We start from the raw sequence: 71,628 nt of genomic DNA, 5'->3' as shown, positions 1-71,628 counted from the left end.
TGCAGTCTTGTTCATTTTTGTCTGTCAATGATTTTTCTGTATGAAAATTCCATTTCCTTTAGGCGATTTTGCACAGTTCTGTCACATATTCTCCAGCTTCCTCCCATTTCTTCATTTGTCTTGTTGTACATCTTCTCTTTTCAAGACATATGGCCTTTAGTTGTTCGCCATGACGTTTGGATGTCTTCCTCGGTTTACCAGTACGCTTAACTTTAACAACCTTGCAATGATGTTTGTACTTGGTCCAAATTTTTGATACAGCTGACTGTGAACAGCCCACATCTTTGGCAACCATGCGTGTAGCGTTACCTTCTTCAAGAAGTTTGATCATCCTCTCCTTGGTCTCAAGAGACATCTCTTGTTGTACACGAAAGTATCCTTTCGATTTTATCCATATGTGCTGACCGTCAATCCTCCCCCTGCGTTTTATTTTAACCCACTGTGGCATAGGGCAGTGGGACTGCCGCGTGGAAGTTCTACCCAGCTGGCCGTCCCACCGCCCCTTGCCAGAGCTCCCCTGTGGAGTATGATGTATGTGGTGCGTAAAAGGGGTGCAGGAATGGCGGGGCCTACTGTGAAGTCACCTCTTCCCAGCGGGTCCCATCCATCCCACAACCTTGGTGTATGAAGCAGTAAAATCAAGGAATGTATGGCCCCGTTCCGACTCTCCCCAAAGGCATGAATGAGTATGTGGGTGCCAGGGTGAAAGATAGGCAGGGGACAACAAGCCCTACCCCAGGAGGCCCCCGCCGACGACCCCGGCGATAGAAGGGCTGCTGCCCCAGAGAGGTGGACGGGGCCGGAGACAGGCCAAACGGACAGAGCCACACCCCCTGGGCAGGGAGTAGGGGTGTGACAAAATATCGAAATGGTGATATATCGTGATACTTTGTATCCCAAAAGGTTATCGATACAGTGCCTTGCAAAAGTATTCGGCCCCCTTGAATCTTGCAACCTTTCGCCACATTTCAGGCTTCAAACATAAAGATATGAAATTTAATTTTTTTGTCAAGAATCAACAACAAGTGGGACACAATCGTGAAGTGGAACAACATTTATTGGATAATTTAAACTTTTTTAACAAATAAAAAACTGAAAAGTGGGGCGTGCAATATTATTCGGCCCCTTTACTTTCAGTGCAGCAAACTCACTCCAGAAGTTCAGTGAGGATCTCTGAATGATCCAATGTTGTCCTAAATGACCGATGATGATAAATAGAATCCACCTGTGTGTAATCAAGTCTCCGTATAAATGCACCTGCTCTGTGATAGTCTCGGGGTTCTGTTTAAAGTGCAGAGAGCATTATGAAAACCAAGGAACACACCAGGCAGGTCCCAGATACTGTTGTGGAGAAGGTTAAAGCCGGATTTGGATACAAAAAGATTTCCCAAGCTTTAAACATCTCAAGGAGCACTGTGCAAGCCATCATATTGAAATGGAAGGAGCATCAGACCACTGCAAATCTACCAAGACCCGGCCGTCCTTCCAAACTTTCTTCTCAAACAAGCAGAAAACTGATCAGAGATGCAGCCAAGAGGCCCATGATCACTCTCGATGAACTGCAGAGATCTACAGCTGAGGTGGGAGAGTCTGTCCATAGGACAACAATCAGTCGTACACTGCATAAATCTGGCCTTTATGGAAGAGTGGCAAGAAGAAAGCCATTTCTCAAAGATATCCATAAAAAGACACACCAAACATGTGGAAGAAGGTGCTCTGGTCAGATGAAACCAAAATTGAACTTTTTGGCCACAATGCAAAACCATATGTTTGGCATAAAAGCAACACAGCTCATCACCCTGAACACACCATCCCCACTGTCAAACATGGTGGTGGCAGCATCATGGTTTGGGCCTGCTTTTCTTCAGCAGGGACAGGGAAGATGGTTAAAATTGACGGGAAGATGGATGCAGCCAAATACAGGAACATTCTAGAAGAAAACCTGTTGGTATCTGCACAAGACCTGAGACTGGGACGGAGATTTATCTTCCAACAGGACAATGATCCAAAACATAAAGCCAAGTCTACAATGGAATGGTTAAAAAATAAACGTATCCAGGTGTTAGAATGACCAAGTCAAAGTCCAGACCTGAATCCAATGGAGAATCTGTGGAAAGAGCTGAAGACTGCTGTTCACAAACACTCTCCATTCAACCTCACTGAGCTCGAGCTGTTTTGCAAGGAAGAATGGGCAAGAATGTCAGTCTCTCGATGTGCAAAACTGATAGAAACATATCCCAAGCGACTTGCAGCTGTAATTGGAGCAAAAGGTGGCGCTACAACGTATTAACGCAAGGGGCCGAATAATATTGCACGCCCCACTTTTCAGTTTTTTATTTGTTAAAAAAGTTTAAATTATCCAATAAATTTTGTTCCACTTCACGATTGTGTCCCACTTGTTGTTGATTCTTGACAAAAAATTCAAATTTTATATATTTATGTTTGAAGCCTGAAATGTGGCGAAAGATCGCAAGGTTCAAGGGGGCCGAATACTTTTGCAAGGCACTGTATATTAAAAAAAGGCATGTCCGATATTTTATGACGATTCCGATACTTTGAAAATGATGTGATTGGACCCGATTGATTGGGATGCCGATCGATCGAGACATCTCAAATAGGAAATATTGTTATTTGGGTTTGAGTTTCCCGACGGACAGATATAGTTGACTGACACACACAGGAAGTGTTTTGTTACGTTTGTTATGGTCCGAGTTGCGGAGCTGCAATAAACGTTGACTCAAATGAGTTCAAGAAACTAAATTCTGTGCTTTATGTAGAGTGAAAAAAGCAGAATTTAACACAGACGAAAACATTCGGCCGATCAGAGTGAAGTATTACTGAAACAAAATGGTGACATCACATACCGTAATGGTCGGCAACGGATCTCCGCATACGTTTCTTCAACACAGCGTAGCCGTGTCAATAAAAACAAATCAGTTTATATATATTTCTGTCTCCATCCATGTACCCGTTTAGAATGCGCACCATGATTTTACAAGTTGATTTTGGGGAAAAAAAGTTGCCGTTATATTCGGGAAATTACGGTAGTCATCATTGTATGTATACATTGTTATTGTTGTTATGGCATTCCTTCACATTTTATTTTTGTTTCATTCTGCAAGTGTTGATGTCATGAACAGCTGAATAAAATCAGCAAACCACACGGATGTCTGACATCGTCATTTCTGTCGAGCTAGGACTTTAGCTCCAACGTCTACAGACAACGGACAGTACAATGATGTATAATACATGTTTTTGGATAGTTTTTTTTTTTTTTTTTTAATTTAGAGGATGTTTAGCAGTATTTAAAGGGTTAATTCCAATTTACTTGGAAATCTGGGTTACTCATTCGTAAACCGGGGACTACTTGTATCTATAAAACGATAGCAGCACAAACAATTTTTTTTACAGCACAAACGAGCACAAACGTAGCATAAACGAATGGCATTATTTTGGGTCCATTTTGCAATAAATGGGGGGTCTGCGTGACGTCATCACCCAAAATTAAACTATAAAAGTATAATTAACTATAAAACTATAAACTTAAAAACTTAACAGCACAAACAAAACTTCACAGCACAAATGAAGAATCAACAATTGACACCATTTTTTATAAAAATGGGGGACTGGTTGACCTAAGATTGACTTATGAAAGAATTATAAATAGGGTTGTTCCGATCATGTTTTTTTGCTCCCGATCCGATCCTGATCGTTTTAGTTTGAGTATCTGCCAATCCTGATATTTCCCGATCCGATTGCTTTTTTTGGCTCCCGATTCAATTCCGATCATTCCCGATAATTTTTCCCGATCATATACATTTTGGCACTGCATTAAGAAAAAATTAATAAAACTCGGACGAATATATACATTCAACATACAGTACATAAGTACTGTATTTGTTTATTATGACAATAAATCCTCAAGATGGCATTTACATTATTAACATTCTTTCTGTGAGAGGGATCCACGGATAGAAAGACTTGTGACTTTGTATATTGTGACTAAATATTGCCATCTAGTGTATTTGTTGAGCTTTCAGTAAATGATACTGCAGCCATTCAACCCAAATGCATGATGGGAAGTGGAACCATGACTGTGCGTAGTGCTACCAATTGATCTATCTTCTCTGCGTTGGGAAATAACATAAGGTGTTGAGAAAAAGATCAATTACTACCTTTCTTCCCCACATTGCTTCCCACGATATTTCTAATCGTAGGGAGAGGGATTGTAAGGGTTTAGCTAATTAAAAAAAAGGCTCCAAAGGCTGTCAAAATTCACTCTTCTCATTTTATGCTGCCTATTATCTCTCTATATAGGTAAAACGGCGCCATTACAGATTGAGTGCGATAATGCGTGAATGGGTCGTGCAGCGCATGCATTAATTGCGTAAAATATTTTAACATGATACATTTAAAAAAAAAATTACTTACCACCGTTATTGGGATAAATCTGATACCCCTACCATAAGCCTAAACTAAAGACTTTGGATGAGTGTAACATATCATGTCTGTAACGTTAAACACAATTAGAAAACGATTTAATTAAAAAAAAAAAAAAATTTAAAAAGGCTTGGCCGATATTTTTTTGCCGATTCCGATACTTTGAAAATGACGTGATCGGACCCGATCCATCCCGATCGATCGGGACATCTCCAATTATAAATTTCTTAAAAACGATAGCAGCACAAACAAAACTTTACAGCACAAACGATTGACATCATTTTTCTATAAATTTGCGTCTGATGGGGGGCCAACTTCACGGAGGTAGTCCAATCTGATCCTAGGCCACATGCAAGGTGAAAAGAGTTAATACTGATGTCACTTGGGGGCGGGCTGACTGTGCAGCTAATTTATAAAAAGGCCCTTGTGACATCAATTAACCAAGCGCAGTCGGCAAAGCAGTACATAGCTCACCTACGCCTTGCATTCTGGCCTTTGTCACGCTGCACAATTAACAATGAGTTGGCTGTTGAAGAACCTGGTTCTGCCCCTGATGCTTCTGTGCTTTTGGGGGCAAGGAGCACAAGCTTGCTTATGTTTTCCGTTGCACCCGCAGGAGGCATTTTGCCAATCGGCTGTTGGTATGTTGAACCTTTTAAGTTGTAATCGAACCAATTCCCTCCTTCTCAGTGAGTCCAGAAGATGCACACAATAGCAAATGCTTTAGCGTTTTGTGACTTTTCAAATGTGTCATCAAATTTTTCTATTCCTGAGATGTTTTTGTGTGAAGCAGCCATGTTGATTAGAAGATGTGGAGGAACTCAGATTTTGCCATTTCATCTTGATGTCCACTTTGCTACGTGACAAAATGATGTTTAAAGGACTTAATTGTAATCTTGACTTTTAAAATAAAATCTGGCAAACTGAAATGTATAAGTAGGGAGTGACAGGTGTTGCTCATGACTAATTAGTACTTTGTAGTATTTAATTAAACTTCAAAGATGTGCATGTGAAAAAAACTTTCCTGTATTTTTAGTCATCACTGCAAAGGTTCTCAATAAGGAAGTTGACAACAACCTGATAGGTGATGAATTCAACCAACCTGTCAAGTATGAAATCAAAGTGACCAAGGTAAAAGTTTTATGAAAGTATGTATTTGCATGTTTGAAAATTCAAGCCGAACTGATCTTGTTTGTTTTCCCAGATCTTTAAAGGTCCTAGAACCCACATTCATGCCATCTCCACTGTATCCAGTGCTTTATTTTGTGGTGTCAATCTCATCGAGGACAAGGAATATCTAATCATGAGTATACACATTTTCAAGTATTTACTCCTGTTGCCTTTCATTTTCTTTTTGCAGTACAGGTTACGATGTACTCTACTTTGTGACGCACGAGTCTCGTCTACCATTTTGTCTCCACTTTTTTTTGGTTTTTGTCGCACAAACTGTACCTAATTGTACCTCACAATATATATATATATATATATGTGTATGTGTAATTTTTTAAAAAACATTTCTTTATTAACATATTGTTCAGCTTCACAGATGGCAAACAATTGTGCTTTTTGAATCTTTTTACTTCGATTTTGACATTTTGTAAAGCTGTAACACGCACATGTACACGTCTGTTCAAAACGACACGCATTTTAACAATTAAACCCTCGACACAAAACGATTGGTGTTCAAACGTCCATCTAGTCTGATGAATTTGTACATTTAGTCGATTAAATTAGCCTAATGTGCTTGACAAAAGTCCGCTAGCTTAAATGCTAATGTATTTACTAGGGTTGTTCCGATCATGTTTTTTTGCTCCCGATCCGATTGCTTTTTTTTTTTTTTTTTTTTCTGCTCTGGATTCAATCCCAATCATTCCCGATAATTTTTCCCGATCATATACATTTTGGCAATGCATTAAGAAAAAAATGAAATAAAACTGACGAATATATACATTCAACATTCAGTACATAAGTACTGTATTTGTTTATTATGACAATAAATCCTCAAGATGGCATTTACATTATTAACATTCTGTGAGAGGGATCCACGGATAGAAAGACATGTGACTTTGTATATTGTGACTAAATATTGCCATCTAGTGTATTTGTTGAGCTTTCAGTAAATGATATTGTAGCCATTTAACTTCGGCCCAAATGCATGATGGGAAGTGACTGTCGTGGTACCAATTGATATATCTTCTCTGCGTTGGGAAATAACAAAGGGTGTTGAGAAAAAGATCAACTACTACGTTTCTTCCCCACATTGCTTCCCACGAGTATTGTAATCTTTGGGAGAGGGATTGTAAGGCTTTAGCTATTTTAAAAAAATCTCCAAAGGCTGCCAAAATTATCTCTACTCATTTTACGCTGCATTTTAGCTCTATATACTGCATGGGTAAAACTGCGCCATTATAGATTGAACGCGACAATGCGTGAGTGGGTCGTGCAGCGCATGTGTTAATTGCGTTAAATTTTTTAACGTGATAAATGTAAAAAATATTCTCGCCGTTAACGCAATAAATTTGATAACCCTACCTTAAGCTTAGACTCTGGAAGAGTGTAACACATTATGTCGGTAACGTTAAATACAATTAGAAAACGATTTAATTAAAATATAAATATATTAAAAAAAGGAATGTCCGATATTTTTTTGCCGATTCCGATACTTTGAAAATGACGTGATCGGACCCGAACACATCTCTAGTATTTACAATGGGGTACCGCACACTACTTGTCACTTCCGCTCATTAATATTCATGACGTTAGCTTCTGTGGCTCTGCTGTTAGCTAAGGGAGGGACAAGCTCTTGTTTGTCCCCAATAGGAAATGAATGGGAATAATGTACGGCGGAGATGTTTACAGAGCTAAACCTACCAATTCTGTCCGAAAATGATGTCCCTGGTGCCTAATTTACTGGTAAAATGTGGAAGAACATACAAATGTTCAGTTAGAGATGGCTTGTGTCGACGGCTGAAAGATGGGGGGGAAAAACGAGCAGACTCAAGCTTCCCTTAGCTTTTTTTTATCGACACCTTTTTCGATTCTTGGTTAAAAGCAAAAAAAAAAATAAAAATGTGCAGATTTTTTTAATGTAAATTTAAAAGCAAAAAAAACGTGCAGGTAGCATTTATTTTACGTAAATATTGAGAACTCTGAGGCTAGTCAGTAAGGAAATTGGCGGCCGCCATATGTAAACAGCTTTTTTTCGTTAAATTCTTGTGAATAAATGCTTAAATCCCTGAATTTGTTTTACGTTCAGATCTATAGTCTCGATTCTTGGTTAAAAGCAAAAAAAAGCTGCAGGTTGCATTTATTTATGTAGATATTGCGAACTATGAGGCTAGTCTGTCATTCAATGTGGCGGCCGCCATACGTAAAGAGCTTTTTCCGTTAAATTCTTGTGAATAAATGTTTAAATCCCCAAATTCTTTATAAATATGGACGCAAGTCTCGATTCTTGGTTGAAAGCAAAAAAAGGTGCAGGTGCAAGTATAATGCTAATCCCGTAGCGACCAATTTCTACCATTGATTTTTAAAAAAAAAAAAAAATTTTTCTTTTCTCTCAACATTTCAAAATGCATGCATGGTATGAAAAATATAAGAATTACCGTGAATCCTCGAACAAATCACTCCTGAGACAATCTTTCCTGTTTGTATGCAGTACAGATTTCGTACTTTTTCCAATCTAAATCCATGTTGGATCGCTGCGTGCGTGTTTGAGAATAAATCCTATTGATGCTAGGTGTGGGGAAGGCGTGGCACAGTGTCAGCGCTCCATGTCCCGTCAATATATTATGAAGTCTATGGTGCTTGTCAATTTTCATTCGAAATAGATGGATATTTAGAGACTAACATTTTTTGTATACGTCAACTAAAACTGGATGAAAACTTGAGGCTAATTTAATCAACAAAAACTAGACTGAGACACGCATTTTGAGATGACCAAGACTTATAAGTATTATCGTCCATAAGACGGGTGAAAGTTAAAAGGGCAGCCAAAAACACTATGCCCTAATCCCATTTTCTTGCTCTCTTGTCTTTCCAGCGAGACCGCCTCTGGATGGCACGCTGCACATCAACTTGTGCGAATTCTCCCAGTCGTGGGAGACCTTGAGCAAAACGCAAAAGAACCTGCTACAGCATTATGGAAGAGGCTGTGATTGCAAGGTACGGTCGTTAACCCTAACCCAATGGTGAAATTGAGTTTCTAGCTTTCTGGTGTTTTTCCGACCATGTTTTTAATTTTTGCCCTTGGTTTACCTTTAGATCACACCCTGCTACTCCCTCCCGTGCGGCTTTGGCTCCTCACAATGCTGGTGGACAGACTTTATAACTCCGACGTCCAGCTACAACCAGACCCGAAATTACGCTTGCGTCAAGCAAATTGACGGTTCTTGTGCGTGGCAACCGGGGTATCCATGACTTGTCACGTAATTCAAGTACTGACCCAAAACAACATTGGGGGGCAGCAATGTGTCATCTTTATCTTCTACGGTGACAGTTTAGCCAATTCAAAAACGTACACGCTTCCGTGTAAATGTTGGGCCAATCGGTTAAACATTAAAGACATTCCAAAAATTGTTTGTTTGGTGTGATTTTTTTTTTTTTTCTTCCCTGCTGAGGAATTTTAAGTTATTGCTATTTGCATATAAATGATCCTAATTTGCACATGATTACATGCCGCCACCGATCAAATTTGACACAAAAAAGGCATTTGTTGATAAGCCACAGTGGACTATAAGCCGCAGCTGTCCTCACTGTATCATGGGATTTTTACACAAAAAGCTATTAATCAGTAACACTTTATTTGACGGCGGCATTGTAAGACTGTCATAAGACCAAATGACCCACTATGAAGCTTTGAACCAATTGGCTGCAAAGCTTTATTTGGCCATCACTGTTCTCTTAGGGGAGACACTCAACCTCTGCTGCCACCTGCTGTCAACACTGTTGTTGTCCAACATGCCTCCTGGCATGCATTGCATCACTATAGATGTAAATAACAATCAAAATGTATGTTCTATGCTGATTATTTCTTCAGTTACTGTTCTAGTTTAATTGCTAGTTATGGTATTTGGTAACAATATTTGACAGTGGCGCCATAAGACTCATAAAACCATAATTAGGACATGAGACTGCCATTAGGATTAATGAATGTTTAAGACAGATGCCATTTTGTGTCATCCGGAAAATTATGTCCCTTTTGAATGGATGTAGAAGATCCGAGCTGGACATAAATGTAGTTAGTGACCTTTCATTAATGCCCATGATGATGTCATGTCATAATTATGACAGTCTTCTGGCAGTCTTATGACGCTGCTGTCAAATAAAGTGTTACCTGTTAATCCAAATCAACAAAGAAGCCGCACTGTACTATAAACTACAGGATTCAAAATGAGGGAAAAAAGTAGTGGCCTATAGTCTGAAAGTTAGGGTAGTAAATTAGGGTTGTTCCAATCATGTTTTTTTTTTGCTTCCGATCCGATCCCGATCGTTTTACTTTGAGTATCTGCCGATCCCGATATTTCCCGATCCGATTGCTTTTTTTTTGCTTCCGATTCAATTCCAATCTTTCCCGATAATTTTTCCATGATCATATACATTTTGGCAATGCATTCAGAAAAAAAATGAATAAAACTCGGACGAATATATACATTCAACATACAGTACATAAGTACTGTATTTGTTTATTATGACAATAAATCCTCAAGATGGCATTTACATTATTAACATTCTTTCTGTGAGAGGGATCTACGGATAGAAAGACTTGTAATTCTTAAGGGATAAATGTGACTTTGTATATTGTGACTACATATTGCCATCTAGTGTATTTGTTGAGCTTTCAGTAAATGATAGTGTAGCCATTTAACTGTTCTGCCCAAATGCTTGATGGGAAGTGCAACCATGACTGTGCGTAGGGGCACCGATTGATATATCTTCTCTGCGTTGGGAAATCACATAGGGTGTTAAGAAAAAGATCAACTACTACCTTTCTTCCCCACATTGCTTCCCACAATATTTCTAATTGTTGAGAGAGGGATAGTAAGGCTTTAGCCAATTAAAAAAAAGGCTCCAAGGATTGCCAAAATTTACTCATTTTACGCTGCCTTGTAGCTCTATATATAGGTAAAACGGTGCCATTATAGATTGAACGCGACAATGCGTGAGTGGGTCGAGCAGCGCATGCGTCGTTTTAAATATTTTAATGTGATCAATAAAAAATAAAAAAAAAATTACCGCCATTACTGCGATAAATTTGATAGCCCTACTTTAAGCCAAAACTATAGACTCTGGATGAGTGTAAGACATTTTGTCCGTAACGTTAAATACAATAAAAAAAAAAACGATTTAATAAAAAAAAATTAGGGCTGTCAAACGATTAAAATTTTTAATCGAGTTAATTACAGCTTAAAAATTAATTAATCGTAATTAATTGCAATTAATCGCAATTCAAACCATCTATAAAATATGCCATATTTTTCTGTAAATTATTGTTGGAATGGAAAGATAAGACACAAGATGGATATATACATTCAACATACGGTACATAGGGACTATTTGTTTATTATAAAAATAAATCAACAAGATGGCATTAACATTATTAACATTCTGTTAAAGCGATCCATGGATAGAAAGACTTGTAGTTCTTAATAGAAAAATGTTGTAAAAGTTAGAGAAATTTTATATTAAAACCCCTCTTAATGTTTTCGTTTTAATAAAATTTGTAAAATTTTCAATCAAAAAATAAACTAGTAGCCCGCCATTGTTGATGTCAATAATTACTTACTCAATGCTCATGGATGTCTATAAAATCAGTCGCACCCAAGCGCCAGCAGAGGGCGGCAAAACTCCATAAAACACAACAAGTGAGCGTTTCAATGTCTACTGTTATTTCAAACTCTCTGAGCGGGGCATCTGCGTTAATTGCGTCAAATATTTTAACGTGATTAATTAAAAAAATCAATTAACACCCGTTAACGCGATAATTTTGACAGCCCTAAAATAAAAAAAAATAAAAAATATATATTTAAAAAAGGCATGTCCAATATTTTTTTGCCGATTCCGATACTTTGAAAATGACGTGATCGGGACATCTTTAGTAGTAATAGATCTTTTTGCTATTATAATGCACAAGCCAATTATTGTCATGCCATTTGGTTGAAGACTCAATTCATCCTAAATGTAGTTTAAGTAGGGAAAGCTTTTGCCTACCATGGTTATGCAGGATGAAATTTAAGATAAGGAACACAAGTTATAATAGATTTCACAAATTTATGTAAAACGAATGTAAAAGTTCTAGCCTTAAAGAAGCACTTGGTAACTTTTCAGTTTTGGTCCAATTTTAGCGACGCCGGTGGACAAAAGCGGTAGTGTTTTGCCTTAAAGTGCATGTGACATGAAAAAGCATGTTTATTTCATAATACACGCGGTATTTTATGCTCCTGAATGATTTGGACCGCTTGGATGTGTGTAGAAGCGATCGCTATATTTATTTATTTTTTTTAATCCCGTGCAATAAAAATGAGTGACTTCTGGCTTCGGTCTTGCATTGAGGAGGAGGGCGCTGTGACGTGTACGGGTGAAGGCGTCCTCTTCACTAAACAGCCGTACTGTTGTGTATGAGGACTAAGGATTCAGCTGATTTTGCGGATTAATAGGTTTATTTTTCGCATCACGCCAGCCAAACGGCTGCAGAAAAATCTTGCTTTGTGAGGGAGAGGCGTGAGCGCCTTTTTGGAGTTTCAAAAGGTTCGTGGATATTGGCCAAGCCCTACTAATGTGGGACCATTGGACTTACGAGGAAGTGAGTAAACATCTTGTTTTGTATTATGTCAAATACGAATACGGCGATTACAAAGTAAGCACTACAAACTTTCTTTAAATAAAGGACTACTTACGTTTGATCATTGGTAGGCATATACAAAAAGCTCTCCCCGTGCACATTAGCTGCACGTTAGCTGCACAACAACTGCAGCCGCCCTCCTCCGGGGAACGAACTGTAAATTGCTCTCCGCCGGGCGGTTTGCCGATCCACAAAGACAATCGACAACCCAGTCGTCATGTCAAATAATCCGGGCTAGTTATGTGTGATTTTCCGCTTCGAAGACTTTGAAACATCACTCGGTTCGGGTTAGCATGTCGGCTAGCTGTCACGCCTCTTGGTTTGTTTACATTCTCCGAAGCCAGGGAAGGGAAATGACATATGTCCGATTTAGGTGTCATAAAATATCGTTTGGGAAGTGCGACAGTAAAGATGAAGTCGACAGTTTTGACCATTATGGAGTAATTTTGCCATGTCGTCCTGAATAAGTGCATTTTTATTATTTCATATTCCATTTAGCACAAGACTGTTATTTGTCTTGACCATGCCATTTATTTAGCAATTGGGGAAAATACTTAAAAGAATATCCTGTAAAAATATTGAAGTAAAGAGACAGAAACAATGACATTTTGCAGCTCTCTTCGTCGCGTTTTCCTTGTTGTGAATAGTTCCCCCTCGACGTGCTGACTGGTCCTTCTCAAGCCATTTATTTAGCTAATGGGGAAAAATAATTGGATAAAAAGAATATCCTGTAAAAATATTGGAGTAGAGAGACTGAAACAATGACATTTTGCGTCTCTCTTTGTTGCATTGTCCTCGTTCTGAATAATTCCCCCTCAATGGGCTGAATAGTAAAACCGATGAGCCCAGTCTCCCACTGACGTCATCCACCTGTTGGTGATGCTAGAGCCCTATAATGGTAGGCGTGGCTAACCGGCAGATCAAAAGGCTAATTTCTCGTCATCTGCGCTTTACTAAATTGTTGTACAGTATATAGGCAAATCGTCTCAAAATATAATTCTAATTCACATAATAATGCTTTTTTTCCTCATGTCGTATGCTCTTTAAGGAAGACTGCGTTTCCCATGAGGACTAGGGCATACCCGCAGAGTGTCGTAAAATCAAAAGTCAATCTCCTGGTCTCCTGCAGATGGATTAAACAACAATTCTGTTTCCTGTGGCTGAAGTTTGAATAGTAATAAGGTAATGAATCCAGTTGTAGCTAAACAATAGCATATGACGGTAAGCAACCATGTGACTTAGTGTGGTTCCTGCCACCCTCCTGAAAGTTAATTAGTGAAAGGGATGAAAGCGATACAGACATAAGCGGATTTTCAGGGGGTGGGGGGCAGGCCCCCCCTGGTGGCCGAAAAGTGGCATTGCATGTAGCCTAATTGACTTTCCTATGCAATATATGATTTTAAAATTAAGAATTTTCCGGTAAAATATTGTCTACAGAAGTTGAAAAAGAAATAAAACAAAATATTTTTATAATGGGTCAAAATTATTTTTCGAACAGATTATGTCGCTAGCACCATCGAAGGTCATTTGTATAATTAACCAAAAACACCCGACAAATGAAAAGGCAAGATGGATAGGCTATACGTTTTTTTTTTTTTTTTTTAAACCTAAGCTTTCAAAAGCGACAAAAACTACTGAGCAAGAACCAAGGATTGAAAATGTGGACCATGAAATGCTAGAGACCACCACCAAAATGGTGAGCAGAGTTTCAATTTGCCCCACTAAAGACGCTAATTGTACAACAGAGCCACCACCGGTCTCTTGCCAATGTAGTTACCCCTGTCAAAAATGGTGTCCCCTGGCTGCGGGAGTGCGCACACACACATTAGGTATGAGCGTTGTTGACGGAAAGAATTGAAGCCAGAAAAGAACCACACTAATATATTTTGGACATCGACGTTTATTAAACTGGAGAAATTCCATACTGGACTTGAATTACAGTAATAACCGTTATAGGTCATACGTTCAGTACGTATGTTACGTTATACGAAAGAATTATTTTATTTTATTTTTTTTAATGGATGGGCCATGTTTTAAAACCTCGTAGATAACTACATTACCAAAACACGGAAATCAGGCAAATCAGTGTAGCGCAGTGGCTCCGCCCAAGGGATACAATTTTTGACGGGGGCAACTACATTGGCACGACAGCGGCGGGCATACCATATTCAATGGATGACGACTTTTCCAAAAAGTATAGCTGTCCAAAGCAGCCTGATTTAGAATTCCCCTAATGAAAGACACATTCAAAGATAAGGGATGTAATTTATCCAAACTAAGGAAAATGATCTCTCAAATGTTTTGAGTTACAAATAATGCACTATTAAACATGAAAAATTTTTCCAGAGTTTTTGGAATTTTTGCAAAGTTGGGATGACAAGGAAGAATGCTACAGATAACTTGTCACGTCTGTCCTCAAAAACACTTGACCTGAAACAATAAAAATATGTTCTTGCCAAATGTCTTTTGAATGTACTGTACTTCATGCAGTATGACATTTCTTAATGGCTACGTCCTTGTTACTCAGTCAGGGTGAATTGAATGATTGTGTTGCATTTCACAAAGCCTTGTTTTTCACTTTTTTTGTCTTTAAACGGCTAGAAATTCAAGATAAACCAGCTTTTGGCTTAGACCTTATTAAGTAAGAGTTTAGTTATAAACACAAAGCCATTGGCAATGGTAGACATCCAAATGTTTGGCCTTTAGCTGTGAATTTTTTGTCATTAGTTGACTAGAACATTCCTTCATTCATCGTTGGAACGCCACAGCCTACCTTAGTATTGTTGCTGACCATGTCCATCCCTTTTGACCACAATGTACCCAACTTCTGATGGCTACTTTCAGCAGGATAATGCGCCATGTCATAAAGCTGGAATCATCTCAGACTGGTTTCTTGAACATGACAATGAGTTCACTGTACTCTAATGGCCTCCACAGTCACCAGATCTCAATCCAATAGAGCATCTTTGGGATGTGGTGGAACGGGAGATTGGCATCATGGATGTGCAGCCGAAAAATCTGCACCATCTGTGTGATGCCATCATGTCAAAATGGACCAAACTCTCTGAGGAATGCTTCCAGCACCTTGTTGAATCTATGCCACGAAGAATTGAAGTTCTGAAGGCATAAGGGGGTCCAACCCGTTACTAGCATGGTGTACAGGGGCGGACTGGGACTAAAAAGCAGCCCTGGACTTTGACTCGGCCCAGCCCACAAGAATCGCTATACGAAGGGAAACATGGACCCCCTAGGGGTCCGGGGGCATGCCCCCCCCCCCCCACCCCCGGGAAGACTTTTTTTTTTTTTTTTTTTTCATTTTATTGTAAAATGCATCAATTTCGTGCACTTTGAGAGAAAATGAAGAAAATGTGTCTAGATTGTGACTGTCTGACTTGGGGCGCTCAAAGTACTGCAATGCTGAACTGGAGTTGGGTTCATTTTCTGTACTAGCTCTATGAACAACCTGAAAAAACAAATGAAAGAATTTATTTTTCAAAGCAAGTTTTATGTATCTAATTTATTCTAATATATCTCTGTCTATAAAATGATTTCATTGTTCATGCCATAATTCAGTGGTCTCCAAACTATTCCACATAGGGCCGCAGCGGGCGCAGGATTTCATTCCAACAAAACAAGACAACACCTATGCACCAATCTGGTGTTTTACAAGTGCAGTCAGGTGCTGATTGTTTTAGCAGAAACTTCAATGGTTAAACTGTCCGTACTCGATCGGTTGAAACAAAAACCAGGCCCCACAGCGGCCCTTGAGGACCGGTTTGAAGACCCCTGCCATAATTAATCTTGCCATACAAATAATAAATTTCAATGAAAATACAATAAACATTTCAAGACAAATCCTGGATACATAACCTTCATTGGAAAGTATTAACCAGAAAACAAAACGATATATACACGATTAAAAAAAAAAAAAAATCATATCAATTTGACTTACTAAACTTTAAAGTAAAACCATTCATTTTATTAATATTTTGTTATATTTCTTATGAATTAATATTGCTGCTGCGTGTGCATACGTTGTTTTACAGCTAAAATATTTTTCTTTAGGAGAGTGATAGTAGGACTAGCATACTGTAACTTGTCACGATTGCAAATGGACTAGCTGGCACTAACCCTTTAATTGTCATTTAAAATGTAGCTACCTGGTGGATAACAATTTCCGGTATACCGAGCAAGTGACTCTCTTCATCCCTTTTTACTTGCCCTGCGCTTGTATGGGGAACTTCCACCAGCTTATCATTACACCCTCCCTCTTCTTTTCTCTCTCCTTGCACCGGCTGCACGTCAGAGCGGCTCCCGCTACCCCTCTCACCATTGCCGGGGGCTAGGCTGCTGTTACCCGACATGGCCGTTGCAGCCAGACTGCTGCTTGTGAAAATATTTGTAAACTTAAGACATTTAAATGCTTTGCTCTCCTGTTTCTTTGATTTTTTTCTCCCTAACCTAAGTTCTCCGTGCCACCCTTTTTTTCTTATTTTTGCCACCACCATCCATATTGTGCATTAACGCTCGTCGCTAGTTTGCTTAGTACAAAGAACCAATGAAGGGTACTTTGTGTTTTCTTCGTTCTTTTATCAGACTGGCAATGAACAGCCAGGCGCATTGCTGCCACCTGTCGGATTGGATGCGAACTGTAGATAATGAGAGGCTAGGGGGGATAAAAACAGTGATGTATAAGGAATGGCGGCCGCCGGCCGTCCAGGGCACCGGCCGTTCTGTGATCCTCCAGAACCCACAGATTACCAGTCCGCCCCTGATGGTGTACCTAATAAAGTGGCCGGTGAGTGTATATTGAACTAGATGCGTTAGTAAACAGCCGCCATCTTAAAGCAGTAGACCTCTCAGGAAGGCTCTGTTGTAAAGAACCTTCCTGGCGAAGCTAAGTAACGCTTTTATCTAAAATGCTCCTTAATCGGCAAAATCTTGACTGAAATCTATCTTTAAATGATGAAACAGTTTTAAAATTTACACGTCGAAAGTAGACAGAAGGGAACTAATGCAATAACACAATTTCAACAACTTTAACGGTTGATTCAGAACATGTTTTTTTTTTTTGGGGGGGAGAAAAAAAAACATGAAAATTATATCTAGTTACAGTGCCTTGCAAAAGTATTCGGCCCCCTTGAACCTTGCAGCCTTTCGCCACATTTCAGGCTTCAAACATAAAGATATAAAATTTTAATTTTTTGTCAAGAATCAACAACAAGTGGGACACAATCGTGAAGTGGAACAAAATTTATTGGATCATTTAAACTTTTTTAACAAATAAAAAACTGAAAAGTGGGGCGTGCAATATTATTCGGCCCCCTTGCGTTAATACTTTGTAGCGACACCTTTTGCTCCAATTACAGCTGCAAGTCGCTTGGGTTATGTTTCTATCAGTTTTGCACATCGAGAGACTGACATTCTTGCCCATTCTTCCTTGCAAAACAGCTCGAGCTCAGTGAGGTTGGATGGAGAGTGTTTGTGAACAGCAGTCTTCAGCTCTTTCCACAGATTCTCGATTGGATTCAGGTCTGGACTTTGACTTGGCCATTCTAACACCTGGATACGTTTATTTTTTAACCATTCCATTGTCGATTTGGCTTTATGTTTTGGATCATTGTCCTGTTGGAAGATAAATCTCCGTCCCAGTCTCAGGTCTTGTGCAGATACCAACAGGTTTTCTTCCAGAATGTTCCTGTATTTGGCTGCATCCATCTTCCCGTCAATTTTAACCATCTTCCCTGTCCCTGCTGAAGAAAAGCAGGCCCAAACCATGATGCTGCCACCACCATGTTTGACAGTGGGGATGGTGTGTTCAAGGTGATGAGCTGTGTTGCTTTTACGCCAAACATATCGTTTTGCATTGTGGCCAAAAAGTTCAATTTTGGTTTCATCTGACCAGAGCACCTTCTTCCACATGTTTGGTGTGTCTCCCAGGTGGCTTGTGGCAAACTTTAAACGAGACTTTTTATGGATATCTTTGAGAAATGGCTTTCTTCTTGCCACTCTTCCATAAAGGCCAGATTTGTGCAGTGTACGAATGATTGTTTTCCTATGGACAGACTCTCCCACCTCAGCTGTAGATCTCTGCAGTTCATCCAGAGTGATCACGGGCCTCTTGGCTGCATCTCTGATCAGTTTTCTCCTTGTTTGAGAAGAAAGTTTGGAAGGACGGCCGGGTCTTGGTAGATTTGCAGTGGTCTGATGCTCCTTCCATTTCAATATGATGGCTTGCACAGTGCTCCTTGAGATGTTTAAAGCTTGGGAAATCTTTTTGTATCCAAATCCGGCTTTAAACTTCTCCACAACAGTATCTCGGACCTGCCTGGTGTGTTCCTTGGTTTTCATAATGCTCTCTGCACTTTAAATAGAACCCTGAGACTATCACAGATCAGGTGCATTCATATGGAGACTTGATTACACATAGGTAAATTCTATTTATCATCATCGGTCATTTAGGACAACATTGGAACATTCAGAGATCCTCACTGAACTTCTGGAGTGAGTTTGCTGCACTGAAAGTAAAGGGGCTAAATAATATTGCACGCCCCACTTTTCAGTTTTTTATTTGTTAAAAAAGTTTAAATTATCCAATAAATGTTGTTCCACTTCACGATTGTGTCCCACTTGTTGTTGATTCTTGACAAAAAAATTAAATATCTTTATGTTTGAAGCCTGAAATGTGGCGAAAGGTTGCAAGATTCAAGGGGGCCGAATACTTTTGCAAGGCACTGTACTTTGCCAAGGAATTAATTACTTTTACATTCAGGTAACTGAGTTACTAACGCAATTACTTTTTGGGAGAAGTAATTTGTAACTGTAATTAATTACCTTTTTTAAAGTAAGATTAACAAAACTGTTATAGCAGCACAAACGAAACCTTTCACAGCAAAAAGGAAGCATCAACTATTGACACCATTTTTAATCAAAATGGGGGACTGGTTGACCTCAGACTGACCTATGAAAGAATTGTAAATATCTTAACCTTTAGATGCACAAGTTACTGGACCCTACACTCTTCCATAAGTGGGTCAAAAATAAAGTTGCACCGATACCGATACCAGTATTGGCAGGGGGCGCCGATCCGGCCCGAATTGGTGGTATCGGTATCGACGAGTACCAACATTCCGGGCGCCGATACCATCTACTGGCATCACTTTAGCGCAAATGAACTGTCCTCCCCACGTGAGTCAACTTCCCAAATCCCGATGCATGACATCTGTATGTCTTTGTCTCGATATTATCAAACGAAAATAACACCTTCGTCTTCAATATTAAGGATGTTCACTACAACGCATATCCGCGATGTTACGCTGCTTTTTTAAAACGGCATTCACAAACGATTAGCATGCTTAAGCTAACGCTTGCTGTAGTAGCGCCGATGGGATCAGAAAGGTTAAGACCGTGAGACTAAGCAAACTCATAGTTTCATGATGAACAATGAGTAGCAAATTAAGAGCGCCGTACTTCAAACTCGTCCTGTTTATGAAAATCGATTGTCATATTATGCTGGTGTTGTGCAGTAATGCGCAGAAGTGACTTCTGTGGCCAGAAAACACTCAAGCGGCACAGCGCGCACACTAGATATCATCAGATAGCAACCTAGATGTCTATGTCCGATCTCATGCCAACTCTCGCGCGCACATACTAGATATCATCAAATAGCAACCTAGATGTGCTACTTTAGATCCCATGCCATTAGCTGCGTGAGCCCAGAGCGACGCGTAGTCCATTATGGAGTCACAGGAGTGCCAAAATTAAAAATAAATAAATAAATAAATAAATAAATAAATGAATGAACAAATAAATATAAAGAGAAATAAATAAATAAATCAATAAATAACTGAATAGGGAAATAAATGAACGAATAAATAAATATAAATAAATATATAAATAAATAAAAATATAACGGTATACTTTGTCATTGACATTTACTTTTGGTCATTAACAAGCACAAACGGAAAAAACAATGACAATATTTTCATTGACTTTTACTTTCTGTCATTGAACACCACAAACGGAAAAAACAATGACAATTGTATTTTTTGCCTTTGCCTTTTGTTTGGCTTTCACATTGTCATTGTCATTTGTCGATCGCCTTTCCTCTTCGGGAATGTAAATGGCAAATGCGCAGAAAAACGGTCTGTCAATCAAATGACGTTGGGCGTGGCTTTCCAACCAGGAATAGTAGTCGATAACTGATTATTCCTAGTTTACCCGAAGGAAAGTGACGTCGGTTATCGAGTTACACGTGCGGTTTTTATGGATATGGAAGGAAAGTCAATTTCACAATTGTTAAGAGAAACAGCTGACAGGCTGGATGGGTCGCCTCAGCCAACTACCCCGTCACCAAGACAATCACATTTAAAGCCGCCGCCACCAAGACAAATTTAATGCCACTGCCAACAGAAACGCAGCAGCCAACAGACCCCGTTGAGGTTCCAAAGCGATACTTTTTACGTGATAGATTCAACAATAGAAATACATTTTTCTAGACCGGTAAAAAAAATATTTTATAAAATATATTATTCGACACACATGCCAGACCATTCAAAGAATAATTATTTTCTATGTCCGAATCTTCGCGTTTATTATCATGATGACATTGGAGGAAGTGGCATAGTGCAGTCACACAAAACAGCCACGGTCACACTTCGGTAGCCGTACGGCGCATGTGCAGAAAGTTAAACCAGGAATAATCAGTTATCGACTACTATTCCTGGTTGGAAAGCCCCTCCCAACGTCATTTGATTGACAGACCGTTTCTCTGTGCATTTGCCATTTATATTCCCAAAGATGAAAGGCGATCGACAAATGACAATGACAATGTGAAAGCCAAACAGAAAAGGCAAAGGCAAAAAATACAATTGTCATTGTTTTTTCCGTTCGTGGTGTTCAATGACAGAAAGTAAAAGTCAATAAAAATATTGTCATTGTTTTTTCCGTTTGTGGTTGTTAATGACCAAAAGTAAATGTCAATGACAAAGTATACCGTTATATTTTTATTTATTTATATATTTATTTCTCTTTATATTTATTTATTCGTTAATGTATTTTCCTATTTTTTTCTTAATTTATTTCTCTTTATATTTATTTATTCATTCATTTATTTATTTATTTTTAATTTTGGCACTCCTGTGACTCCATAGTCCATATACTACATTGATGAATTAGAAACCGCCATGACTGAATGGAAGTTAAGCAGGCCAAATCACTCCATACCAGTGACTATAGATAATGCTGCAAATACTGTTGATTCAGCACATGTTACAGATGGACTCGGACCACAAATAGGATGTTTTGCTTGGATGGTAAATATAGCTGCTAAGACAGCTGCAGCAATCAACAGTGTGCCCCACTTTACAAACAGTAAAGATTGTTCTCAGCACTTACAGTATATACAAAATTTCTTCAGATCAGTAAGAAGTAAGCACATAAATATTATGCACTAAAATGCTTGTTTATATGATGGCACTGTTATTTTTGCATGTTAGCAAAAAAGAAAGGAAAAAAAAAACAGTTGTATTTTCTGTTTCAGAGCATTAAATGTATTGAATTGTATCGAAAATCATACCCAACCGTGACTTAACTGTATCGTTGCATCCCTTATGCGTACACACACACACACGCACACGCACACCCACACCCACACATATATATGTATAAATATATATATGTATATACACACACACACACATATATATATATACACACACACACACATATATATATATATATACATATATATATTAATATACATATATATATACATATATATATATATATATATATATATATATGTATGTTTTTTGTTTTTTTTTTGCAAACAGAGGGGTATCGGAATGGTATCGGTATCGGCCGATACTGCACAGCCAGGTATCTGTATCGGTATCGGGCCCAAAAAATGGTATCGATGCAACACTAGTCAAAAATGACCCATATAAGAACCAATGTGTTTTTATGCCATTTGGTGAAGAATAAGCACTTGTATATTAATTAGTATGATATTTAGGGCCACACAAGAATTAGTTCATGCTTGAAATATATGATTCAATTAACATTAAAAAAAAAAAAAAAAAAAGAACAGCAATAGACTTTATCCTTCCTTGTATTTTATCATCAATTATGAAGAGCTCCCATGCATCTTTTTGGTGAGACAGCGGTGCTAAGCCCTTGTGGAGGCACTGACCGATTTCTGAGGATATTGTGGCTCTGTTTTCTTTCCTGGGTGGGAGGTCATTCTCTCTAGTAAGAGCCCTACCAACTCATTCTGTTGGCTATGATTTGGACACTTTCTTCTTCAGAGGACACATAAGTGGAATCTTATGAGTCAGATTGATCATGTTCAGTTGGATTTCTGGGTGGACAACTGCCACTATCACCTGGACAATAGTCTGGGTCCTCATCATCAGAAATTTCAGACTCTTGAGTCCAACCCAGTCACTGCCTCTCCATCATCCAACATCTGTAGGACCATTTCAGCAGTAAATCTAGCAGCTATGACATTTTGGATAAGGAAACGTAAGAGTAATGTTTTCAATAGATCAATATGTAGCTGTATAAATATATACACACGCACGCAATATGTACAGGAATGTTAGCTAACTTAGGCTAGGTTTATACCGCAGGTCTAAATGCACGAATCTGATATTTTTCGACTCGACTGAACGGGAAAGTCGCATAAAAGTGGACCATTTTCAAATGCGATCCAGGTCACTTTCGTATTTGGTTAAAATCCCCTCCGGGCCACATTTTTCCAGAATGTGGCTGCGGTCCGAACTGTCAAGTCCCCCAAATATGAATTCATGTAGCATTTAACATCAGCAAAGTGTGAGAGAGACAGGGTGCTACGGTAGCGGTGCAGCTGTGCATTAGTGTTAGCGCTTCGCTTGAACGCGGCTTTTGGGGAAGGAGCGGGCTTGACAACAGTCAGAAAAAAAAAAAAAAGGGTTAAGAATAAGCCTGTCAATGCTCTGTTTTCTCTCTGCTCCATTGGTCCTGCGCATGCAGGCCAGTTTGCTCAGCACATCTCAGACTGCGAATTAGAGCGCATGCATAATACTTGAACAGGCTTAATGGACAAAGGCAGTCTGAACAGATATGACAAAAAATCGGAATTGTGCATTAGGACCCGCGGTATGAACCTAGCCTTAGTTAGCTAGCTAGTTATGAAGTAGGTTAATTTGTGGATAAAAAATAATAAAGAGTCATGAAAGACGCACACACAAAATACTATATGAACAAAATACTTACTGTACACGTATCAGCTCTTTCTATTTGAAATAATCTTCTTAAGGGATGTCACTTTTTACATACCTAGTCTGTGTGGTCCACGGTAAATTTATTCCTGACAGCCAAAGTTGATGAGAATGAAAGATTCCCATTGGATTCCATAGAAAATGCATGTGGGTCATTTTTGACCCACTTGTGGAAGCTTAGGGTAGTAATAGAAAAATGACAATTTCTTCAAATGTATAGGAAAGGTCATCAAAAATTTGAATGGCATTATATCAAAAACATGTTTCTTGAGGAATACCTGGAATATGAATAGATGCATCTAAGGGTTAAAAACGATAGCAGCACAAATGATACTTTACAGCACAAACGATTGATATCCTTTTTCTATAAATTTGCGTGTGATGGGGGGCCAACTTCACGGAGGTAGTCCAAGGCCACATGCAAGGTGAAAAGAGTTAATACTGATGTCACTTGGGGGCGGGCTGACTGTGCAGCTAATTTATAAAAAGGCCCTTGTGACACCAATTAACCAAGCGCATTTGGCAAAGCAGTACATAGCTCAGCACAGCTACGTCTTGCATTTTGGCCTTTGTCACACTGCACAACTAAAAATGAGTTGGCTGTTGAAGAACCTGGTTCTGCCCCTGATGCTTCTGTGCTTTTGGGGGCAAGGAGCACAAGCTTGCTTATGTTTTCCATTGCACCCGCAGGAGGCATTTTGCCAATCGGCTGTTGGTATGTTGAACCTTTTAAGTTGTAATTGAACCAATTCACTCCTCAGCGAGTTCAGAAGATGCACACAATAGCAAATGCTTTAGCGTTTTGTGACTTTTCAAATGTGTCATCAAATTTTTCTATTCCTGAGATGTTTTTGTGTGAAGCAGTCATGTTGATTAGAAGATGTGGAGGAACTCAGATTTTGACTTTTCATCTTGATGTCCACTTTACTACGTGACAAAATGATGTTTAAAGGACTTAATTGTAATCTTGACTTTTAAAATAAAATCTGGCAAACTGAAATGTATAGGTAGGGAGTGACAGGTGTTGCTCATGACTAATTAGTACTTTGTAGTATTTAACTTCAAATATGCGCATGTGAATTTGCCTAACAGATGGAATTAAAAAAAAAACAAACTTTCCTGTATTTTTAGTCATCACTGCAAAGGTTCTCAATAAGGAAGTTGAAAACAACCTGATAGGTGATGAATTCAACCAACCTGTCAAGTATGAAATCAAAGTGACCAAGGTAAAAGTTTTATGAAAGTATGTATTTGCATGTATGAAAATTCAAGCCGAACCGATCTTGTTTGTTTTCCCAGACCTTTAAAGGTCCTGGAACCCACATCCATGCCATCTCCACTGTATCCAGCGCTGTATTTTGTGGTGTCAATCTGATCAAGGACAAGGAGTATCTAATCATGAGTATAAAAATTTTCAAGTATTTACTCCTGTTGCCTTTCATTTTCTTTTTGCAGTACAGGTAGCCCCCAGGTTACGATGTACTGTACTTAGTCTCGTCCGCCATTTTGTCTCCACATTTTTTTTATTTTATATTTTTTGTCGCACAAACGGTACCTAATTGTACCCCATAGTATCTTTTTTTTTTTTTTAACTTCATTAACATATTCTGTCCCCACTAAACGTGAAATTGTTCAGCTACACAGACGGCAAACAATTGTGCTTTTTGAAGCTTTTTACTTTGATTTTTACAATTTGTAAAGCTGTAAATCACATATGTATATATCTGTTCAAAACGACAAACATTTTAACAATTACCGTAAACCCTCAACACAAAACGATTGTTCAAACGTCCATCTAGTCTGATCAATTTGTAAATTTAGTAGAATAAATTAGCCTCATTTGCTTCACAAAAGTCCACTAGCTTAAATGCTACGAATGCTAATGTATTTACAATTCTCATTGTAAATTGCTCACACGTAGCTCAGCTAGCTATCCTTTATCCATGTCAGAGTGCTCCTGTACCCAGGCATTATTGAAAGACAGATCAGCCAGACCCAACGCTGCCACCAGAGGGCATTGTATCCTCCACCATTAAACAAAATGCAATACTTATGGATTTGTATAGTTATTTGAATTTGTAAAGGCTGAATTCCAATTTGTACAACATTCAGATTACGTCGACAGAGTAGGAACGGAACTCGTTCGTAACCCAGGGATTACTTGTATAAAATTGAATTTTAGTTGCACCTTTGAAACCTTGAAGTTTAGAAAACCCGCTAGAAACCGAGCATGAAGTAAGCTCAACCAGGACATATTATGTCCCAACAGTGTTTTCCTCAATGAAAATATTTCGTCAATGAACACTTTTTTTTTTTTAAACTAATGACCAGACAATAACGAGTTAAAAACATGTTTTGGGAGACGAAAACATACCAAGACGAATGTCAGCTTTCGTCTGACGAGAACGAGACAAAAATGTGCCATAGTTTCCGTCACATGTTCACAATGTGACCTTTATGTGTAGTTAGCCTGCATCGTAGCAGCACCAGTGTGTCGTTTCCATGCAAGCTTGCAAACAGACATGCGGTAAGATTTGTTTTCTTCGCTAGAAAGAATATGCAACGTTGCTTTGAGTGATCATCACACACTGAATGTAACCCGTAGCGTTGGCATAGCATTTACCATTCTTGTTCACGTTAGCATGAGGCTAATGCTAACGGCAGGCGTCCTCTTCAACTCTAGGACAACTTTTTTTACTTAGTTTGTGGTGTCCAAATGGGTAGATTAATTGACAATGTACTGTTTTCCTGTTGTGTGTATAATCACAAAGCTGGCGTTGCAATATATGCTTGTCTGTCATCGCTGGAAATGCTTGGAAATGTCGACTAAAACTGGACGAAATTAGTTTTCATCAACAAAGCCTAGACAAGACACATTTTGAGATGACCAATGCTCATAAGTATTATCCATACGTGTAGTTTAAGGGGGGATTGAACACCCCCCACCCCAGTGGCCGAAAAGTGTCATTGCATGGAATACCTTCCTATCTATGATTTGAAATAATTTTTCCGGAACAATATTGTTTATAAAAGTTTAAAGCAATAAAACAAAAATGAATGAACTGAGGGAAAAAATATGGGTCCAAATTATTTTTTGAACAGATCATGTGACGAGGATCTTAGATGGTCATTTGCTTTGCTTAGCCAAAACCACCAGAGGACCGAAGAGGCAAAATGGATATACGTAATTTTTTCAATCCTAAGCTTTAAAAAGCGACAACTACTGAGCAAGAACCATGGATTGAAAATGTGGTCCATGAAACATAAGAGAGCACTGCCAAAACAGTGTGCGAATTTGCCGAACTGAATACGCTAATTGTACAACAGTGCCACCACCGGCGGCCGTACCACATTCAATGGATGACTATCTTGGCGAAAATCATAGCTGTCCTAAGCAGCCTGATTTAGAATTCCCCTCAAAAGAATGGGGGGCACGCTAATTATATTCTTGTAGGTTAATTTTATTGCTGACACTGCATTTCGGGGCCATCAACACGTTCTGCCCCCCGTGCCCCAAAAGTCAAACTCCGCCTTTGGTATTATTGTCCATAAAACTAAGATGAAAATTAAAAGGGCAGCCAAAAAACACTGTGCCCCAACCCCATTTTCTTGCTCGCTTGTCTTTCCAGCCGGACCGCCTCTGGATGGCACGCTGCACATCAACTCGTGCCAATTCTCCCAGTTGTGGGAGACCTTGAGCAACACTCAAAAGAACCTCCTGCAGCATTACGGAAGAGGCTGTGATTGCAAGGTACGGTCGTTATTAACCCTGACCCAATGGTGATATTGAGGTTCTAGCTTTCCGGTGATATACTGACATGTTTTTAATTTTTGCCCTTTGGTTTACCATTAGATCACACCCTGCTACTCCCTCCCGTGTGGCTTTAGCTACTCACAATGCTGGTGGACAGACTTTATAACTCCGATGTCCAATGACAACCAGACCCGAAATTACGCTTGCGTCAAGGGAATTGACGGTTCTTGTGCGTGGCAACCGGGGTACCCGTCATTTGTCACGAAATTCAAGTACTGACTCAAAATAATACAAGATTTGGAGGAGGGGGCAGCAATGTGTCTTTATCTTCTATGGTGACAGTTTAGCCAGCTCATAAATGCACATGCGTCCGTGTAAATGTTGGGCCAAACGGCACTAGCCTGTTACCTAGAGCTCATTGACTCTGAAGTTAAACATTAAAGACATTCAGAAAAATTGTATGTTTTGTGTGATTTTTCTCTGCTGAGGAATTTTAAGTTATTGCTGTTTGCATATAAAATGGTAATGGATCTCTGTTATAATAATGGAATTGGCACATTAGGGTGGGGAAAGCATTTCACTTCAATGGGTATGCCGGATGAAGTTAATGACAAGGAACTAAAGTTTTATCAGATTTCACAAATACATGTAAAAGCAAAAGTTTGAGCCTTAAAACACTTGGTAACTGTTCATTTTGATTTTTAGCGACACCAGTGGAAAAAAGCTAGAAGTTAACAAGGAGATGTAAATGGCACCCATTTTCAACTGGTAATTATGTTTGCTAGGCAACAAACTGACATTTTAAAAAGGGGCCTTAAACTCATCAAAGTTAAGTAAATGGGAAGCTACAGATGTTGCTAATGATCACTTGGTACTTTCTAAAATTGAGATAGACTTAAACGATATGCTGTGAATTTAGTTACCGTAATTTTCGCACTATAAGCTGCACCTGACTATAAGCCGCCACCCACCAAATTTGACACCAAAACGACATTTGTTCATAGATAAGCCGCATTGGACTATAAACCGCAGCGGTCCTCACTGTATTATGAGATATTTACACCCAAAGATATTAACCGGTAACACTTTATTCGATAGCGGCATCATATGACTGTTATATGACCCAATGAACCACCATGAAGCTTTGAACCAATTGGCTGCCAATCTTCATTGCTTCAAGAAGCTTTATTTGGCCATCACTGCTCCCTTGGGCGAGACAGTCAAACTCTTCTGGCACCTGCTGTCAACACTGTTGTTGTCCAACATGCCTCCTAGCATTCATTGCAGCACTACAGATGTAAATGACATTCAGAATTCATGTTTTGTGCTAATTTTTTCTTCAGTTGCTGTTCCAGTTGTTTCATTAATTGCTAGTTATGGTCTTTGGTAACACTTTGACAGTGGCGCCATAAGACTGTCATTAGACATTTATAGTTATGAAATGACACTGTCATGAGCATTAATGAATGCTTATAACAGATGTCATTGAGTGTTATCCGGCAAATTATCTCACTATTGAATGGATTTAAAAGATCTGAGCTGGACATAACTGGAGTAAGTGACATAATTTGCCTGATAACACTCAATGACATCCGTCATCAGCATTCAGTAATGCCAATGATGGCGTCATATCATAATTATGACTGTCTTGACACCACAGGGAAAAACATTCTTACCTATTAACCCAATTAAATCAACAAATAAGCCACACTGGACTATAAGGCGCAGGAAGCAAAAAAGAGGGGAAAAAGTAGCGGCTTATAGTCCGAAAATTATGGTACTTGATTGCATATTAACAACTATCCTGCTTTTAGTCATCACTGCCAAAGTTGGTAAATTGAAGGATGATAATGACTTTGGCCAACCCATCAAGTATGACATCCAACTTACCAGGGTAAAATGCTAATGCTATGCTATATGTGTTTGCCTGTATGAAAATTTAACAATGCTTATTTTTCTCCCCAGACCTTTAAAGGGCCTGAAAGGCTTTTTCATGCCATCTACACCGCATCTAGCGCTGCAGCATGTGGAGTCATTCTGTCCAAGGACACGGAGTATCTATTAATGGGTATAAACATTCTCCTGTTTCATGTAGGAAACTTTCAATCAATGTTGGTTGGAAAAAAATATTTCAACTAATTTATTCACTACCAGCAGTGAATGAATTTTAACTGCTAAACCCCTACTAGTGGGGAAAAAAGGATTGGCTCACAATCACTTTTAGTGAATTAAACTTTGCAAGTTTACTTGAAATGCAAACTAATCTTGCATTCAAATTTTTAAGATGTCCTTTATAGAGCATACGACAGGAGAAAAAAGTCTTAAATAGCATTATTTTGTGAATTAGAATCATATTTTGAGACGATTCGACTATAAACAACCATTTAGCAAAGCGCAGATGACGAGAAATTAGTCTAACCTGCCAGTTAGCCACGCCTACCATTATAGGGCTTTAGCGTCCCCAACAGGTGGATGACGTCAGCGGTAGACTGGGCTCATCGGTTTTACTATTCAGCCCATTGAGGGGGAATTATTCAGAACGAGGAAAATGCGACGAAGAGAGCCGCAAAATGTCATTGTTTCTGTCTCTTCAATATTTTTACAGGATATTCTTTTTATCCAAGTATTTCCCCAATTGCTAAATAAATGGCATGTTCATGACAAATAACAGTCTTGTGCTAAATGGAATATGAAATAATAAAAATGCATTTATTCAAGATGATATGGCAAAATGACACCATAATGGTCCAAACTGTTGACTTCACCTTTACTGTCGCTTCTGCCGAACGATATTTTATGACACCTAAATCAGGCTTATGTCATTTTCCTTCCCCGGCTTGGGAGAATGTAAACAAGCCAAGAGGCGTGACAGCTAGCCGACATGCTAACCCGAACCGAGTGATGTTTCAAAGTCTTTGAAGCGGAAAATCACACATAACTAGCCCGGATGTTTTGACATGACGACTGGGTTGTCGATTGTCTTTGCCGGATAGCAATTTACAGCTCGTTCCCTGGAGGAGGGCGGCTGCAATTGTTGTGCAGCTAATGTGCATGAGGAGAGCTTTTTACATGCCTATCAATGATCAAACGTAAGTAGTCCTTAATTTAAAGAAAGTTTGTAGTGTTTACTTTGTAATCGCTGTATTTGTGGCTATTTTTAACTCAAAGTTGCAATTTCTGATCGGTCGGAAAATTTGACAGAACACCGGGCATGAGCACAATAAGCCGAATATATTGCTCTCCCGGTGGGTGGATGTGCGACAATCCGCCGGTGTTGTGCCGAAAAATAGCCACCCTGCATGCATGTCAGCCACAAAATGCAAGCCACCTACATATTAAAATGATCCCAGTATTTGACATAATACAAAACACAATGTTTACTCACTTCCTCATAAGTCTAATGGTCCCACAGTAGTAGGGCTTGTTTTGGCCAATATCCACGGTGAATGGGAACCTTTTGAAACTCCAAAAAGGCGCACACGCCTCTCCCTCATACAGTAAGATTTTTCTGCAGCCGTTTGGCTGGCGTGATGCGAAAAATAAACGTATTAATCCGCAAAATCAACTGAATCCTTAGTCCTCATACACAACAGTACTGCTGTATAATGAAGAGGACTCCTTCTCTCGTACACGTCACAGCGCCGTCCTCCTCAATAAAAGATCGAAGCCGGAAGTCACTCATTTTCAAGGTGCGGGATTGGAAAAACTTAATAAATATAGCGATCGCTTCCACACACATCCAAGCGGTCGGTCCATATCATTCAGGAGCATAAAATACCGCGTGTATTATGAAATAAACATGCTTTTTCGTGTCACAGGCACTTTAAGTGAAGGAATCTGACCTTTTAGCCAGATTGCCAGAATCACGCCAGTTTAACCGCCCTCCAACGACCCGGGCCGACGAGACACCGACAACTTGGCCAAAAGGGGCAAACTCCGCGCGTTCACACTTGTCTAAACCTCTTGTACTGACTCCCTTTTGAAAGCTAGAAAAAGGCTTTGTAGAAGTTGACAATTTTTTCAGATAGACAGCGATCAAACGGCAAGACACAACGGAAACTGACTCAGGCAAGGCAGCAGACTCCTTCCAAGGTCACCATATCACAAGTTGACAAAAGGTTCCCAAGAAAAAAAAGACGATTAGTTATTCAATGTTTTTTGAAGGCTCTCGCTGGGTGGGCTGAGGACAGAAGAATATGTGTAACCAGTTTGAAACGCGCTGTGCCCCGACGCTATCTGCTCCCACCTCTCCCACCTCTGACCAGGCTGAAACGCGAACCCACGGCGCTTTGCACGACGCGCTCAATATCAACAGTGTTGGAACGCTAACCACTCCGCCATAAAGGCTCGATCCAATGGTACAGCCATCAGCTTGCCTACTTGAAGGCATCTTAGGGAAGGTTTTCCACGCACCGCCTCACACACGCGGACCTGCTTGTATCCGTCACATATGCTTGGGTTTTGTTTAGGATTATTGTCTGTTTGTGGATTGGACAGGAGGATTCGGGAGTTACTGTTGTCAGGGCAACAGGGGTTGTGGATTTTGCCACCTCAGCGCCACTTATAAGTCGCGGGTTCCTCCTTATCGAATGATCGTTGTCAAGGGAAGATGTCCTGCCATTTGTTCTGGACGGTCCGGAAGAACTTATTGGAAGAATTGGTGGTGCAGACGTGGGCTTATAGATGTTTTGCCTTGTCAGTGTCAATCTTGTTCAGTCAGTTGCATGACTCACACATTGGGCTTCCGTGATAAGAAGGAGTCATGTATCTCTTATGCCCTATATTCTGCTTATTTTCCTTAAACTGTGGTAGAAGTGCTATTTATTTTATATTAATTTTGTTAGAGTAATACAAACAATCAATCAGTAAATACGAAAAGATATTATTCCCTTCATAAGCACCCTCCGTTTTCTGCCATTACAGCCAGACTGCATCGTGACGGCACGCTGCACATTTCCTCATGTGACTTTCTTCAGCCATGGCAGGCTTTGAGCAACACCCAAAAGAACCTTTTGCAACATTACAAACTAGGCTGTGAATGTAAGCTAGAAACTCAAAGAACTGGTTCGTTCAGTGGGTTTTAGCATTCATGCCAACGTGTTTTAATCTTTCGGTTTGCCTTCAGATTGAGTCCTGCTATGCCATTCCGTGCGATGTGAGCGGCCCTACAGTGTGCCGGTCGACCGACTTTTTTCCGGGGATGCCCAGAGGAGGCGGGCCCAAAACTACACTTGTGTCAAAAGAAGCGACAGTACTTATGCCTGGTACCAAGGGCCTGCCTCACCCACCAAGGGATTCATGGACTTTACAAGCCATTCAAAATAAAATATTAAAAACTAGTTCGGACTGACTTATTTTGTCCTACAGTGACAATGTGTACCTTTCATAGACTTCACGATAAGTTGACAGGAGGAAGGGCCACTATGTAGGCGGCCTGTTTTCAAAAACTTAAAATTCAAATACAGTGGGGCAGATAAGTATTTAGTCAACCACTAATTGTGCAATTTCTCCCACTTGAAAATATTAGAGAGGCCTGTAATTGTCAACATGGGTAAGCCTCAACCATGAGAGACAGAACGTGGAAAAAAAAACAAAACAGAAAATCACATTGTTTGATTTTTAAAGATTTTATTTGCAAATCATGCTGGAAAATAAGTATTTGGACAATACCAAAAGTTTATCTCAATACTTTTTTATGTACCCTTTGTTGGCAATAATGGAGGCCAAACGTTTTCTGTAACTCTTCACAAGCTTTTCACACACTGTTGCTGGTATTTTGGCCCACTCCACCATGCAGATCTCCTCTCGAGCAGTGATGTTTTGGGGCTGTCGTTGGGCAACAAGGACTTTCAACTCCCTCCTCACCCCGTGGTGTCAAAATGATAACAAGAACAGTTAGCAAAAATCCCAGTACCACACGGGGGGACCTAGTGAATGACCTACAGAGAGCTGGGACCACAGTAACAAAGGCTACTATAAGTAACACAATGCGCCGCCAGGGACTCAAATCCTGCACTTTCAGACGTGTCCCCCTGCTGAAGCCAGTACACGTCCAGGCCCGTCTGCGGTTCGCTAGAGAGCATTTGGATGATCCGTAAGAGGACTGGGAGAATGTGTTATGGTCAGATGAAACCAAAAAGAACTTTTTGGTAGAAACACAGGTTCTCGTGTTTGGAGGAGAAAGAATATTGAATTGCATCCGAAGAACACCATACCCACTGTGAAGCATGGGGGTGGAAACATCATGCTTTGGGGCTGTTTTTCTGTAACGGGACCAGGACGACTGGTCTTTGTAAAGGAAAGAATGTGGGGCCATGTATCGAGGGATTTTGAGTGAAAATCTCCTTTCGTCAGCAAGGGCATTGACGATGAAACGTGCCTGGGTCTTTCAGCATGACAGTGATCCCAAACACACAGCCAGGGCAACAAAGGAGTGGCTTCGTAAGAAGCATTTCAAGGTCCTGGAGTGGCCTAGCCAGTCTCCAGATCTCAACCCCATAGAAAATCTGCGGAGGGAGTTGAAAGTCTGTGTTGCCCAACGACAGCCCCAAAACATCAGTACTCTAGAGGAGATCTGCATGGAGGAATGGGCCAAAATACCAGCAACAGAAAAGGTTTGGCCTCTGTTATTGCCAACAAAGGGTACATAACAAAGTATTGAGATGAACTTTTGGTATTGACCAAATACTTATTTTCCACCATGATTTGCAAATAAATTCTTTAAAAATCAAACAATGTGATTTTCTGGGTTTTTTCCCCCTATTGTCTCTCATGGTTGAGGTTTACCCATGTTGACAATTACAGGCCTCTAATATTTTCAAGTGGAAGAACTTGCACAATTAGTGGTTGACTAAATACTTATTTGACCCACTGTATGTTCAAAACCAAAACGGGCACCTCCCTTAGGCATATAAGAGTCTCCATTAGCAGCGGCATCAAAAATAAATAAATAAATAAAGTAATTCCCTAAAAAATCTCGATAAATTATTTTTTATAGGAGTATAATAAAACGTAAAATGGATATAAAGTTCTCAGATTTTATGCTAAATGCACAAAAATCAACAATGGCAGAGATGATCACCTATATTTTCAGAATCAATTGCAATATTTAACATGCATGGGGCGGAAAACACAGATAAGACTGAAAAAACAGTTTCTGCTCTTGCACTCCTCTTTAAAAGAAACTTGTATTTTAAGCCAAAACAACTGTTGTGTTTGATAGAACAATGTCTAAATGCTGCCATAGCAGATTCATGGCGCATGAAGCTTTTTTTAATTTGTCCGTTTTACCCTGAAAACCCCCGTTTACAGAGGTGGCGCAACGGCCTGTTTCAACCCAGCCATAAAACGAAGGTAATTAATGAATACTTCACACACATCCTGCCATGTAAGTTGCGCAACAACTTCACGCCGCTCTCTTACTGTTTGTCTTCGCCGCATAGTTAAGCATTAATTTACGTGTTTTCGTGTTGACCATGTGGCAGCTACGCGCTCCTCCGACGTCGGCCGGTTTGTCCGGGGGTAATTCTCCAGCTGCTTCCCCGGCAAACATGCTCTCCTGCCAGCAGCAGGGGACAAGCTGTAACATGCTCGCCGCCGGGCGGGTTGCCGATCGGCGAAGACAATCGACAACCCCGCCGCTGTGTGATATTATCCTGAGTAGTTTGGATTGATTTTTCGCTTCGAAAGCCGAGAATAGACTTTGAAACATCACTCGGTTAGCATGTCGGCTAGCTGTCACGCCCCCTGGTTTGTTTACGCTGTCCGAAGCCGGGGCAGGGAAATGACAAAAGCCTGACTAATTCCGGTGGCATAATATATCGTTCGGGAGGTGCAAGAAGTGGACAGTTTTGACCATAATGGAGTTATTTTTTTTGCCATGTTGTACTGAATAAATGCATTTTAAATATTTCCATCAATCAGTCAAATTTATTTATATAGCCCTTTACAAAACCCGAAAGGCCCTCAAAGTGCTTTACAACAAAACATGGCTCAAGATAAATAAAAGGCAGGAAAATATTATTCAATGACATTAAAAATAAATAAATAAAATAAGAATAAAAAAATAAAACAAAGAGCGCATCGCGATAAAAGTCCAGCAAATAAAACAATAAAACCGATAAAATCCAAAGACATTAAAAAAACCCTTAAGCAAATAAAACTATCCTAATCTGTGTAAAAGTCGAGTCTAAAAAGGTGTGTTTTTAGCCCAGACTTAAAAAGACCTACATCCGTTGTGGTGCGGATTTCAGGGGGAAGGCTATTCCACAGCCTGGGGCCAGCAACCGCAAAGGATCGGTCTCCCCACTGTTTTGACCTCGGAACATCTAAAAGAAGCTGGCCGGTCGAGCGAAGAGTCCTGCCAGAGTTACGGAAAGTTAAAATTTCCGATAAATAAGATTGAGCCTGGCCATTAATAGAATTAAAAACAAACAGTAAAAGTTTGAAATCAATTCTAAAATGGACTGGAAGCCAGTGGAGTGATGATAGCACGGGGGTAATATGCTCACGTCTAGGTGTATCTGTTAAAAATATATTATTTCATATTCCATTTAGTACAAGACTGTTATTTGTCATGACCATACAATTTATTTAGCAATTGGGGAAAAATACTTGGTATCCTGTAAACATATTGGAGTAGAGAGATTGAAACAATGACATTTTGCGGCTCTCTTCATCGCATTTTCCTCGTTCTGAATAATTCCTTCTCAGTGAGCTGAATTATAAAAGATGACATCGTGATCCAGCAAACGTCATCCACCAGCTAGGGACGCTAAAGCCCTATAATGGTAGGCGTGGCTAACCGGCAGATTAAAAGACTAATTTCTCGTCATCTGTGCTTTGCCAATTTGTTGTGTATAGTCGAATCGTCTCAAAATAACATTTTAATTCACATAATGATGCTATTTAAGACTTTTTTATCCTGTCGTACACACTTTAATCCAATAGAAAAAAAATGTTTGGATGGAGCTAAAAATCAACAGCAGCCCCAAAACCTGACAGATCTAGAAAAGATTTGTCTGGAGGAATGAGTTGAAATGCCTGTTTCCATATGGCGGAAAACACTCAAGCAGGGGTGAAAGTGGTTAGAATTTCTTGCCGGAACTGCCTGGCGTTATTTATTTATTTTTTTGGGTGGGGGGCAAAACTACTGAAATGCAAAGAAAACTGTTTTTGTCAGTTATTTCTATTACACATAAAAAACTGATTTTTATTCAAAATTGTATTTTTTCAATGATTTGCAAAATAAAAGTTAACAAAAACAGCTGTAACCCCAACCTCCGTCTCCTAATTTTTATTTTCCCTCATTTCCTCACATACTAAATGCCAAATCTCAGTTTTCACTTCTTAAAAACAATGGATGTATATTAAATTTGAAGATAATGTAAACATTTTTGTTTTGTTTTTTTAAATAAAAAAGGTATAAGTAACATACATTCAGAAAAATAAGTACAAATGACACACTATGCAGAGGGAAATGGAATATATTTTGAAGATCGCGCAAACATTGACTTTTTTAAATCATAAGGAAATGAATAAGTAGCCTAACATAAATGAAGTCCAAAGTGCACATTGACAGTCAAGATGTTCTGAACCTCCCCATCAGAGCAAATAAAACTAAATATGATAAATAAGCCACCCTAATTCTTTCCTTGCTCTTAAAGATTTGATAAATTTTATGTTGCATTGCCTTTTTTTTTTTTTCACTTTTGAACCAATCAGAGCTAACTATCTCTGGTGATCACATGTCAGTATGTCAGCCAATTGAACGGATAAATGAGCCCAGGCGTTTTGTTTGCATTCGCACATTGACGTGATTCGTCAATGTCAGACTGATAACTGCAGCAGCTGGGGAAACCTCCATGCCGTCCCTGGAATAAAATAAATAATAACTATCGGTGGAAACGGATTACGCTACACAAGCACTTTATTATGCTTGTTGTTAACTCTTGTTTATGTAAATCTGATGTTGGTAGATTGTTTTCTTCTTGGAGATAAAATGCATGTGTGGCAGCTTTATATTTTATTTTTTTTTTACATAGCGTTTTGACAATTGCCGTCGTATTTTCGGAATCAAAGCACCGTATACCGGAACAGCGTTCCGGCCCTGAATCTTATACTGGAACTGCGTTCCTGACCGTTCCCGTCCACTTTCACCCCTTCACTCAGGTGACTTGAAGTTCCGCTCTGAGATCCCCAATTTGGCCAAATTTCAAAATTGTCCAATATGCATGCGTGATACATCGTTGGAAAGCTTAAAATCTCAATTTTTTTGGGGAAGAAAAATTTAGAACAGGAGAGCATTTTTTTTTTTTTTTTTTTTTTTAAGGTTTTTTAAACAGCAAAACCCTATCTGGAGGTGAGAGCACGCAAGAGCAGAATAACAGACGCCATGACTTTATCGCGTACTTACCTCATTTCGATCCAAAAACTCCATGTCGCATGTATCACTGAGTGTCAAGACACAGCTTTGAATGGCCACAGCTGGATTTTTTTTTAGGATTTTATGGGTGAAACATGGTAATATAACAAGGGCCGCGATGCAGAAATCGCAGACATCAAGGAGTGGTTGAGATTTTCATATATTTACCCTTTTAAACGTTTTTTTTTAATTTTTCAATTTTTCTTTGTTTGGGTCGATTATTTTATCATCTAACATATCGGAGAAAATGTGACCGTAACAAAAAAAAAAAAATACAAGTAAGTGATAGTTATGAGGTTGATATCCATGACTTTTTTACAGACACCATTTTTTTCATTGTGACGGCACTTGTGTAAAAGTTAAAAATATGCGAGTGAATAATTTTTTTTTAAGTGTTTTTTTTTTTTTTTTTAAATCGAAATATTAGACATCAGTCAATGATTCTGAGCTAAAAATGACAGACATTTTGAATAATAAAAATTAGGGCTGTCAAATGATTAAAATTTTTAATCGAGTTAATCACAGCTTAAACATTAATTAATCGTAATTAATCGCAATTCAAACCATCTCTAAAATATGCCATATTTTTCTGTAAACTATTGTTGGAATGGAAAGATAAGACACAAGACGGATATATACTTACAACATACTGTACATGTACTGTATTTGTATATTATAACAATAAATCCACAAATGGCATTATTAACATTCTTTCTGTTAAAGTGATCCACGGATAGAAAGACTTGCAGTTCTTAAAAGCTAAATGTTATAGTTACAAGTTATAGTAATTTTATATTAAAACCCCTCTTCATGTTTTCCTTTTAATAAAATTTGTCAAATTTTCAATCAAAAGTAGAGTTAATATAATAAGAATAAAAATAACAATAATAAGAATAGAGTGACCAAAGTCTGAGTAAGTTGCCAGTTCATGCCAGTTCACTTTGCATTGTTGTTTAACTGTGTGAGAATAGGGCCTCATTACTACAGACTGAGGTGCTTTTCTTTTTGAAAATTTTTTTTTTTTTTTTTTTTTTTTGAGGGATAGGAATGTTATTTTTGTTGTGCTTTCACTAAATGATACTTATGTTTGTTGTGAAGGAGTTGCAGAAGCGTATGCCAATAAACGGCACAGCCCAAAGAACGCCTGTGTCCACTCGCCTTTATAACAGATATATCTCTGTACATATCTTACCCAAAATACAACAAAAGACACATAATTGCCACTAAAAGAAAGAAAACTTACATAATACGCATGGAGCACAAATAGCACAATGTAACAGCATAAACGTCTCACAACTACTAATTCTCCAACTAGTAGAAGGAATAACATTAGTATGGAACGGCACGGCCCCCAAGCGGCTGGTGGCATTCTCTTCACTCTTAATGTCCATAAACGGTGTCATTGTAATCTGTTTGAGGCAATGCGTGAGCGGGTCATTCAGTGCATGCGTTAATTGCATCAAATATTTTAACGTGATTAATTTTAAAAATTAATTAACGCTCGTTAACGCGATAACTTTGATAGCCCTAATCAGGGGCCCAGGCCATTTGGGGGCCCTAAGCAAAATAATGCAAAGGGGCCCATATTTTTGGCCCACCATTTCGTCACAGTGTACTGTGAAACCCATACATGCAATCCAACCCATACGTCCATATTTTGTATATTAATCAGATTTTGTTGCACTACATACTTCAAACTTCTCACCCCAAATGATTGTCAGTACTTATAGTAGATAGCGCCAAAGTTTTTTCTAAAAGAGGAAAGAAAGAACTTTTTTTTAAGCTTGTAATCAAGTATCAAAACTCACAAAAGTCAAATAAAGCAAACTGTAGTAAACAAAATAGAATATAAATTAAACAATTGCCAGATTGGGGGCCCCTTAGTGGTCAGGGGCCCTAAGCAGCTGCATAGTCTGCGTATAGGCTGGCCCGGCCCTATTAAATATAATTAATTACCTTTGGGTTATGGCTGGGTTGAAACAAAAGCGGTTGCGCGACGTCTGTAAAAGGGGGTTTTCAGGGTAAAACGGAAAAATTAAAAATAGTTTGGGGGCTTAATGCGCCATGAAATATTGATCTATCAAACACAACAGTTTTTTTGGCTTAAAATACAGCAGTTTATTTTAAAAAGGAGTGCAAGAGCAGAAACTGCTTTTTCAGTTTTGTCTGTGTTTTCCGCCATATGTAAAAACCTGGTGAAGAACAACAGAAAGTGTCTGACCTCTGTAATTGCAAACAAAGGTTTCTGCACTAAATATCACCCCTGATTTTGTCAGGGGTACAAATACTTATGAATAGGGTTGTTCCGATCATGTTTTTTTGCTCCCGATCCGATTGTTTTAGTTTGAGTATCTGCCGATCCCGATATTTCCCGATCCGATTGCTTTTTTTTGCTCCCGATTCAATTCCAATCATTCCCGATAATTTTTCACGATTATATACATTTTGGCAATGCATTAAGAAAAAAAATGAATAAAACTCGGACGAATATATACATTCAACATACAGTACATAAGTACTGTATTTGTTTATTATGACATTATTAACATTCTTTCTGTGAGAGGGATCCACGGATAGAAAGACTTGTGACTTTGTGTATTGTGACTAAATATTGCCATCTAGTGTATTTGTTGAGCTTTCAGTAAATGATACTGAAGGCCATGCCCAATGCATGATGGGAAGTGGAACCATGACAAGTGAAACCACGACTGTGCGTAGTGCTACCAATTCATATATCTTCTCTGCGATGCGATATAATTCAAGGAGTTAAGAAAAGTGTCAAATCTTACCTTGCTTCCCCTCTTTGCTTCCCAAGTTATTGCCAATCAGAAGGAAGGGGACTGTAAGGCTTGAGCCAAATACAATAAGTTCCAAAGGCTGCCAAAATTCACTCTACTCATTTTACGCTGCCTTTAACTCTCTATATTGGCAAAATGGCGCCATTACAGATGGAGCGCAACAGTGCGTGAGTGGGTCGTGCAACGCATTCATTAATTGCGTTAAATATTTCAACGTGATACATTTAAAAAAAATTAATTACTGCCATTATTGGGATAAATTTGATAACCCCACCTTAAGCCTAAACTAAAGACTCTGGATAAGTGTAACATGTTATATCTGTAACGTTAAATACAATTAGAAAATAAATTAACTAAAAAAAATATATATATATCAAAAAAAGGCATGGCCGATATTTTTTTGCCGATTCCGATACTTTGAAAATGACGTGATCGGACCCGATCCATCCCAGTCGATCGGGACATCTCTACTTATGAACCCCAGTTAATTACAAATAAATTAATGAAAAATCATACAATGTGAATTCCAGATATATATTTTATAAATTATGTCTCTACAAGAGGGAGTGCATCTATGATTGACATTTCAGACCTCTACCCATTTTCGAAGTGGTGAACTTGTAAAATCACAAGGGGTGCAACTACTTCTGCTCCTCACTTAACCTACAACGCCAGGTGGAACTTGTCATAGCCATGTAGAAAAAGAGTTGCGACACTCCAATAGGGATCCATTATAAATTTTTTTCCATACAGTGGGGAGAACAAGTATTTGATACACTGCCGATTTTGCTGGTTTTCCCACTTGCAAGCCATGTAGAGGTCTGTAATTTGTATCATAAGTTCTCTTCAACTGTGAGGGCCGGAATCTAATACAAACATCCAGAAAATCACATTGTATAATTTTTAAATAATAAAATTGTATTTAACTGCATGAAATAACTATTTGATACATTACCAACTAGTAAATATTTCGGCTCTTAGTTCTTTTTTAAGAACCTCTCCTGTTCTCCACTCATTACCGGAAGTAACTGCACCTGTTTGAACTTGTTACCTGTATAAAAGACACCTGTTCACATGCTCAAACAAACAAACTCCAACCTCTCCACAATGGCCAAGACCAAAGAGCTGTGTAAGCAGACACGGCGCTCCGCATACGCATAACACGCACTGCGCGTAGGGCACCAACTGCCTGAAGGGGCACCCCCAAAAAATCAAGTTTGTAAAAAATCCTAAAAAAATAATAGCAATTGTAATAGTAACAACAATATATGGGATTTAAAATAAAACTTTGTAAAGCCTGATAAATGCAAGTAATCCAAATATAAGTAACATATGCTCATTATTTACACAAAAAAAGAATCTCCTGTGCGGCCCTCGTGCGAAACTCGTCAGTCTACCTTTGGTGCCCCCCCCAATTCCCCAGTGGTTTGCTCCATTATGCTTCAGTCGCAAATTTGGCAGAAGTTTATTCTTGAAAGGAAATGTCATCGAAAAGACAACAAGAGTCAGGGGCGGAAAAAAGGAAGAGGAAAAAGCAGCGAGATGATACCCGCACATCACTTGCAGGTAAGAATGTTTTTAAAAAAAATTTTAAACAGTTTGTGAAACATTTGTGAATGTTTGTGAAATATTACTGTTGACAACTAAGTTATTTCGTAAAATAAAGCAATACTGACCAATGTTTAGATATTGTTCATTTCTATCGTTGGGGGGTTGGATGGGGGGCTGGGGGGGGGGGGGGCACAAAGCATTTATGCCTAGGGCACCAAAATAGCTAGCGCCGGCCCTGTGTGTAAGGACATCAGGGATGAAATAATAGACCTGCACAAGGCTGGGATGGGCAACAGGAAAATAAGCAAGCAGCTTGGTGAGAAGGTAACAAGTGTTGGAGCTATTATTAGAAAATGGAAGAAGTTCAAGTTGACGGTCAATCTGCCTGGTTCTGGGGCTCCATGCAAGATCTCACCTCGTGGGGCATCACTGATTATGAGGAAGGTGAGGGATCAGCCCAGAACTACACGGCAGGACCTGGTCAATGACCTGAAGAGAGCTGGAACCACAGTCTCGAAGAAAACCATCGGAAACACATTACGCCGTCATGGATTAAAATCCTGCAGCGCTGCTGAAGCCAGTGCATCACCAGACACGTCTGAAGTTTGCCACTGACCATCTGGATGATCCAGAGGAGCAATGGGAGAAGGTCATGTGATTGGATGAGACCAAAATTGAACTTTTTGGTCTAAACTCGGCTCGTCATGTTTGGAGGAAAAAGAAGGATGAGTACAACCCCAAGAACACCATCCCAACCGTGAAACATGGAGGAAGAAACATCATTTTTTTTGGGGCTGCTTCTCTGCCAAGGGTACAGGACGACTGCACCGTATTGAGGGGAGGATGGATGGGGCTATGTATCGCCAGATCTTGGCTGACAACCTCCTTCCTTCAGTGAAGATGGGTCGTGCCTGGGTCTTCCAGCATGACAACGACCCAAAGCACACAGCCAAGGCAACTAAAGAGTGGCTCCGTAAGAAACATCTTCAGGTCCTGGAGTGGCCTAGCCAGTCACCACATCTGAACCCGATAGAAAATCTATGGAGGGAGCTGAAAGTCCGTGTTGCCCGGCAGCAGCCCCGAAACCTGAAGGTTCTGGAGAAGATCTGCATGGAGGAGTGGGCCAAAATCCCTGCTGCAGTGTGTGCAAACCTTGTCAAGGACTACAGGAAACGTTTGGTATCTGTAATAGCAAACAAAGGTTTCTGTACCAAATATTAAGTTCGATTTTTGCGATGTATCAAATACTTATTTCATGCAATTAAATGCAAATTTATTATTTAAAAATCATACAACGTGATTTTCTGTTTTTTTTTTTTTTTGTATTAGATTCCGTCCCTCACAGTTGAAGCGAAATTATGATATAAATTACAGACTGCTACATGCTTTGCAAGTGGGAAAACCAGCAAAATCGGCAGTGTATCAAATACTGTAAATGTCCCAATTACCGCTGTCAGTTCCATTGAAAACCATTGTGTTTGGAAATATTTAGGCCTACGTGAAGCACGTAACCATCCGCGGCGAGATCGGAGAGTGTCGCAACTGTCTTTCTACATGTTTCTGGAACTTGTCTATTGAGGGACGCTTCCTTCTTCCCCAGTCAAGGTGCTCTAATTGGCTGCATTCCAATTCACCAAACAATAACTCGGCAAACTCACTCCTCCCACTCATTTTGTTGTTGTTGTGTTGTAATTATCTACCATACTTGATATTCAAGTTAGTTAAAAGAGACCTGTTTACTTCATTGGACTAAAATCTCAGGTGACATAAAATAGTCTTGTGTTTGCCAAGAAGGGATAAACTAGGACAAAAATGATCTCAATTTCCAACATAATTGATACTTAAAAGGACCAGCAGTACATCATTAAAGCGTCAGGTGCTTGGATGTGACATCACTTAGGGGCGGGTCAACCGTGCAGCTACAAAAAGGCCCGTTTGAACCTAATTAGTCAAGAGGCACTGGTGTCACAACACGGAGATTGGCTGTTCTGTTTGCGCAACTTTAACAAATTAGTGCGTCTTTATTTGCCTGAACTATTAATGATGAGCTGGACGGTGGCGAGCTCGGTTCTGGTGCTGCTGTGCTGGTGGGGGCTTCAAGAAGGCACCCATGCCTGCACCTGCCTTCCGAGGCACCCCCAAGAGATCTTTTGCCAATCTGATGTTGGTAAGTCCAATGTTTCTGTGTACGTATCTACACGTACTCAACTTTAAGTCAGTAAAAAAAAAAAAAAAAAAAAAAAACAACTCTTCTTTGAGGCTAATTTTATGAAGTTAACAAGGAGACTTTAATGGCACCCATTTCTCAAATGGTGATTAAGACTTACCTGTTTACTAGGCAACAAGATGACATTTAAAAAGGGACCTTAAAGGGATCCATGGATAGAAAGACTTGTATTTCTTAAAAGGTAAATGTTAGTGCAAGTTATTATAATTTGATAATGAAACCCCTCTAGATGATTTCGTTTTAATACACTTTGTACAATTATTTTAACTAGTAGGTCACCATTGTTGTTGTCACAGGGCCACACTGCCAGAATTCCACCTGACACTTAAAAAAATAAATAAATAAATAAAAATAAAAAATAAAAAAAGTGTCACTCTAATTGTGTAAGCTAGCTATTTAAATGCGCCACAAGGTGTCAATGGGATCAAGCCAATGAGTGCATTTTTTTTTTTCTCTCCCTTGACTGACGTTGTAGTTTCTTTAATCCACAGTGGGAGAGAGAAAGGAGTGTGGACACACCGTTCATTGGCATATGCTTCGGTAACTCTTTCACAACACACATAAGTAACATATGGTAAATACTACGATACTAATACTCAGATCTCTGGGGGGAAAAAATGTCACCAAGAAGAAAATTGCATCAATCTGTATTACTGAGGCCATATTCTCACACAGTTAACACAACAATGCAAAGGGAACTGGCATTCACAATCAAAATAAATGTGCAAAATACACATAAAACTTGGAAAACTTAACTTAACTTAAACTATATTTAAACATTTTAGCAACTCCTTTAACTCAACAAATACTGGATGGCAATATCTAGTTGCAATACACTAGGATGCTGGGAGCCATTTTCAGTAGTCTTGTGAAGACAACACTCAAATGAACGTGAATCACAATAGACCCAGTATAAAAAAACGAAACAAAAAAAACTGGGAGCTACGGCGTCAGTCGAGGGACAAAACTCACTCATTGGCTTGATGTCTTATTAATGTAAAACTCTCCATTGACACCTTGTGGTGTATTTAAATCACTACCTTACATAGTTAGAGTGACTGTGAAGTATGGCAGCGTGGCCCTGTGACGTCAACAACAATGGTGAACTACTAGTTTACTTTTTAAAATTTTACAAAATTAAAACGAAAATATTATTAGGGGTTTTAACATCAAATTATTACTCGTACTAACATTTATCTTTTAAGAACTACATGTGTTTTTTTTCTCCGTGGTTCCCTTTAAACTTCTAAAAGGTAAATTAAATGAAGTAACAAATGTTGCGTATAATCACTTGGTACTTTCTAGAATTGAGCGATGTGCTGTGAATTTTTAGTTAGTTGATGGCATTTAAACAACTATCCTGCTTTTAGTCATCACTGCCAAAGTTGGTAAAGTCAAGGATGATGGTGACTTTGACCAACCCATCAAGTATGACATCGAACTTACCAGGGTAAAATGCTAATGCTATGCTAATTGTGTTCGCATTGATGAAAATTTAACATGCTTATTTTTCTCCCCAGACCTTTAAAGGCCCGGAAAGGCTCTTTCATGCCATCTACACCGCATCTAGCTCTGCAGCATGTGGAGTCATTCTGTCCAAGGACACGGAGTATCTATTAATGGGTATAACGTTTTCCTGTTTCATGTAGGAAAGTTTCCATCATGGTTGGGGGGGAAAAATATTTCAACTTATTTATTCACTACCAGCAGTGAATTACTGTTAAAGCCCTACTCGGGGCAAAAATGTTGGCTCACAATCGCTTCTATTGAATTAACTTTGCATGTTTACTTGAAATGCGAACTAAATTTGCATTCACATTTTTGAGACGTGCTTTAAGTGAAGGAATCTGACCTTTGCCAGATTGCCGAAATGCCCTCCAACTACCCGGGCCGTCGAGACCCCATCAACCCGGCCAGAAGGCCAAAACCTGCACGTTCACTTTAGTCTTCTCCCCTTGTATTGACTCAATTTTGAAAGCTGGAAAAAGGCTTCGAAGCACAAGTTGACAATTTATTCAGTTCAACAGCGATCAAACGGCAAGGCGAAACTGACTCTGGCGAGGAGGTACTCATTCCAAGGTCACCATATCACATGTCAACAAAAGGTTCCCAAGAAAAAAATGACTGTTACATTCAGTCTTTTTTGAAAGCTCTCACAGGGTAGGCTGTGGACAGAAGGGTATGCTTGGGTGTTGTTTAGGATTATTGTCTATTAGTGGATTGGACAGGAAGATTTGGAGCCACTGTTCTCAGGTCAACAAGTGTTGTAGAGAGTTCACTTATCAGTCGCGGGTTCCTTGTCAAGGTAAGATGTCCCGCCATCTGTTCTGGACTGTCCAGAAAAACTGATTGCGAGAGTTGGTGGCGCAGACGTGGCCTTGTACATGTCTTGCCTTGTCAGCGTTAATCTTGCTCAGTCAGTTGCATGACGCACACGTTGGGTTTCCGTGACAAGAAGGCGTCGTGTATCTTATGCCCAATATTCTGCTTGTTTTCCTTAGACTATGGTAGAAGTGCTATTTATTTTATATTAAATGTGTTAGAGTAATACAGTAAATACGAGAAACTACTATTCCCTCCATTATCTGCCATTACAGCCAGATTGCATCCTGACGGCACTCTGCACATTTCCTCGTGTGACTTCTATCAGCCATGGCGGGCTTTGACCTACACCCAAAAGAGCCTATTGGATCGTTACCAACAAGGCTGTAATTGTAAGGTAGGAACACAAAGGACTGACTCGCTGAGTTTTGGCATTCGGTCAAGTTTTTTAATCGTTTGGTTTGCCTTGCCAGATTGAGCCCTGCTATTCCCTTCCGTGCGATGTGAGCGGACCTAACGTGTGCCGGTGGACAGACTTTCTTCCGGGCGTGCACAGAGGCAACCAGACCCAAAACTACGCTTGCGTCAGAAGAAGAGATGATACTTGTGCGTGGTACAAAGGGCGTACCTCACCCGTCAAGGGATAAATGGATTTCATAAGCCATTCTAAATAAAAACTAATTAAAAAAATAGTTCGGACTGCATTATTTTTGTCCTACATTGACGATGCTAAACTTTCATAGACGTCACGATCAGCTGATGGGAGGCGGGGCTGCTCCATAGGGGGCCCGTTTTCAAAAACTTGGAATTCAAATATGTTCAAAACTAAAACGGGCACCTCCCTTAGGCATATGAGTCTCCATGAGCAGCGGCATCAAAAAATTGTCCTGTGGAAAAACCTGAAATTATTTTTTATAGAAGTATAATAAAACTTAAAATGGATATAAACTTCAGATTGTGCTAAATGCACAAAAATCAACAATGGCAGATATGATCACCTATGTTAAATATTGCCATTGATCCTGAAAATATAAGTTTTTGCCCAAATTGGCGTCTTAACGTTTGACGCAAGTTTTCAACAGCTAATCACTCAATTTGCACATCAGAAACTTCCTACTTGAAAGCATGCTAAATCATTTTACTGGACAAAAGCAAATTTAGCATTTATCTGTAGACCCTACTCACCAACGTCACAAAATGACGTGTCGCTGTATCCGGCCGCCATATTGTCTGGCATTGTTTAGCCCTATTCTCAATGGTTTCAATTTGTCGTGCAATTTCTAGTGCAATTCATGGAAGCCCGGTGCTTTCAGATGATGTAAACTCATTGGATGCATTGCATAAAAGGCGTTATGTGGAAAAGCTTCAGTCTATCCATTCGCCAGATCCATATTTGATGCCTAGATCGATATTTTTTGACCCGCTGTCTTCACCCTCTCTGCCTGACATCTGCTACCCTGATATCTACAACTATCTTGTCCACACATCAGCCTATTCTCACGAAAGTTTGAAAACTTTAAGAGCAGCACTCTAAGCAACATTACCCCGCGTGACCCAATTTTCTAAAATGGCGACAATAAAAAAGTTGACTGCGATGGCCGACGCTTCAAAAATAGGTGGATATTGGACTATTTCTTCAATAAAACACGCAACAACTGTGTCTGCCTCATTTGCAATGAGACAGTCGCTGTTTTCAAAGAGTTCGATGTGACGCGATAATAACAAGACACGCTGACATGTACGACAACATTACAGGGAAGATACGCAGCGAGAAATTATAGCAACTTGAAGCTAGCACAGCAGCAGTATTTCGCAAGAGCCCGAGTGTCGAAAGAGAACGCCACAAAGACGAGATTGTGGAAAACATGAATTAAAATAATAAAGCAAATGTGACACACAGAAGGGCTTGCTAAAATTTCTTTAAATAAATTGTTCTGTGTAAATCAGCCAAGGTAGCCCCCCGCATTTTTACCACACCAAATCTGGCCCCCTTTGCAAAAGGTTTGGACACATCTGTTTAACTTCTTTCACTTGGTACCAGCTAAATATTATTCAGAAAATAATAATGGCGGAAGAAATAAGCATCTTGAATTTGAAACTGTATGTTGTCAGCGATTAGCCTCGCAATGATCTTAATTGTGGTTGTCAGCCCAAAACCCTGTAAATATATATTAAATGCATCTTACCAGATATAAAATGACTACTAGATAATCCGTGGTAATCATTTGGAGCCCAGTTTTTTTGTGGAATTGCAGCAGTCCATCTCGCTCTCCTCTCCGGGTCTCTCAGAATACGGTAGAACTTCAAGTCTCTCCGTCTATCTTCTCTGTTATTGCAACCAACCGCCACACACGCCTTCACCATTTTGATTCTTAATGTTAAGAGCAGAAAAACACGGCATAATAGGAGGAATTTACGTAGCGGTAATGCGTCAAAACGACGAGTAGACGGACAATATGGCACGGAGGCGTGGCTGTGACGTCATGTGAGTAGGGTCTATAACAGCACATTCAATTCAGTTTTATTCACACACACGTTCATATTTACAAAGTGTATATCATATCTCAGTGCTGAAACAAGATTATGTGGGAGGTCTGCTTAAGAAACTACTAAAAGCTTCTCGTCAGAAGCCTGTGTACATCAAGACAATCAAAAGAAACATTGTCAGATGAGCAGAGGGGTGAGTTGCAGTATTTTACAGTGTTCTCATACAAAACATACTAATATACAATAACTCTGCATGTACACTTTTTGCTGGGGACGGGACATTAATATGACCAAACAGACTGGGTGAATCAGGGCTACATTTCTCACCAATGAGAACCTAATTAATTGATAGGCGAAATGATTTATGCAAAATAAATCTGTATTGACAGATATTTACTTTCACACTGCAAACTTACAGTATGACATAATTTTTTCTTAAATCTAGTCAAAATATTTTCTTCATCTTGTTTTGAGTTTTAAAGGCTAGAGAACAGAATAATGTGTCAAATTCTTCCACTTACTTTTTGTAAATAATACCATTTGTTCTTATTAAGCCCAAAAATCTAAAACTGGGTAATTTTTCATCCAAATCTCAAAAAATATGATTTCAAATAATGTTTTGAATAATATCGATTCTTGACACACAATTTTTTTTTTCGGATTAAATATAGAAGCGTTTTGCTTAAAATAAATCAGTTAAGCTTATTTTCAGCTAGCTATTTTTCTAGTTTCAAGAAATCTGAGTAAAATTTACTTGAAACACTGGCAGATCATTTCACTTATTTAGAGTAGATTTATACTGAAAACAAAGGAATTTAACTTTTTCTTTTTTCCCAGTTTTAAGGAGATGGGTTTTTGCAGCGCATATGTATAGGTTCAGGTGATAAACTGTTTGATTCAAACCATTGTTTAAAAAACTACTAAAGAAACATTTTTTAAAAAATTATTTTAAGTTTTCGAAGCGGGCGGAGGAGGCGGGATGTCGACATGTAACGTAATTCTTCATTATGAGAGTGTGCGTGGGGGTTGGGGGTTCAAGTCAGCAGCCAATCAAACGTGCGTTTGAGGAAAAAACATGGACTGGCTCATTCAGCAAGTGAAAAAGGGGTAAATGTAAGTCTGAAAATAATGAAAATAATTTAATGGTATGGTCAATTCTATCACTACAACATATGAGAAGACAATCTAAATGATTTAAATAACTGAACACATTATACAGTATTATGCAAACAAGGTTGCTTAAAAGTTGGTGTGGACAATTTGAGCATCTTGAAAAGTTGGTAGTGTTTTGTCCGTACTGTCCCTATGCAAACCTATGCCCTTGGTATGAACCCCAGTAAATTACAAATAAATTATTTTAAAAAATCATACACTGTGAATTCCAGATTTTTTAAAATGATGTCTAAACGTGGTAGTTCATCTATGATTGAAATTTCAGACCTCTACCCATTTTCGAAGTGGGTGAACTTGCAAAATCACAAGGGGTACAACTACTTCTGCTCCTCACTGTAACTACAACACCAGGTGGAACTTGTCATAGCCATGTAGAAAAGAGTTGCGACACTCCCACAAGGATCCATTATACATTTTTTCCATAAATGTCCCAATTACCGCTGTCAGTTCCATTAAAAACCATTGTGCTTGGAACTATTCAGGCCTACGTGAAGCACATAACCACCCGCGGCGAGATCAGAGAGTGTCGCAACTCTCTTTCTACATGGCATCTCTGGAACTTGTCTATTGACGGACGCTTCCTTCTTCCCCAGTCAGGGTACTCTGATTGACTGCATTCCAATTCACAATACAATAACAACAATAACCCTGCAAGATCATTCTTCCCACTCATTTTAGGACACCCCCCCCAAATGGCCCCATATGACCAGGACACGCCCCCCCCAAATGTCTCCATATGACCTGATATTGACCTGATATGACCAGGACAAGCTCCCCCAAATGTCCCCAAATTACCTGATATGATCAGGACATGCCCCCAAAATGTCCCCAAATGACCTGATATGACGAGGACACGCCCCCATATGTCCCCAAATTACCTGATATGACCAGGACACGCCCCCCAAATATCCCCAAGTGACCTAATATGACCAGGAAGTTTCCCCCAAATGTCCCAAAATCAACAGTTAGTGACCTGATATTGTCCCAGAAATGTTCCCCCCCAAAAAAACCTGGCAGCCACAGTAATAGGTGGGTCCCACACTTTTTCCATATGGTGTGGCTCCTGGGGTGTGGCCTCCCTTCTGCCTGGGCTGCCGGCCGCGAGGGCGAGTTGGGGGGTCGGGGCTCCGATCTTGCATCGCCCCGTGGCTGTTCCTGGGCGTTCTCCTGCCTCCGCCTCCCCCTCTCTTCTCTGGCTGGGCATCCGCCCTGCGCTCCATCACGGGTCGCTGGCTGGGCGCCGGTGTATCAGCGGGGTGTCGCCTGCACCGGCGGGGGGACCCTGCCTTGCCTGGGGCTTGGTGGGCCGCTGGGGGTCCCGTGGCGTGCCGTGCCGGTTGGGGGGCTGCGGCTGTGGCTCGTGGCCCGGGTGGGCGGGCGGGTGTGGGGGTAGGCTAAGCATCGGTGTCTTGCCAATGTAGTTACCCCCATCAGCAATTGCTTCTCCTGGCCGCGGCGGCACGCACATACACACATTAGTTATGACTTATGTCGACTTAAACAATTAATTGAAGCCAGAAAAGAACCACAGTTATATATTTTAGATATCGACAACTCCATACAGGACTTGAATTACAGTAATAACAGTTATAGATCATACTACGAGTAGAACGTTGCCTTATTCTACGTTCAGTACGTATGTTACGTTATATGACAGAAAAAATGATGGATGGGCCATGTATTAAAACCTCGTAGATAACTACATCACAAAAACACAGAAATCAAGCAAATCAGTGCAGTGCAGATGACACCGGCCAGGTGTACCATATTCAATGGATAACGATCTTGGCGAAAAGTATAGCTGTCCTAAGCAGCCTGGTTTTAGAATTCCCCTTTTAGAATTGATTTCAAACTTTTACTGTTTGTTTTTAATTCAATTAATGGCCATGCTCCATCTTATTTATCGGAAATTTTAACTTTCCGTAACTCTGGCAGGACTCTTCGCTCGACCGGCCAGCTTCTTTTAGATGTTCCGAGGTCAAAACTTACACAGTGGGGACACCGATCCTTTGCGGTTGCTGCCCCCAGGCTGTGGAATAGCCTTCCCCCTGAAATACGCACTACAACGGATGTAGGCCTTTTTAAGTCTCGGCTAAAAACACACCTTTTTAGATTCGACTTTTACACAGATTAGGATAGTTTTATTTGCTTAAGGGTTTTTTAATGTCTTTGGATTTTATCGGTTTTATTGTTTTATTTGCTGGACTTTTATTGCGATGCACCGTCTTAGTTTTATTATTATTTTTTTTAATGTCATTGTATAATATTTTTCTGCCTTTTATTTATCTTGAGCCATGTTTTGTTGTAAAGCACTTTGAGGGCCTTTCGGGTTTTGTAAAGGGCTCTATAAATAAATTTGATTGATTGATTGATTATGTCTATAAGTGGGAGTGCGTCTATGATTGAAATTTCAGACCCCTACCCATTTTCGAAGTGGGTGAACTTGCAAAATCACAAGGGGTGCAACTACTTCTTCTCCTCACCTAACCTACAACACCAGGTGGAATTTGTCACAGCCATGTAGAAAAAGAGTTGCGACACTCCAATAGGGATCCATTATACATTTTTTCCATAAATGTCCCAATTACCGCTGTCAGTTCCATTGAAAACCATTGTGTTTGGAAATATTTAGGCCTACGTGAAGCACGTAACCGCCCGCAGCGAGATCAGAGTGTCCTAAGTTCGCGACTCTTTTTCTACATGGCTTCTCTGGAACTTGTCCATTGACGGACGCTTCCTTCTTCCCCTGCCAGGGTGCTTTAATTAGCTGCATTCCAATTCACGAAACAGTAACTCGGCAAGCTTATTCTTCCCACTCATTTTGTTGTTGTTGTTGTAATTATCTACCACGTTTGATATTCAAGCTAATTAAAAGAGACCTGTTTGCAAATACAAGTCTTTGTTGGACTAAAATCTCAGATGACGTAATATAGTCTTGTGTTTGTCAGGAAGGGGTAAAACGGGGACAAAAATGATCTCAATTTCCAACATAAATTGATAGTTAAAAGGACCGGCAGTACATCATTAAATCGTTAGGTGCTTGAATGGGACATCACTTAGGGGCGGGTCAACCGTGCAGCTACAAAAAGGCCCGTTTGAACCTCATTAGGCACCGGTGTAACAACACGGAGCTTGGCTGTTCTGTTCGTGCAACCTTAACAAATTAGTGCATCTTTATTTGCCTGAACTACTAACGATGAGCTGGACGGTGGCGAGCTCGGTTCTGGTGCTGCTGTGCTGGTGGGGGCTTCAAGAAGGCACCCATGCCTGCACCTGCCTCCCGAGGCACCCCCAAGAGATCTTTTGCCAATCTGATGTCGGTAAGTTCGATGTTTCTGTGTACAGATCTACACGTACTCAACTTTAAGTCAATTTAAAAAACAACAACTCTTCTTTGAGGCTAATTTTATGAAGTTAACAAGGAGACTTAAATAGCACCTATTTTTCAAATGGTGATTAAGACTTACCTGTTTACTAGGCAACAAGATGACATTTAAAAAGGGACCTTAAATGGATCCATGGATAGAAAGACTTGTAATTCTTAAAAGGTAAATGTTAGTGCAAGTTATTATTTGATATTGAAACCCCTCTTGATGATTTTGTTTTTATACACTTTGTAAAATTATTTTAACTAGTAGGTCGCCATTGTTGTTGTCACAGGGTCACACTGCCAGAATTCCACCTGACACTCTTAAAAAAAATAAATAAATAAAAAAATAAAATAAAAAAAGTGTCACTCTAATTGTGTAAGCTAGCTATTTAAATGCGCCACAAGGTGTCAATGGCGAGATTTACATTAGGGATCAAGCCAATGAGTGCGGTTTTTTTTTTCCGCTTTGACTGACGCTCGAGTTTCTTTAATCCACAGTGGGAGAGAGAAAGAGTGGACACAGGCGTTCAGATTCTTTGCTCGGACCGCGCTGTTTATTGGCATAAGCTTCGGTGACTCTTTCACAACACACATAAGTATCATATAATGAAAATACTACAAAACTAATACCAACATCTCTGGCGGGGGGGGGGGGGGTGAAATTGCGTCAATCTGTATTACTGAGGCCATATTCTCACACAGTTAACACAACAATGCAAAGGGAAGTGGCATTCACAATCAAAATAGATGTGCAAAATACACATAAAACTTACTCAGACTTTGGTCAAACTATAAACATTTTAGCAACTCCTTTAGCTCAACAAATACTGATGGCAATATTTAGTTGCAATACACTAGGATGCTGGGAGCCATTTTCAGTAGTCTTGAGGACAACACTCAAATGAACGTGAATCACAATAGACACAGTATTAAAAAAAAAAAAAAAAAAAAAAACGGAGCTACGGCGTCAGTCGAGGGACAAAACACTCATTGGCTTGATGTCTTATAAATGTAAAACTCTCCATTGACACCTTGTGTATTTAAATCACTACCTTACATAGTTAGTGACTGAAGTACGGCAGCGTGGCCCTGTGACGTCAACAGCAATGGCGAGCTACTATATTTTATTTAAAATTTTACACATTTAAAACAAAAACATTAAGAGGGGTTCTACTATCAAATTATTATTGCTCGTACTAACATTTATCTTTTAAGAACTGTCTTTTTATCTGTGGTTCCCTTTAAACTTCTAAAAGTTAAGTAAATAGGAAGTTACAGATGTTCCTAATAATCAATTGGTACTTTCTAGAACTGAAACATTGACTTAAGCAATGCGCTGTGAATCTAATTACTTGACGGCATTTTAACAACTATTCTACTTTTAGTCATCACTGCCAAAGTTGGTAAAGTCAAGGATGATGGTGACTTTGCCCAACCCATCAAGTATGACATCAAACTTACCAGGGTAAAATGCTAATGCTATGCTAATTGTGTTTGCATGTATGAAATTTAACAATGCTTATTTTTCTCCCCAGACCTTTAAAGGCCCAGAAAGACTCTTTCATGCCATCTACACCGCATCTAGCTCTGCAGCATGTGGAGTCTTTCTGTCCAAGGACACGGAGTATCTATTAATGGGTATAAACGTTTTCCTGTTTCATGTAGGAAACTTTCCATCATGGTTGGGGGGAAAAAATTATTTCAACTTATTTATTCACTACCAGCAGTGAATTAAACTGTTGAACCCCTACTAGGAGGAAAAAAATTTTGGCTCAAAATCACTTCTATTGAATTAAATTTAGCATGTTTACTTGAAATGCGAACTAAATTTGCATTCACATTTTTAAGATGTGCTTTAAGTGAAGGAATCTGACCTTCTAGCCAGATTGCCGAAATGCCCTCCAACGACCCAGGCCGGCGAGACACCAACAACTTGGCCAAAAGGGCAAACTACGCGCGTTCATCTTGGTCTTAACCCCTTGTACTGACTCTAGAGGCGTGCAAAATTTCCAATTCTTAGATTATTCGCGATTCGGCCATGGAATATTTGAGAACGATTCAAATATCCAAATTCCGATTATTGAACTATACCAGGTAAAGCGGAAGTAAAACAGTCAGCGCGGTCTTTGGGACGCAATGAGGAACGGACAGTAAATATGTTCAACTTATGCCGCTAGATAAAAAAAAAAAAACAATCATACCTGACAGCCGCTACAAAGAACGCCCAGTTGCTAGTTGCTACAAACATACGGTAGATATCATATATAGGTAGAACTAAATGCAAAATGACAGACGTTGGCGTTAGACAATGTATTATTGAACAGATGCGAAATGACACTTTCTGGCGTAAGTAAACAGCCGCCATCTTAAAGCAGTAGACCTCTCTAGAAGGCTGTTGTAGCGAACCTAATTAACTTTTTATCTAAAATACTCCTAAATCGGCAGAATCTTGTCTTGAATCTCTTTAAATGATGAAAAAGTTTTAAAACTTTGACAAAAGTAGACAGAAGGGAAATTATGGAATAACGGGAATTTTAATTTTAATAATTTTAACAACTAACAGTTGATTCAGAACATTAATTTAATTGAATGTAGTTTAAAGCTGCTGATACAGAATGGCGACTGGAGTTTTTTATTTACTGTTATTTTTGTATATTTGTTTACTGTTCGTCAAACCCTTTCTTTTATCCCAGGCAATAGTAGGTAGTTTTATTTACCTGACATGTTTCGGCGGGCACTTCAGCCTTCGTCAGAGGGTCACTGATGTTGTTGTGACGAGTCTTTATCAGCTGATGGATGGATGAATGAAGGCGTGACTCACCTGTCAGAGTGACAGGCGAGTCACGCCCTCTGCTGCCCATTCACTCTTCCAAGATGCTGTTCCAGGTCGTAGAGAGCATGTATGCCCCCTCGTCTCTGTTGATGGTCCTCGGGCCCCGCTTGCGGATCTCAATGGCCTCCCTGATCCAGCGCTGATGTTTGTTTTCTTCGGTGCGGATGACACTGGCCTTTTCCCAGTCCATGATGTGGTTTTCCCCTTTTGCAGCGATCGGTGATGGCTGATTTGTGATGTTCTTGTTGTGATTGTTCCTTTATTGCCCTTGTTTGTCTCATTGTTGGAGGAGACAACAATGAGACAAACAAGGGCAATAAAGGAACAAAAGGGAAAACCACATCATGGACGGGGAAAAGGCCAGTCATCTGCACCGAAGAAAACAAACATAGCGCTGGATCAGGGAGGCCATTGAGATCCGCAAGCGGGGCCCGAGGACCATCAACAGAGACGAGGGGGCATACATGCTCTCTACGACCTGGAACAGCATCTTGGAAGAGTGAATGGGCAGCAGAGGGCGTGACTCGCCTGTCACTCTGACAGGGGAGTCACGCCTTCATTCATCCATCAGCTGATAAAGACGCGTCACAACATCAGTGACCCTCTGACGAAGGCGGAAGTGCCCGCCGAAACATGTCAGGTAAATAAAACTACCTACTATTGCCTGGGATAAAAGAAAGGGTTTGATGAATATATATAAGTGTAGGCAAAATGAACTCTATACAACTATTGTTTACTGTTAACTTGATACTGAAATAGTAGTTTGGTTTAACCTGAGGATTTTTGAACAATTTTGGATCTAATGTACAAAATACTAAAAAAAAAAAAAAAAAAAAAAAAAAAAAAAAAGGGCGGGGCATCAATAATCGTTTTATAATCGGAGCCTCTGAATCGTAATCGAATCGTTAGGTGCCCAAAGATTCCCAGCTCTAACTGACTCAGTTTTGAAAGCTTGAAAGGCTTCGCAAGGCAATTTGTTTATATAGCACAATTCAACACAAGGCAATTCAAAGTGCTTTACATCACATGAAGATCATAAAAATCACATTTAAATCAATAAAACGTAAAAACCAAGACAATCAAAATCGGAAATAAAGTTATACATAAAGATCGCATTTGATCACAAATAGAATAAAAATAAATAAGAATAAAACAAAAACTACTAATAATAATTAAGCAATGGAGATAAGCACAGGAGGAATAGAAAGCAAGTAGATTGAAATATATAGCCAGTTATGGATATGCAGTGCTAAACAAAAGCGTTTTTTTTGCCCTGATTTAAAAAAAGCTAACAGTTTGAGCATACTTCAGACGTTCAGGTAACTAGTTCCAGAGGTGAGGAGCATAGTAACTAAATGCTGCCTCACCCTGCTTGGTTCTTGGAACATGCAGAAGACCGGTTCCAGACGACCTTAGGGGTCTAGATGTCTCATAGGAATCTAACAAGTCAAGCATGTATTTTGGTCCAAGGCCATTAAGTGCTTTGTAGTCGAGCAGTAGTATTTTATAGTCTATCCTTTGACTCACTGGAAGCCAGTGTAGCGATTTCAAAACCGGTGTAATGTGGTCCAGCTTCCTTGTATTTGTGAGGACTCTGGCTGCAGCATTCTGTACTAGCTGCTGCTTCCTGACTGATTTTTTTTTATCAAGACCTGTAAATATACCGTTGCAATAGTCCAATCTGCTGAAAATGAATAACACAAGTTGACAATTTATTCAAGTCGACGGCATGGCGAAACAGTCTCGGGCGAGGAGGTACTCATTCCAAGGTCACCATATCGCATGTCAACAAAATGTTCCCAAGAAAAAAATAACTATTGGTTTTTCGTCTTTTTTTTTTTTTTTTTTTTTTTTTTTTGAAGGCTCTCGCAAGGTAGGCTGTGGACAGAAGGGTATGCTTGGGTGTTGTTTAGGATTATTGTCTATTTGTGGATTGGACAGGATGATTTGGGATCCACTGTTGTCAGGGCAACGAGTGTTGTGGATTTTGCCACGTGAGAGCTGAGAGTTCACTTATCGGTCACGGGTTCCTCCTTATCGAATGTTTCTTGTCAAGGTAAGATGTCCCGCCATCTGTTCTGGACTGTCCAGAAAAACTGATTGCGAGAGTTGGTGGTGCAGACGTGGCCTTGTAGATGTCTTGCCTTGTCAGCGTTCATCTTGCTCAGTCAGTTGCATGATGCACACGTTGGGTTTCCGTGATAAGGAGTCGTGTATCTCTAATGCCCAATATTCTGCTTGTTTTCCTTAAACTATGGTAGAATAGAAGTGCTATTTATTTTAAGTGTGTTTAGAGTAATACAAATGGTCGAACGGCAAATACGAGAAACAATACTATTCCCTCCATTACAGCCAAATTGTATCCTGACAACACTCTGCACATTTCCTCGTGTGACTTCTATCAGCCATGGCAGGCTTTGAGCTACACCCAAAAGAGCCTTTTGGATCGTTACCAACAAGGCTGTAGTTGTAAGGTAGGAACACAAAGGACTGATTCGCGGAGTTTTGGCATTCGGTCAAGTTTTTTAATCTTTTGGTTTGCCTTGCCAGATTGAGCCCTGCTATGCCCTTCCGTGCGATGTGAGCGGCCCGAACGTGTGCCAGTGGACGGACTTTCTTCCGGGCACGCACAAAGGCAACCAGGCCCAAAACTACGCTTGCGTCAAAAGAAGAGACCGTACATGTGCCTGGTACCAAGGGCCTGCCTACCCCGTCAAGGGATAAAAGAATTTCATAAGCCATTCCAAATAAAAACTAATTAAAAACTAGTTCAGACTGAATTATTTTGTCCTACAGTGACAATGTGGAACTTTCATAGACTTTGCTATCGGTTGATGGGAGGTGGGGCCGCTCCATAGGGGGCCCGTTTTCAAAAACTTGGAATTCCAATATGTTCAAAACTAAAACGGGCACCTCCCTTAGGCATATGAGTCTCCATGAGCAGCGGCATCAAAAAATTCTGTTCTGTTTTCAAAAACTTGAAGGGATCCTCTATTTTTAAGACAAGTAATTCTTAAAAGATGTTTGAGTTATAATAATTTGATATTAAAACCCCTCTTAATGTTTTGGTTTTAATAAAGTTAAGTGATAGGTCGCCATTCTTGTTACGTAGCAGTGCGTGACATCACTGGTCCCGTTGCCCAAATTCCAGCGCGTTACTTGTGAGCTTTCCCAGCATGTCGTCAGTTCTACCCTTCCTATTTGAACCAGATCTGAAAAGTGAAGAGCAGGACAGCACTGTCGGTCTGACGAGCTCCAGGGAAAAATGTGTGCAGCAAATTCCTGATCAGACAAAAGTTGGGCAAAACTGATGTGAGAGAGTCCTGTTGGGAGCGAGAGTAATGCATGCTGTTGGGATTCGGAAACTCCGGTTTTATTAGCAGATAATCAAGGTAAGCATATTGAGTTTTCAAACTTATCCCAATATAATTATGTAGATTGTTAGCATCCAGAGCTGCCGTGTGCTTTACATACAGTACAGGCCAAAGAGGACACCTTGTGTAATCAAGGTCTTGAACATTGTAACGTGTTGTAGCTTGGATACGTGTATGAAAGTACCAGAAAGGGGAGAAGCTTCCACTTACGCACATTTATTCACAAAAAAATATTTCCACCTTGACCAATCTTCACTCGGGAGCTCAGCAGTTTGCAAACACGCGTTCCCTGATGAACTCCAACATTGCTGTAAGGTCAGAGTCACTGTCGTCACTGTAGCGTGCCATAGTGCTTTTATTATTTAGTATGATTTGGGGAAAACTCCCACGAAGAATAGTCAACAAAAAAGATGGCAATACTAATCCAAATCCGCGTTTTTTACTCACTCGAAGATCTAGAAATTAGACCGATCCCATGGCAATATCGCAGCTGTGATCAGGCCGTCGATTCCACAGAATAGACTGACCTGAAAAGGCCCTGTGGGACCGATGAATCAGAAAAATGGACAGATCCAAAACCGATATTGCAGACGCGGTGGGACCGTCGGATCCAGAAAATAGACGGATCCCTTACTTGACTGAGGATCCAGAAAAAATGTTCGGGCGCCAGTTGTAACGCGTGGTGGGTAGGATACGTGCATACAGGGACCAAAAAGGGGGAGAAGCTTCCACTTATGCACATTTATTCATTAAAAATAATTCCACCTTGACCACTCACTTCACTCCCCTTGTTTCCATTTGACTGGAAATTGCATCCAAAAGCAGCACATCGTGGCATTTTACTTCGCAAGTTTAGGCAGCAATAAGCAATTGTTTAACACGCTACACATTTGGATTGATGCCAATGACGTCATCACTGCGAGCCCGCAAACCATGGCGCCAACTAACGGTCAAAATATGGAGTAAATATTATAAAATATTGCCATTGATTTAACATTTTATGTGTTTCTAACAACATATTTTAGTACAAGAGAACAATTGTGGTTTATTAGACCCTACATGTATTTAAGTTGGAGGATCACTTTAAGATGGGCTTGACACCCCCCTCAATTTTCTGCCATTACAGCCAGACTGCAGCGTGACCGCACGCTGCACATTTCCTCGTGCGACTTTTATCACCCGTGGCAGGCTTTGAGCGACGCTCAAAAGAGCCGCTTTCTAGTCTGCCGTTGTAAGGTAGGAAAACAAAGGACTGATTCGATCAGTTTTAGCATTCGGTCATGTCAACACTTTTTTATTTATTTTTTTCAATCTTTTGGTTTGCCTTCAGTTTGAGCCCTGCCACCCCCTCCCGTGGAAACATGAGCGGCGCAAAAGTGTGCCTGTGGGACCGACTATTTCCCAGGGATGCCCAGAGGAGACCAGGCCCAAAACTACGCTTGCGTCAAAAGAAGCGATGGTACTTGTTCCTGGTACCAAGGGCCTGCCTCACCCAGCAAGGGATTTGTGACTTCATAAGCCATTCTAAATAAAAAGTTCCGATTTAAAAACTAGTTTGGACTGACTTATTTTGTCCGACAGTTAGGGATGGGAATCAAAATCCGATTCCAATTCCAAACCGGTTCCTAGGGTTTCGAGGCCTCGATATCACAATGAAAAAGCCTTAACAATCCCTTTAACGATTCCTAAAGACTCATAGGCTACGTTCATACTACAGGTCTTAATGCACAAATCAGATTTTTGGTCATATCTGTTTTTTTTTGCATGCCCGTTCAGACTGCCTTTGTCCATTGAGACCATTCAAGTATTACGCATGCGCACTAATTCGCAGTCCGACACGCGCTGAGCAAGACGACCCGCATGCGCAGAAGCATCAAAACAAATGACCACGCATGTTGGCTGTCATCCGTCATTCCAGGGATTATCATATTTAGCTTGTTAAAAAGAGGACACAAATAACAGACATTAATAATCCACGTTTAGTTTTATTTTCAAAGTTAATATGGACTGATAGAACGCATACACGCACACACATAAGCCTTGACGTGTGTGCGTGAAATGACGTGGGTGCGTCAGTTTGCCCCGACTCGGCCATGTGTGCAATAATGAAATATTGCTCATTCGGCGCACAGAATTAAAATCGAAAATTGACAGGGTTATCCTTTCTTCATCTTATTTTTTTATGACTGTGCTCATGTGGTCAAGCCCGCTTCGTGCTTAAAAGCAGAGTTCAAGCTAGGCGCTAATGCCTGCATTGCTGCCGTCCTTCGTGCCTCTTGCTGTTTGCTGACGTAATTAGTGCATGAATTCCGATTCCGGAGACTGGACAGTACAGACCGCCGCGACAGTCTGGAAAAATGTGGCCCAGATCGGATTTGAACCACATACGAAAGTGACCCAGATCGGATTTGAAATGGTCCAGTTCTATGCGACTTGTCACGTTCAGACGGTCAAGTTAATGCCTCACTCGAGTCGGAAAAACACGAAAAAATCGGATTCGTGCATTAAGACCTGTAGTATGAACGTAGCCATATTGCGTCGTGACGTGTCTTGTTGTCCAGACGCATCAAACTAGCATGGCGCCAAGAACCACTCGCTCCAAAGTTTGGCTACACTTCACACAGGTTACGATAGTTTAGCACAAGCATTGCAGCCGTAAACATAACAATGACAGCACATTGGTTAAAAAACTTCAATCGCTTCAATAAGGGTGTCAACAATAATCGATGCGGCGATGCATCCCGATGCGGGGCACTGACGATTCGATGCGGGCAACAAGCCGAATCGATTCAGCGCATTTTAAAATATATAAGTACGTTCAAAAATCTTCCCTGCACAATTCCGGTGATGCAACGGATTTGGTTTCCTCATTCGTATTATTATTCTCATGTTTAATTTTTTACACACCGCATAACTCTGGTCAAGTTTCCCACCAACCTCGTAGAAGCCAAAATGTCTCCAGATGTCTGCTTTCAATGTGTTAGGTCAGGGGTGTCCAAACTTTTTACAAAGGGGGCCAGATTTGGTGTGGCAAAAATGTGGGGGGCCGACCTTGGCTGACGTCCTTTACGTAGAGCAATATATTTAAGCAAATTTTAGCTAGCCGTTCTGTATGTCACATTTGCTTTATTATAGGGCTGCAGCTATCGAATATTTTAGTAGTCGATTAATCGATGGACTAGTTAGTTCGAATAGTCAAGTAATCGGATAAGGAACATGAAAAATTAAAACACCTGAGCTGAGCCTCAAACGATATATATATTTTTTTTAATGAGGATCTGTGTACAACAAAAGAACAATTGGCTAACTTGGATAGAGGGTTAGTCTGGTAGCTTAAATGCTATAAAATGATAAAGTTTTTTTTTTTTTAACAATGCTCTTAACAAGTGGTTCAGACACATATTCCCACAAAAAATGGCTAAATATACCTACAAACTAATTAAGAATGCATTAAAAAAACATTCGCTCAAACAAAAACTTGGTTTATGTTGGTCTTAACAGGGAGCAGTTGGATTCAGCCATGTGAAAAGAGGCAGACCAGAGGGCATTGTATCCACCCTCATCAGTGAAATTAAATGCAAACACTTATAAAATGAACCATTAAAATGCCACTCTAATTAAACGAATACTCGAAGCAACAAAATTTAGTTCGAATATTTTTTTTCTAATCGAATATTCAAGTTAATCGATTAATCGTTGCAGCACTACTTTTTTTTTTCTTTTTTTTAAATTAATAATTTCAACAATTTTGCAAATAGCCTTTGTGGCGTTCTCTTTCGACTCTCGGGCTCTTGCGAAATACTGCTGCTGTGAAATTAAACTAGCTTCAAGTTGCTTCAATTTCTCGCTACGTATCTACCCTGTAATCTTGTCGTACATGTCAGTGTGTCTTGTTTGGTAATATCACCTCATATTGAACTCTTTAAAAACAGCGACTGTCTCTTTGCAAATTAGGCAGACACAGTCGTTGCGTATTTTAGTGACGAAATAGTCCAGTTTCCACCTATCCTTGAAGCGCCAGCCGTTGCAGTCAACTTTTTTTTTTAGTTGATTGTCGCTGTTGAGATAATTATCGGGGTTCGATTTAATAAATGTTTGCTTGATTGGTTGATTGAATATTTGCTTATGCTCATATATACCATAAATAATACATATTGCCATATTCTTCTTACTTCTAGATTTGCTTATGCTCATATATACCATAAATAATACATATTGCCATATTTTTCTTACGTATATAACCAGTAAATGATTATTGCTTGCTATACCAGATTGTAGTATAATGCTTAAGAGGGTCGGGGTGGCTTCATGGCCGCGTCGTTGCGTAACCAGACCTTCCAGGCATCCTCAGCACCTGGGGTTTGGACTTTCGCCTAGCCCTTCGAGGACGACTTTCCATCCGAGGACATCTTCCAGGGCCACAGCGGTGCATAACTGGAAGTGTTTGGACTATTCTGCTGATTGTTTAACGTTGCATAACTAAAAGTGTCTGCATTATTTTGACTGTTTATATATTATTTTGACTGTTTATATGATTGTTTTGATTGTTTACATAAGCTCTTGCTCCACACACGTGTATCACTTAATTCCACCTACATGCACACACATAGCCAATAAAAAACCACATGGGTGTCGCCAGCCTGCTTTCCCCTCCCTCAGGGCGACGCCCATTTTGTTCAGGGAAAACCCCTTAATAATATAATAATAAAATACCAAGGAGGGTTTTTTTCCTTTAGATCAATCTTGGTGGCTAAAGAGTCACATGTTTGACCTCCTTGGCCAAGAAAACTGAGTGTCTTCTCTCCTTATTTTTGGGCAATTTTACAATGTCTACCTAAGGATCTAATTTTGAACTTGACAGTCGCCATTTTAGAAAATTGGGGGTAAAAGGTCACGTGGTAATGTTGCTTAGAGTGCTGCTCCCTTTTAGTGGGTTAATGAGGGCAGCATTTAGTGTGTAAGCTACTTCATATGCTTGTAGCGGTACTGCTGACCAATTTATTAAGTCTGTGTGCGGGCCAGACGTTATTGATTTTATGACAGAGGCTGGGGGCCGGATGAAATCTGACCACGGGCCGCATTTGGCCCCCGGGCCGGACTTTGGACATGTCTGTGTTAGGTGCATCAATAATCTTTCTCGCTCCCACTTTCTCCGCTTCAGCCATTGTTATGTTATGTCCTATCTCTAGGACAGGAGGATAGCCGGAGAATGTCATTGTCAGTCGCATCGATAAAAAAACGCTAAAGCTATGCTTAGGTCGGCTCGTGTTTTTTTCGTCTTTTTCAGCCTTCGACACTAAAGCCATCTCTTTAACTGAACATTTTTATGTTCTTCCACATCTATGCCAGTCAATTTGGCACCAGGCACATCATTTTCGGAGAGAATTGGTAGGTTTAGCGCTGTAAACATCTCCTTCGTACACGATTTCCATTCATTTCCTATTAGGGAAAAACGGTGGCTTGTCCTTGCTTAGCAACTGTAGCTAATGCCATGAATATTAATGAGCGGAAGTGACGTGTTGCTTGCGGTACGCCATTGTTGAACACGCTACACATTCGGAAAGATCCCAATGACGTCATCACTGCGAGCCTGCAAACCATGGGGCCAACTTACGGTCAAAATATGTAGTAAACATTATAAAATGTTGCCATTGATGTAACATTTTATGTGTTTCTAACAGCATATTTTAGTACAAGAGAACAATTGTGGTTTATTAGAGCCTACATGTATTTAAGGTAGAGGATCACTTTAATAATGGTTGAGTCAATTCCTTTTACAACATATGGGAAGACAATCTAAGGCTACGTTCATACTACAGGTCTTAATGCACGAATCCGATTTTTTGTCATATCCGTTTTTTTGGCGTGGCCGTTCAGACTGCTTTTATCCATTGAGACCGTTCAAGTATTACGCATGCGCACTAATTCGCAGTCGGACACGTGCTAAGCAAGAAGACCCGCATGCGCAGAAGCATCAAAACAAATGACCGACGTCATCCGTCATTTCAGGAATATCATATTTTGCTTTTCAAAAGGTGGACGCAAATAACAGACATAAATAATCCCCGTTTAGGCTTATATTCAAAGTTTATATGGATCGATAGCATGCACGCACTGTCCGTGCACGTCACACACACATACGGGCAGTTTGTCCCGACTCTCGGCCGTGGAGGCAATGTTGAAATATTGCTCACTTGGAACAGAGAGAAAACTGAGCATTCTCAAGCTTATCCTCAACCCATTTCTATTTTTTATGACTATTGTAGAGCGCACCCCTTCCCCCAAAGCCGTGTTCACTGCAAGCTAGGCGCTAATAACGCACAGGTGCATCGCTACGGTAACGAATCTCTCGCTATTTGATGACGTAATTGCTGCATTAAATCCGATTTGCGGGACTGGACAGTACAGACCGCCGAGACAGTCTGGAAAAATGTGGCCCAGATCGGATTTAGACCACATACGAAAGTGACCCAGATCGGATTTGAAATGGTCCCGTTCTATGCGACTTGTCACGTTCAGACCGTCAAGTTAATGCCTCACTCGAGTCGGAAAAACACGAAAAAAAATCGGATTCGTGCATTAAGACCTGTAGTATGAACGTAGCCTAAATGACCTACAGTATATAACTGTAGCCATTATATAATGCAAATAAGGTTGCTTAAAAGTTGGTGGGGACAATTTCAGCATCTTGAAAAGTTGGTAGTGTTATGTTGTCAGGAAAATCCTTAATAACACCAGGAGTCTCGCCTACCACCCATTGGGGATTAAATCATCAGGCCAGTCGTCCACACGGACGTCACTCGAGCCTCTTTTACATGTGCATGGAAGCAGGAAGCGAAACACACACAGGATGCGTTCACAAGCCAACTTGGTTTATTTCAGCACATACTTTTCCTTTTAAAGCAACATGGATTCATATTCATGAAACAGAATAAACATTCAAACATGGCAATGGTCTATTGGTTATATTCTAATCAGGTAAAAATGAGTGGCCCTCCTCTTCACTCGCCCTCCCCAGTCACATGTGTTTCTTCTCCTAGTGAGATAATGTCAAAATGTTTACAACAATGCTATCTCACTTTAAGCCGAGTACTTCAACAAACACCATTTGTTTGGAGCAACATCGTAAACTTATCCCCAGGGGAGGTCGTGAGTGGCCGGCTCACCACCCCCTCTTTACTGTGGAATGTGACCTGTAGCAACTCAAAGCACTTAGTGAATACATGGGTTACAATTTAATAAAACCACTAACTAGGATAAATGCAATTCCCTTTTTCTTACTAATATTTCCCTAACATTTCCCCCCTGTTTATTAAATGTAACCCCATAATAGTATAGGAAGTGCCTTATTGGTGATATTTCTCAAAAAGGAATGCTTACTATGAAACAGAAGTGAAACTTATCACAGCTCAACTTGAGGATTTTCCACAGAAGACGACCTTGGAAAACTTAGCTGTAGCTGGGACGGAAAGGAGTCAAGTCCCTGCTCAGGCGCCAATTATGTCAGGAAAATCCAGCCAGGAGTCTCGCCTACCACCCATGATAAATGCAATTCCCTTTTTCTTACTAATATTTCCCTAACATATGTCCTTACCGTTCCTATGCAAAACTACGCCCTTGCCTCTCAGTGTTCACTTTTCCCATCTTTGTATAGAATTTATTGTCATGGCTGCTGCAAAAGTTCTTTTGATTCATGGCAGCTCGTTCTAAAATGATGCAGCTCACCTGTGTACTCAGTGGGTGTTCCCTCACAGGTGAAAATAATTAGGTGATTGCACGTGACGTCACTTGCGGCGCTATAAAAAGGCCCTGTAGACCCTAAACTGGAACAAAGCAGCCATTGCTGTTTGCGCATGCCTAACCATCTACTCCTCTTTATTCTTTGTAGCAGTGAAAGCTTAACGATGAGCCGGCTGGCAAAGACCCTGCTTCTTCCTTTGGTCCTGCTTTGCTTGTGGTGGCTACATGAAGGAGTGCAAGCCTGCACATGCTTTGGGCCAAATCACCCCCAACAGGACTTTTGTGAAGCAGACGTAGGTAAGATCATTCACTTATCACGACCCTTGATGAGTACAGAAGATTTTGGTTAGCTTGTGAGATTTACTTCATCGTTTGAGGCCATTTCTATTAAGATGAGAAGCCTTTTTAATGGTAAGAATTGCAATTCAACTCGGCTCAGTATGGACTTTATGGAGCGTTTTTATAGCAACACTAGGTAACTTTTCAACCTTTATTTATAAAATTTCATAACATTTTGTGGTGATATGTCAACTGACAACTAGTTGAATGACAGCATTGGAACAATGGCAGCGTTGGAACATATAAAGGGAACTAGACGTGAAATGACACTTGCCGTTTAGTAGTTGCCGCAGTGTACGCAGCCGCCATCTTAAAGCAGTAGACTTCTCTAGAAGGCTCTGTTGTAGCGAACCTAATTAACTTATCTAAAGTACTCCTAAATTGGCAAAATCTTGACTTGAATAGATCTTTGAAGAAACCGTTTTAAAACTTTGACATGGAAATTATGGAATAACGGGAGCAATTTTAACTGCTTTAACGGTTGATTCACATCATTAAATTAATTGTAGTTTCAAGTTGCTGATGCAGAATGGGGCAACAATTAATCGATTAACTCGAGTATTCGATTTAGGGCTGCAACGATTAACTCGAGTATTCGATTAGAAAGATTCGATTTCAATTTTGCTGCTTCGAGTATTCGTTAAAGTGGTGCTGCAATGGTTTACTTTGACAGTGTTTGCATTTAGTTTTATTGATTTGAGCTGTTTTTTTCTAATGCATTCGTAATGAAGATTATTGGTATATTCAGCAGTTTTTTTTGTTTTTGTTTTTTTTTTTTGTGGGAATATGTGTCTGAGCCATTTAAGAGCATTGTTAAAAAAAAAAAAAAGTTTGCATTTTATAGCATTTAAGCTAGTGGACTTTTGCTATGTAAGTTAGCCATTGTTCTTTTGTAGTACATAGATCCTTATTATCTTTTTTTATACCGTTTAAGGCTCAGCTCAGGTATTTTAATTTTTCAAGTTCCTTATCCAATTACTCGTTTATTCGAACTTAATAGTTCATCAATTAATTGACAACTAAAATAATCCATAGCAGCAGCTAGTTTCAACAATTTACATCGAAAATATAACTATTGACTGAAAATGGTTCAATATTAAATGTCTTGTTTTCTCATGTGTATTTATAATTGCTCTTTACCTACAAAAAAATAGTTTTATCCAATTACTCGATTAATCGATAGAATTTTCAGTCGAATATTCGATAGCTGCAGCCCTAATTCGATTAGAAAGAAAATTCGAATTAAATTTCGCTGCTTGGAGTATTCGTTTAAAGTGGCGTTGTAATGGTTTATTTTGAAAGTTTGCATTTAGTTTTATTGACTTGGGTGGATACACTGCCTTCTAGTCTGCCTCATTTCACATGGTTGAATCCATGTGCTCCCTGTGAAGACCAACATAAACTGTTTTTGTTTGAGCTAATGTTTTTAATGCATTTGTAATTTAGTTTATAGGTATATTTAGCCTATTTTTGTGGGAATATCTGAACCATTTAAGATAATTGTTAAGTTAGCATTTTATAGCATTTGAACTAGGGGACTTTTGCTATCCAAGTTAGCCAATTGTTCTTTTGTTATACATAGAGCCTCTCTTTTTTTTTTTTTTTTTTTTTTTTTTTTTATTATATACTGTTTGAGGCTCAGGTAATTTTTAATGTTCCTTATTCGAAATAATGGTTCATCGATTAATCGACAAAAATGGCATGTTTTTCAATATTCAATCCAAAATACCAGATTTCCTCTTGGGTTTGGAATATGGGTGCAAGAGACTTTTTGAAGCATTTTTGCACAAGGTATTGACTCCCCAAATTTCATTGCTCTATGTTGAAAAAAACAAATGGAGAGGCCTTTGAAATTCCAGGGGGCGCCACTGAGCCATTTTTGGACCCCCCCCCCCCCCCCTGCCAAATTATCGAAATTTTCGTGAATCCACATGTTTGCAAATTTTGCTGTTTTTGCGCATGTTAAGAGCTCCAAATTGGCAATTTTCATTTGCCATGAAGAAAGAATAATCCTTTGCAGAATATGGCCATCACACCGGTTGGTGCTCGGGCCCTAATTACCGTCGTTTTATGGCTGAGTTGAAACAAAAGCGGTTGCGCGACGTCTGTAAATGGGGGGGTTTCCAGGGTAAAACGGACAAATCAAAAACAGTTGGCGGCGCTTCATGCGCCATGAATCGGCTATGGCAGCTTAGACATATTATTCTATCAAACACAAGTTCTTTTGGCTTAAAATGTAGCGGTTTATTTTAAAGAGGGGTGCAAGAGCAGAAAACATTTTCAGTCTTGTCTGATTTCCATCAGATAAATTACAATTTTCAGTTTTGTCACACCCCCTATTGTCTGGTGCAGCTGTTGCTAATGACATGAGGATGTTGCTCTTATAATGACTGCATTTTGGATATCTATACTTGAAGACTTCTAGTTTTTGTTAATGTCATTCTTCAAACTCCTAGTCATCAAGGCAAAAGTGGTCGGAGGGAAGTATGACCGTTACACCCGCATGTTCAAGTATGACATCCGACAGACTAAGGTAAAGTGGTTGTGTGTCTGTGTGCATATTCAAGAAATATATAAATTTTTTCCCCTCTTCCAAAGTTGTTCAAGGGCCCCAAGAAGCATTTTGACGCCATCTACACTGGTGCAAACTCAGCAGGGTGTAAAGTTACTCTGGCCATCGGTGTTGAGCATCTACTAATGGGTATATAGTGTACCAATGACTGCATTTTAATTTCATATTTGTCATTTAAGACTGAATTTAACTGGCTGATTTCAATCTTCTAATTTTTTTCAATTTCAGCCAGCCTGCTCCCTGAAGGCCTCTTGCGTATGTCATGTGGCTTCTATAAGCCGTGGAGTTCCATAAGTGCCACGCAAAGGAGCCTTTTGCCAATCTACCATAAGGGCTGCGATTGCAAGGTAGGAACAAGAGTGGGTAAATTTCCATAGACGTCAATGCCTTGATACTACTAAAACTGCTTCCAGATCGTCAGCTGCACCTCGCTCCCGTGCGGCACCAACAAGCCGACAGAGTGCCTGTGGACTGACTTTCTGCCCACGAGGATCGACAAACAGGATCAGTCTAAAAACTTGGCTTGCATCAAAAGAGGCTATGGCTATTGCGCTTGGTACAGAGGTTTCACCTTGCCGAAAAAGGGTGGCAAGGGTGTCAAAGGCCGTTGAATGAAATAAAAAGTTTGGAAAGTTGATGCAGGTTTCTTTCTTGACTTGAGCACATGATCCCAGTTTTGCTTTAATGTGGGGTGAAATGCTGCGCCAATGAGCTTGCAGTTTAGAACCATGAATATACTAGTGTATGGCGGAAAACACTCGGGTGACTTGAAGGTCTGCTCTGAGACCCCAAATTTCAAAATCGTCCGAAAACGCAGGGGTGAAAGTGGGCCAGAATGGTCAGGAACGCAGTTCCGGTATAAGATTCAGGGCCTGGCTGGTACACGGTGCTTTAATTCCGAAAATATGATGGCAACTGTCAAAATGCTTTGTATAAGAGGAAAAAAGACTTAAGCTGCCACGCATGTGTTTCAGCTCCAAGAAGAAAACGAGCTACCAACATCAGATTTACATACACAAGTGTTAACAATAAGCATAATAAAACGCTTGTGTACCGTAATCAGTTTCCACCAATCTTTTATTCCACTGATGGCATAGAGGATTCCCTAGCTGCTGCAGTTATCA

The 71,628-nt window shown here is 39.8% G+C and overlaps 5 protein-coding genes and 1 pseudogene across 5 annotated transcripts; all 6 read left to right on the top strand.

Moving 5' to 3' along the window:
* Nucleotides 1-4,872: 4,872 nt before the first annotated feature.
* On the top strand, nt 4,873-9,015 carry LOC130904704 (metalloproteinase inhibitor 2-like). Its single transcript, XM_057817649.1, has 5 exons — nt 4,873-5,081; nt 5,477-5,571; nt 5,645-5,747; nt 8,483-8,604; nt 8,704-9,015. The coding sequence occupies exons 1-5, from the start codon at nt 4,958-4,960 to the stop codon at nt 8,857-8,859; spliced, it is 600 nt and encodes a 199-aa protein (XP_057673632.1). The 5' UTR covers nt 4,873-4,957; the 3' UTR covers nt 8,860-9,015.
* Nucleotides 9,016-16,963: 7,948 nt separating this feature from the next.
* On the top strand, nt 16,964-27,741 carry LOC130904705 (metalloproteinase inhibitor 2-like). Its single transcript, XM_057817650.1, has 5 exons — nt 16,964-17,078; nt 24,673-24,767; nt 24,841-24,943; nt 27,171-27,292; nt 27,395-27,741. Exons 1-5 carry the CDS (start codon nt 16,979-16,981, stop codon nt 27,572-27,574), a joined length of 600 nt encoding a protein of 199 aa, XP_057673633.1. The 5' UTR covers nt 16,964-16,978; the 3' UTR covers nt 27,575-27,741.
* A 16,019-nt stretch (nt 27,742-43,760) lies between these two features.
* On the top strand, nt 43,761-47,286 carry LOC130904702 (metalloproteinase inhibitor 2-like). Its single transcript, XM_057817647.1, has 5 exons — nt 43,761-44,234; nt 45,665-45,744; nt 45,815-45,917; nt 46,892-47,013; nt 47,090-47,286. The coding sequence occupies exons 1-5, from the start codon at nt 44,108-44,110 to the stop codon at nt 47,261-47,263; spliced, it is 606 nt and encodes a 201-aa protein (XP_057673630.1). The 5' UTR covers nt 43,761-44,107; the 3' UTR covers nt 47,264-47,286.
* A 6,098-nt stretch (nt 47,287-53,384) lies between these two features.
* LOC130904703 (metalloproteinase inhibitor 2-like) lies at nt 53,385-59,247 on the top strand. The gene is made up of 5 exons (XM_057817648.1): nt 53,385-53,596; nt 55,032-55,111; nt 55,182-55,284; nt 58,832-58,953; nt 59,030-59,247. Exons 1-5 carry the CDS (start codon nt 53,473-53,475, stop codon nt 59,201-59,203), a joined length of 603 nt encoding a protein of 200 aa, XP_057673631.1. The 5' UTR covers nt 53,385-53,472; the 3' UTR covers nt 59,204-59,247.
* A 1,719-nt stretch (nt 59,248-60,966) lies between these two features.
* On the top strand, nt 60,967-61,371 carry LOC130931716 (metalloproteinase inhibitor 2-like; annotated as a pseudogene).
* A 6,291-nt stretch (nt 61,372-67,662) lies between these two features.
* LOC130904698 (metalloproteinase inhibitor 2-like) lies at nt 67,663-71,141 on the top strand. Its single transcript, XM_057817641.1, has 5 exons — nt 67,663-67,890; nt 70,389-70,465; nt 70,531-70,633; nt 70,733-70,851; nt 70,918-71,141. Exons 1-5 carry the CDS (start codon nt 67,707-67,709, stop codon nt 71,113-71,115), a joined length of 681 nt encoding a protein of 226 aa, XP_057673624.1. The 5' UTR covers nt 67,663-67,706; the 3' UTR covers nt 71,116-71,141.
* Nucleotides 71,142-71,628: the final 487 nt, after the last annotated feature.

This window comes from Corythoichthys intestinalis, chromosome 16 (assembly GCF_030265065.1).
Source record: "Corythoichthys intestinalis isolate RoL2023-P3 chromosome 16, ASM3026506v1, whole genome shotgun sequence".
Classification (NCBI taxonomy): Eukaryota; Metazoa; Chordata; class Actinopteri; order Syngnathiformes; family Syngnathidae; genus Corythoichthys; species Corythoichthys intestinalis.
The sequence above is the reverse complement of the archived record's forward strand: the minus strand, read 5'-3'. Positions and strand labels throughout refer to the sequence as shown.

Bases quoted from the DNA above. Each gene is read 5' to 3' on its own strand.
- LOC130904704 (XM_057817649.1), top strand. From the start codon at position 4,958: ATGAGTTGGCTGTTGAAGAACCTGGTTCTGCCCCTGATGCTTCTGTGC. The intron at 5,572-5,644 runs GTAAAAGTTTTA...TTGTTTTCCCAG, and splicing joins ATGAAATCAAAGTGACCAAG to ATCTTTAAAGGTCCTAGAAC. The intron at 5,748-8,482 runs GTATACACATTT...TTGTCTTTCCAG, and splicing joins CAAGGAATATCTAATCATGA to CGAGACCGCCTCTGGATGGC.
- LOC130904705 (XM_057817650.1), top strand. From the start codon at position 16,979: ATGGCGGCCGCCGGCCGTCCAGGGCACCGGCCGTTCTGTGATCCTCCA. The intron at 17,079-24,672 runs GTGAGTGTATAT...CTGTATTTTTAG, and splicing joins TGTACCTAATAAAGTGGCCG to TCATCACTGCAAAGGTTCTC. The intron at 27,293-27,394 runs GTACGGTCGTTA...GTTTACCATTAG, and splicing joins GAAGAGGCTGTGATTGCAAG to ATCACACCCTGCTACTCCCT.
- LOC130904702 (XM_057817647.1), top strand. From the start codon at position 44,108: ATGATGAGCTGGACGGTGGCGAGCTCGGTTCTGGTGCTGCTGTGCTGG. The intron at 44,235-45,664 runs GTAAGTCCAATG...TCCTGCTTTTAG, and splicing joins CTTTTGCCAATCTGATGTTG to TCATCACTGCCAAAGTTGGT. The intron at 45,918-46,891 runs GTATAACGTTTT...CTGCCATTACAG, and splicing joins CACGGAGTATCTATTAATGG to CCAGATTGCATCCTGACGGC.
- LOC130904703 (XM_057817648.1), top strand. From the start codon at position 53,473: ATGAGCTGGACGGTGGCGAGCTCGGTTCTGGTGCTGCTGTGCTGGTGG. The intron at 53,597-55,031 runs GTAAGTTCGATG...TTCTACTTTTAG, and splicing joins CTTTTGCCAATCTGATGTCG to TCATCACTGCCAAAGTTGGT. The intron at 55,285-58,831 runs GTATAAACGTTT...CCTCCATTACAG, and splicing joins CACGGAGTATCTATTAATGG to CCAAATTGTATCCTGACAAC.
- LOC130904698 (XM_057817641.1), top strand. From the start codon at position 67,707: ATGCCTAACCATCTACTCCTCTTTATTCTTTGTAGCAGTGAAAGCTTA. The intron at 70,634-70,732 runs GTATATAGTGTA...TTTCAATTTCAG, and splicing joins TGTTGAGCATCTACTAATGG to CCAGCCTGCTCCCTGAAGGC. The intron at 70,852-70,917 runs GTAGGAACAAGA...AACTGCTTCCAG, and splicing joins ATAAGGGCTGCGATTGCAAG to ATCGTCAGCTGCACCTCGCT.